Source organism: Haliotis rufescens, unplaced genomic scaffold, assembly GCF_023055435.1.
Source record: "Haliotis rufescens isolate VD_foot unplaced genomic scaffold, xgHalRufe1.0.p SCAF_2, whole genome shotgun sequence".
Classification (NCBI taxonomy): domain Eukaryota; kingdom Metazoa; phylum Mollusca; class Gastropoda; order Lepetellida; family Haliotidae; genus Haliotis; species Haliotis rufescens.
Window position 1 is genome coordinate 66898288 of NW_025963890.1, and position 62385 is coordinate 66960672.

Sequence of the window (62385 nt, forward strand, 5' to 3'; positions counted from 1 at the left end):
TTTATTTTGTACTGTGAAGGTCAGTCTCTAGTCATAATTGTGAGATGAATGTACGATGACAAGTAACTGTCAACATTGGAATTATTATACAGTGCTGTTACATTAGTCAGTCAGGAGCAAAGGGTAACGTCCCAGAACATTGATTGCCCTGGCCTAGCGGTTTCCTAACATAGATCAGACCTAATATTTCTCAGAGTGTGGGATTATGTTTATATTTATCAACACATACGCATAACCTGTGATTAGGTTCTCTTTTGGTACATGTATCTTAAGAGTTCCTAAACTAATGCACCGGCTAGTCGGCTAAGATCAATGATCGCACTTGCTCTATCGACATCTTGTGGACGAATAAATACTTGTGTGTATCGGAATAATGAATGAATGATGCTGATTACCTGTGTATGGCATTTTTTTTATGAAACAGCAATGTATTACGAACTTAGATTTTGATAAAAACAAATCCAATTTTAATAACGTGCATGTTTATAATACGCGAAATCCACGCTCTAAAGCGCTACGTTATTATCCCGGTCAATGAGACACTCATTCTCAGCTCCCTGCCGTGTATACAACCCAAGCTCACTGTGGGACGCTAGAAGGTTAATGACCTACCATCTCATCCTATCGGGTACCCATTCTCTGCTGGGTAAACAGAGGCACATTTCGAACAAAGCCACTTGCCGGAGGAGACACGACATGTGCTATATGGTTTTCAGTGTGGGGAAGGACCGAACGTCTAGAGGAGTCAAGCTGCCGAAAGCGGTCACCCATCCAACTACTCTCCGAGACCGACGTTGTTTAACTTCACCTGATTAGTGCGCTGTGCGCTGCGCAGAGGACAACGTCCACTGCTGAGTATCGGGAAAGGCCAAGGCTTGAACCATATTGGGATTGCTCCGCAGCAACCTACGCTAGCTCGGTGACCTGATTGATCGCATGTCATCGTACTTCCGCGTGGATCGTTGCTCACAATACCAGTCACTGGATTGTCTGGTCCAGGCTCGATTATTTACAGGCCAGAGTCATATAGCTAGAATATGGAACATTGATGAGTGAGGCGTTGAACAACAGGCAAACAAAGCAAAGGTGTGAAATGATTTCAGGACAGATCCATAATTTTCTTGTCATGACAGCAAAGTCTTCCTTACGAAAAATCCACTATGTCGGATCTGGACATCTATTATTGAATATTTGATAGGAATCACCAACCGTTTACATATTTTAACCGGGTCTTACCCCGCACTCAGCAATATTCCAGCTATATGACGGCGGTCTGTAAATAATCGAGTGTGGACCAGACAATCCAGCGAGTGACATCATAAGCATTGATCCACGCTATTGGGATACACGATGACGTGCATCAACCAAGTCAGCGACCCATCTCATTAAAATCAGATCAGATCTCCAAATCTCCTTTTCCCCTTCAATATTAAAAGTGATTCCTAGCTTTTTCTTTGCTTTGGCATTTTGGGTACGGGACACTAAACGTAACAACCACAACATTAAATTGTTTGATATGCATTACTTAGAAGTTGCCCCAATCATAACATCAACTGGGAAAACGTACAAATCATCTCCAACAACCTCCATGACTTCACTAACAGAAAACAGTCCACATTCGCCGCCACAAGCCATCAATCAACAGAGGTCAAGGCTATTTCATCCCATCCGCCTACTATGAACTCAATAAGCAATAATCACCCCACCTATGTAAACTTATCCTGTTTAATTGGCTTCATGTCTCATTGGCTTCCACCTATGTGTTCTCTGTCCATCACGTTGTGACTATATAATTTTTTCTGTTGTGATTACCAACTCAGGTTGTTGTTACTGCTAATCCTCCACCTAATACAGTATATATATTCTGTAACAAATGTTATATTACCTCCAAACACACAGGTTTCAGAGTCCATACCACACAACCAACTAAAACCACACAATCCTTCCGACTCCCAAACAACCAATCAATATTCACGGCAGAACTAATGGGCATGGCCTCAGCCCTCCGTAATCAAGAATCCAAAAACCACAAAAAAAATCCTAATACTAACCGACTCCCTAAGTGGAGTGCAAGCCCTCCAAAACAAAAATACCAAAAACCGACCTAAATTAATAAATCAAATACTTAAAAGCTCCAACGACCTAACTAAGGCAGGCAAACAAATAACCTTCTTGTGGATACCCGCCCACGTAGGAATATACGGTAATGAAAACGCCGATAAGGCAGCTAAACTATCCCTCAAAATCCCAGAAATAAGCTTAAACTTACCCATCTCAAAATCAGAAATTAAAAGCGTAAACAAGCAAAAATCACCAAAAAATGGCATAGCCTATATCTAAACTCAAATAGCCAAATCAAAAAAGTACTCAGCAGACCACTAACCAAACCAAAAATTCTCCATCCATCAAAAAAAATCGACAGAGTAATCACTAAACTCCAAACAGGATACACCAACCTAAATAACCACCTAAAAAAATAAAAAAACATACTACAGGCAACTGCCCACACTGCAAACAACTAGAAACCCCAGAACACGCACTCATCCACTGCACACACTACCTAACACATCGAACCGCATTACAAACCACCCTCAATCTAAACAAGGCTCTCACTCTAGAAGCAATACTAAACCCACAAAATAAACTAGAAAACTTCAAGGCCTTAGGCGCATTCTTAATCAAAACGGAACTAATAAAACGCATCTAAAAACACAATAACCTACCAAATCAAAATCACATAAACAAACAAACACCCACCATACCCAGCTCCCTTAGTTCTCCTCCCAAACCCCATCGGCATCTATTCCAAATCTCAAAATTCCCAAATTCTATATGAGCAACCCCTAAACCCCCCTCTTGGGTTGCACAGACCACTTTCGCCCCTTTCGGAAACACATTAAATGGCCTGGCCGGTCCCGTGTGCGAAATACGCATCAGTCGGAAAGCGCACGTTAAATCTCCAAAGTAAGTGAGTGAGTGAGTGAGTGAGTGAGTGAGTGAGTGAGTGAGTGAGTGAGTGAGTGAGTGAGTGAGTGAGTGAGTGAGTGAGTGAGTGAGTGAGTGAGTGAGTGAGTGAGTGAGTGAGTGAGTGAGTGAGTGAGTGAGTGAGTGAGTGAGTGAGTGAGTGAGTGAGTGAGTGAGTGAGTGAGTGAGTGAGTGAGTGAGTGAGTGAGTGAGTGAGTGAGTGAGTGAGTGAGTGAGTGAGTGAGTGAGTGAGTGAGTGAGTGAGTGAGTGAGTGAGTGAGTGAGTGAGTGAGTGAGTGAGTGAGTGAGTGAGTGAGTGAGTGAGTGAGTGAGTGAGTGAGTGAGTGAGTGAGTGAGTGAGTGAGTGAGTGAGTGAGTGAGTGAGTGAGTGAGTGAGTGAGTGAGTGAGTGAGTGAGTGAGTGAGTGAGTGAGTGAGTGAGTGAGTGAGTGAGTGAGTGAGTGAGTGAGTGAGTGAGTGAGTGAGTGAGTGAGTGAGTGAGTGAGTGAGTGAGTGAGTGAGTGAGTGAGTGAGTGAGTGAGTGAGTGAGTGAGTGAGTGAGTGAGTGAGTGAGTGAGTGAGTGAGTGAGTGAGTGAGTGAGTGAGTGAGTGAGTGAGTGAGTGAGTGAGTGAGTGAGTGAGTGAGTGAGTGAGTGAGTGAGTAAGTGAGTAAGTAATATTTGGGATAACACTTTCTTAGTAACGTACAGACTCTCGTACTTTTTGGGGTTTGAGTCCCGTCCGGGATTCGAACCCACACTTGCCAGCACCTAATCGCCAGCACACAAAGTCAGCGATTCATTGTTGTGGAAGCCTCGGTGGCTGAGTTGGTTATAGATCGCTGACTTTGTGTGTTGGCGATTAGGTGCCTCACTCTGGCAGTGTAGGTTCGAATCCCGGACGGGAGTCAACCAAGAAAAGTACGAGAATCTGTACATTACTAAGAAAGTGTTATCCCATATAACATTTGTTACAATCAGTCCTGCTTGACAATGGTATAAAGATCTATACCGAAATGTCGCCTTTACAGTACTAGAGAAGTTGTTATCCATAAATTGTGTCTAATTTGTCAACCACAACATTAGACGTGGACATTTTTCTTTATTTTTAATACCACACAAAATTAGGCCTGCTTGGCCTAGAATCTCATCTAGTGAGAACACTGCCTTTGTTAAATCATAGCGTTTCACAAATGAGTCTTTCAAATAGAATAATTGTTGAGGACTAAAGATCTTCACAACAAAAGCAAATGAACACACAAAAAAGAACGTCATTAGATTCACCTCACAAAATAGTAACGTATTGTCCTTGATATATATTTCATAAAGTCATTCAGTGCCTGTTGATTTAAATTACAGAAGATTAGCAATTCCTTTTACTTTATTTTTAGATTTGTATGCCTTTCATATTACATGAACTGTCACAAGATCACAAGAGGCCACCTTTATACTGTCTGGTATCCCAGGATCCTAAGAACGCTGAAACCGGAGCTAATAAATTTGATTAGTCCACAGATCATCCCCAAACGCCCAGTTACTCTATCATTCGTTTGCACATTCCTTCACATGACAACTAAAGTGAAAATAATTATGGTTTCGATTTTTCTTTTGGAATATCAATTTTCCTGCATACATTTAATTAAATTCCGAGAGAGAGAAATTCATAACATTCGTAGAAAGTCCAAATGATAGTGATGACATCACACGCTTTGTAATCGGCTTAAAAACAAAACTATTTCGGGAGTTGGTCTAAAGCTACAGGCGCAGCTGTGACAACTGTTTCATTTTCTGTTGCGTTTGTCACACTTATCTCTCTCGTGATGTTTGGCCGTTATACATATACTGTTTCTGCTATTTCAGTTAATCTTACAATCATATCAACATTGCATTCATTGTTGAATTTATGAAAAGATCCTTGATCTTGATATTGTGAACAATTAAGATAACAATTAACAATGGGAAACTAACGTTTTCTTACTGACATGGGTAATACAACACCAGCTGCCCCGGGTCCTATATCACACTATAATGCGTCTAAGCTATTAATCCTCTGGGTAAACAACTGCAGACATCTTCTGTGTTATTATTGAGGTGACGTCAGCTGTGGACACGGTAATCATATGGGTGAGAAGACAGAAAAGAAGACGTTGTGTATTACAGATCTTAGCAGAAGCATTCAGACTTGAGCGTCGGGCCAATTAGCATGATAGTTAAAATTACGCAGCGCGTCAAACAGCGGGAACCCGTTTCAAAACCAGTAAGGTGATTCTCCGCAGCGACGGAATTGTTCGTTTGGGGCTACGATTTCGTCTATCGCTTTTTATCGCCTATCGCCTGTTTTATGCTTTTTTTAAGGTTTCTAATTTAAGTTTGATCACACATTTGTGATTTGGTACGCACTAAAGTATAAAAACTGCAAAGTTGCTATGCTGACTTTACTTGCACTTTCAAGTGCTTGTTCGCGAGAGGACCATGCAAAATCCGCAAAGCGTCAGAAGGTTGTAGGTCTTCATGGTTTCCAGTTAGGGAATCAAGACGACTGGTTAAGGATTGCCCAAAATAACACATTACTGGGGAGAACGGCCTTCCACATTTATTGGTGTATCTAAGGCGTAAATTATCGACATTTTCCGATTGTTTCCTGACCTCTGTGATAAATATTTCCTCTTTTCACAATGATTTATTGGAAGCCGACTATCAAGGCTTTCTGATAAAGCCGGACATGAAGATTGGAGTTGCTCTCTTTATGCGTGAGACGGCTTGCAAAGTGGCCTGGTACAAGATACCCACAATATCCACCATGTTCAGACCTCTGCGTCCACCCGGAGAGCGGAAGGTTCGGGGTTCGATCCCCGGCCGCGTCATACCAAAAGACGTTAAAGAAGGTGCTTGTTGTTACCCTGTCTTGCACTCGGCATTAAGGGGCTAAAACAAGAACTGGTCGGCTCGGAGTCAGCATACTGTGTCTGAGTGGGGTATTCATGTTAAACTGCGGCATGATATCTCAGTGTGCTAGCACTATATATCGGCATCAGTCCGGACTAGTACAAGCAGCCACACACACACGTGCATACACGTCGCTATATAAGTGCAATAATCTTGGACGCGATGTTAAACTCCATTTCACCTCACCTCACCTCACCTCACCTCTGTATGTATCATTGTCCTTGCAGAGAGAGCTGGCTCGTGTAACTCATGCCATAGGTTCTCCTATGACAGCTCTATCAAATTAAAAAGTAAGAATATTTCCCACGCCTTTCAGTAGTGGGAAAAGGCAACTATGAAATAGACCCATTAATTTTATAACGTCAATCCAGAAAGCTCGAGCGAAGTGTCACAATGTATATAAGCGACAAGATTTGAGACCTTGTTCCACTCACTCTCGTACGGGAGGGGTTTCGTTGCGACGCTCAAAATAGAGACAGACGACACGATTCGATGTGGAATTTGGACATTTTCGACATTAATATTTGGATTATTGCCTTCGTGCAAGAATGATTTGAACGTCATCAACCTGAATCCATGTAACAAGGACGAACGTGCTCATTTGCTAAGGCACAACGTGTCTACAAACGATGTAAAGACAGAATGGGAACTGATCTGAGCCAGAGGACAAACCCCTTAATAACCCTCACACTTTGTGCTGCTATTTTTCCAATGAGAGTTTGAGAGTGGGCGTTCTTCCTCTTTAATAAAGCCTATTTGATGGTTAAGGTGTTAGACAGCGTATATATATAGTTGCAAAGTTCGAAGTAAAGTTTACTGATTGACTTGATGTTACTGCACTGAACTTTCATTTCCACGTTGAGAGTTTTTTTGACAAATTACATTTAGCAGCTTCATGATCCAGAAAGCTTCTGGCTTGTCCTGACAATCAAGACAGAAATTTAAAAAATCCCGTGAGCAGACAAATGCGAAGAGGAAACTGTATTCTAAATGCCCGTTTGTATATAATAGGAGTTCTTGTATGTCTCGGCACATGTTTGTACATGTCGCCATTTGGTATCATTTCTGAAATTTTAGATTCATCTGTACCTTCTCGTAGCCAAGATTCGGTTCGGTATAAAATATGAGTTTTCTGCTATAGATAAGGGTATTTTCCTTACAGACTGAGCATTCAAAAAAATGTTTGTTTCACACTTTTCCTGTTGTGATGAATAAAAATTAAGTTACTTGGATTGGGGACGTTTGTAACACGTTCAGTTATGTTGGCGCCAGTGATCACTTGAGTAGGCCGTTGTTGTCTGTACTCACTTCGCCAGCTTCTACTTGTTGGTTTTGTTTATCTGATGTGATGTAATATATTTATGTGGAGTTTCTGATCTGTGAGACAGTGTTGTTGTACCAGCCCAATCTTGTCCCTGGTGCAGATAAGGCTGACTTGTGAATCAACCATACTGTTGGCAGAACACGGTTGCTCACTGACAGCGGGTTGTTTGCTAATTGGGTCTGTATTCAATTTTCCACTTTTTATTGATGACTGTTCACAATATGAGACAATGCACAAAAAGACATCAGTATAAAGCACGCAATATGCTTGTAGATTTTATTTTTTTTAAAATAAAAAATTCAAACCAGCGGGTTGACAAGATATTAGAAAAGTCACTTGCAAGAAATTCACAATTTTCAGATTAGTATATCTTATTTAAATCCATCAGAACGAGGAAAGTGTGCTGCCTGCTAAGCGCACAATGTATACCACCAATGCATAATTTTAAAAGATTATCATCAAAATGGTGTTTGGGCACTCACTGTTCACAACACGTCGAGTTGCGGAGTGATCATAACATCATACCAGCAACAATGGTGTCCGATGACATTCCCTACTTGTACATGTACCACAAGTCATGTTCCTGTGTTTTTCAGGTGAACAACTGACAAACGAATCTGCTTTTGGCAGAGATTTCTTATGAATATGGAAAGGGTTTAATCGCTTTTATTACCATTTATGTCAGGAGACCATATCGTAGCAACATATTTTGCATATCTATACTTCGAAACATTATGTTTGTACATTGGATGTCACTCTAGAATAGAGGACAGGTTGTTCAATCTTTTTTCATAAACTTCTTTCTTGACAGTGACTGAAGTTCAACCTACGTGCAAAACGTCTCAAATTTCAAAAATATCTTGCTATCAATTGTCATGAGAAAATGGAATATTGTAAGCACTATTTTCAGTTTATGAGGCTTCAAATCCTCGCTACTTGATAAATCGCACTGTCAAGTTACGAGACAAGGTGTAAATGGTTTCCCTTCATTTCAACCAGAACTTGCCATGTTTAGATGATCACAGTAAATAGCGTTCCCAGATATGTTATTAAAGCTCTTAATAGGTGATGGTATCTTCCAAACCGTGACAGAAAGCTTTCATGAATCCCGTTGCATGTGTGAGGAAGACTGTCCGATAGCGGAAATTGAAACAGAAAATGTATAAATCGGTCTTTGTTATCAAGATAGGGACACTAATGGAACTTGATTAACAGATGTATTCGACTAAATGAGGAGAAGCAAGGACACGCTGGCGATTTGTATTTCCCTCTTTTAACAGATTGAACTGATATCAGTGAGTACTATGGTTAGGATCAGATAGGCATTAGTGTGTAAGTAGCCTTTATGGACGTCAAACGTCTGTTATGCTGTTATGTCGCAAGTAATGGGTGTTATTATGTTCTTATGTTACTGTTCTATATTGTAATTGCCAAGATAATTTTGAAACATAATGTGCAACATTCATATACATTTGAATTTCCTGTAAATGTACGACCCGTGAAGATCCCGGGGTAGAGTAGGTCTTCAGCAACCCGTGCATGCCGTAAAAGGCGACTATGCTTGTCGTAAGAGGCGACTAACGGGATCGGGTGGTCAGGCTCGCTAACTTGGTTGATGCATGTCATCGATCCGAATTGCGTGATATCAATCACTGGATTGTCTGGTCCGGTCCAGACTCGATTATGTACAGACCGCCGTCATATAGCTAAAATATTGCTGAGTGCGGGGTAACACAACAAACCAACCAACCTGTAAATGTACAGTATAGTTACTTGATGCAAGTCTTGATTATGACAATAATACATAAAAGCGACAAAAACCTTCCCACAAGCGTTAGAAGTATCTGCTAAATGAAGAGTCCATTGTATGAATCCGACTTTATCAAAAACACGTGTTTATGAATCACTGTCAAATTGTGATGTTACCAAGTAATCTCGAAAAGGTGAACTATCTTGCACCAAAGTCAAAAACACATACAAAGGAAAGTCAATCGTTCACCAGAAAACAAAAACAGGACCATATAGTCAAAATAGGAAATTTGCATCGGACATCATTTTCTGATGCGTTACCTTTGGAAATATCCTCTACGTGTTTACCAATAAACGTTTCAAAAACTTTCCTAAAGCCTTGAAGGGGGCACGGGTGGCCCAGTCGTCTAAGGCGCCGCGATTCGCTGTGCAGAGTTGCGTCCCTTGGGCACGCCAGAAACCTATGATTGTGGGTTGGAATCCCGGTTCGCCCCGATTATGTTTCTAGGTTTGTTAGCACCATCCCCGTGCTCTTGGGTTTCACCGAAGTGGTAAACGTCTAAGACCTGCATCACTTCGGGCTTTCCTCCCACATTAAGCTGACACGCCGTGATATAACTGGAATACTGTTAAAAGCGGCGTTAAACCCAACTCACTCACTCACTCACTAAAGCCTTGAATATTGAAACCCTTGAATGTCGTATCCCTGATCAACATCTTTTGAGAAAACGTCGTATGATACTCTTTGAAATCAAGATCATACCTCATGTTGTGAAATGGATACATCGAATGCTGGAGCTGGTGGAACATTGCTCGACATAAAGGGAAAGCCATCCCTCTTGTCATACATTCTCAGACTGTGACTAATATTTGTCAATCTGAATCTTTATGCATAGTACTAAAGATGATATAGATTAGGCGGGTTTACTGGTCGCTTTTATGTCTAATAAAGAGGTGTAAATCTGTGGGAGGGAACTGACTATTGTAAATCAAACATGCCGCACAGAACTGCTTCTATTTTTGGGGTTTTTTTGGAGTATGGTACGTTTCTCTGCACATTACCTAGAATGAATAATGTGACACTGTTGTGATTTCATTAAAGCGGAACTGATCGTTGATCATTAAGAAAAAAATTAATGTTTCCTTCTATACAAAATCTGTCTGCATGTTTCGGCTCTGAAACCTTCATGTAGTTGAAGCTGGCATGGGACGTTTTCTTTGTTCATGTGGAATACAGGCATGTGAAACATGCAATCCCTGTAGACTGATTTCCTGTTACGAGACAAGGAGTGGTCGGGTGGCTGGAGCGACACTTGTCACGCAGAACATACGCTAATACGATTTGTGATGGCGCTCGTGGTGATGTGCTCGGAAGTAATTAGGCCAATATTTCCCTGGCGTTTTGAAGAATGCCATTGGTCTCTCACGCTGGTAATTTGGAGATGTTTATGAGTGCATATCAATGATGGTACAAAAGTAACCATGTATAAAACCGACATGAACGCACGAAAAGAACACTCCATAACAGCAGGTGAAAGCGACAGTTAATGAATTAGACACTTGTTTATACACAAACATCTCTACCTCATTCAGCAACTGTTGTTGGGTACCGATCAGGAAAGACAGAACTGTGTATTGAACAGAGAGAATAGTTTTGAAAGTTCTACTTTTTACCATTTATGACACATCTTGTTTTACAGTTTCAAATATTATGAAGCTCCGTAATACAAACTGAAATTGGATGTTTTTCCCTACCTCCCCACTGTTGGAGCTTGGCGCACGTGTATCATCAGTGGAGAACGCATTTCACGTGTATCACGCAAGGGCAACTCTCAATGTATAAAAACAGGACTTCTTTTTTCACACGTTTTGTCATGTGTTTTAAGTTTGGGAACATACTTTTAACTGTCCGAATCACCAACCGACGTTAACGGAATCTCACGTTGATAACAACCACTGGCACATCTTCTCCACTGAGTACGTTCTCGTGATATCTTTAATTACTTCTTAACCATCAGCTCGATGTCCGGCGAGTTCCGTGTCAATTCTATTGTACGGATATAGAGGATATTAAATGAGTGTTCATGTCATACTATGTTTAAGACACGAATGTCTAAATTTAGGCACGAGTGTCGTAAACATAGTTTGACGTGAAGACGAATATAATGTTCTATGTTTCACCGAAGAAGATTTCTACATAGAGACGAATGTTAGTGTTTACCTTAAGGATAGCAAGTCGCAACAGCAGCGGAAACACAATTTGTCGAATGAAGTCAGCAATCTTCAGCTATTACGTCGTTTCTAGTGTGACGCCATTCCGACCTCACGTCATAATAAGATTCTAAAGACGTCAACAATGCCGTCCGAATGACGGAAACAATACACTGTTGTCTCGGGACGTGATATGACCCTATGGCAAAAAAGACTTTTGTGAACCCCGATATGTTTGCTCTCGAAGGCAATCAAATCATTATTTAAAGGAAGCTTAGTTTTCTAACTATTTTCCTTATATATATGACACCCGTGAAGATTCCGGGGTAGAATAGGTCTTCAGCAACCCATACTTGCCGTAAAAGGCGACTATGCTTGTCGTAAAAGGCGACTAACGGGATCAACGGGACCAACCTCAAATATATACCACCATTCTGTTCCATATCGTAACTCCGGAATACGTACGGTATACGAGTTGCAGTGCCACAGGACGATAATGACATTTCCGTGGCAAATTATTAGTCTTACATAAAAGTACCCTCAACAGTATAAACCCCAGCATACTGAACCTTAACATCATTGATTTACATAATTTATCCTGCTCCCCGAAGAGGTAGACCGTTTTTGGAAGTATCACAAATCAGGTTTTTATAGTTTCATTTATAGATCTCGTTATGATAAGAGAACAGGCATTTGAGGGCCCAATGGAATCTGTTTCGTCGGTTAATCTAGACTGTATCGTAATTAGCTGGCGTTGACGTTTTGTGTAACTACAGGTTCTTGTTGTTATTTTTGGCAAACACACATTCCTGATTTGGTAACAGAAAAATAAAACATATATTTCTTGAAACATATAAGTAGTCAGTATTCTAATTCCCATGTTCTAAACCAAGATACTAAACCATCAAAACCAAGGTCCGTTACTGCCTTTTTACTTACCACATCTTATTGTATACAATGGCACTTTAATTTATCCAGAAGCGGTGTCCCCAGATTAAAGATATCCCCCTATAATTAGAATTTTCTAAGGAGGACAAGGTGAAAACAACATTGCGGAAGCCATGCTTGTTTTGATCATTGCTACTAACAATTATGGTTCTACAATTACCTCCCGTCCATTACCTGAACCTCGTTAACTCAGCGAGGTTCAACACTAATCTTCTTGTCAAATACATCTTCAATACTATTTACACAGTACTTTCCATGGCCTGTTATTATCAGCGATTCCTAAGAGACTGTCGTTGTGTCCACAAGTTTTAACTACGGTGTATGTCTTCGTTTTTTGGAGACGTATCGCCATTTTTTTTATATTCCTGTGTGATGACGATAAAACCACCTCTCTTGCACTTCACTGCAAGAAATAGGTACAGGCAGATGAGTAATGCAACAGCTGGTAGAAATACCGTCGGGCTACATGTACATGCATTAGCATTAGAACGGCCAACATTTCCAAGCAGCTGAATCAGGCTGCTGGTTAATAGTGTGTCAGAAAACAAATCATCGGGTCTGCCAATTCCAAAGTGCCAAGTGTGTTTAACCTTTTTAATATCTCTAAAAGCCATAGTGCTCCTAGACTATTAGCAATGGCTTGTGGCTTTGAGCATTGACCATTGTCGATATTTAATATCACCTTTCTCATGTGTATTTTTGCTGTGCACAAAATCACACGGAGAACAATATAGAAATAACACTGTACAAATGTTCTTCAGCTAATTGATCAATGATGACTTACAATTGTAATCTTACGTACAAAATAAAATCATGTACATACACCCGTCACTGCATAAGATACTTTAAAAATTAAAAGAATTGACATTCACTTTGTTTGAGCTCATTTGAGTATGAACCGTCATGGTGTGAGGGCCAAACTTTGTATGAACGTCGTCGTGGGCTCCGAAGTTCATACAGTTTGTCGCTCCTCTACAAAAGGTTCATTCGTTCAATACGCCAAGTGTTTCCCATTTGCTGCACTTTTAGGAACCGATGGGAGAGTTGGTTTGACATCATCAAGTCTGCCTCACGAAGTGTTCACACAGCTTCAGAGTGAAGATGATGAAGAAGATGACCTTCTGGCCTTGCTTGCCGCACCTACAACTTAGGAGTCATGTGAGACTGTCATGCCAAGTGAGCCATCTCAAGTTACAAGTGAGCCATCTCAAGGTACAAGTGAGCCATCTCAAGGTACAAGTGAGCCATCTCAAGATTCAAGTGAGACGGCCCCTGAGCCAACCGAACCACCCCGTGAAATCAGTGTCTCATCTGTTGAGTCAAGTGAAAGCCCCCCAGTTGGAGTCCGTCAATCTGTTGCCTTCTGACCTAGAAGAATCTGTGAACACTCCTGATTCCCTGATCAAATCACGTCACGAAGCCATCACATTGAAGCGAAAGCAAGCAAACAAGCACAGATGCAGCAAGCAGAACGAATGGCGAACCGCAGTAAACGTGTTCTGTCGTCAATGCAGATTGGCAACAATGTTACTGTCCCAATTCCCTACGTTGATCGTGGCCGTTCCGATCCTAGAAATATCATAGGTGTTGTGATTGAATGCAGTGACAATGTCTTGTACACAATAGCTGTGAAAGGTGACATACTGAATGGGATGTTCTCTCGTAACCAGAGAAATCAGGGAATATGTATAATACCTGAAACTTTTAGGGATTATGTATATTCCCTAAGTGAATCAGACATTAAATATGTTCCCTGAAAATTTCAGGGATTATACATATTCCCTGATTATACATATTCCCTGTAACATATACACATATTTTTATAATTATGTCCAAAAAGAATGTACAAATACATGTACAGTAAACTACGGTTATAACGAACACGCTTATAACGAACTGACGGATATAACGAACTTACTTTTTTGGTCCCGACTATTTGCTGTTGTTATGTTGTATATATGCTTATAACGAACTACGGTTATAATGAACTAAAATAAGTAGTCCCTTTGAGTTCGTTATAACCGTAGTTTACTGTATATCCATGCATTAGGAACAAAACATCTTATCCCCGGAAACATTTTCCTGTTTCGTTTTGAATATATTTTTGTGTGGTGATAAATGTAAATTACGTTTTCATTCAAGATTTGATAAATACTTATGTTACAAGTAAAGCAAATTTGTACAAAGTCTTTACGATATAACAGAAAAACACCAAAAGGAATTGTTCAAGCATACTCGTGTAGCTCCACTAGTTCCGGCGCTAAAAAGAATTAGATTCATGCCTGTTTGAACATCTATCGGCGGAAATAATTGGACAATTAGCTTTATATTTTTTGTAAAAAAATCACACCTATGATGTAAAGAGCAAGTTTACAAATTGAATGGAAGATATTGATGGTATATAATATTGCAATTAGCCATATATTTCTTCCACTATTCAGTATTACTGGCTCACAGTTCAATGGGAATAATCGATACAGATTATTCTTACTACGTTTCGTCTACTTATATCATTATCAGTGCGCCAAAGACAAGTTTGCTGAATTCTTGCCTATATTCCCGTTGGTTGAAAACAATATAAGCATAAATTTAGCATGTTCGTTTTGATCAAGGTAATATAGAGAATATATGAAAAGTAAACAACACTACAAAAATATACACGACATATTGTAAGTCTCCGAGATTTTGGTTGAAAATGCAAAACACTTTTCCCCAGCTCGAGGTTTGACATTTTCAATCCAAACCAAATTAGTGATTTGACTAACTTATGAACCTTCTGAATGCTACATATACCGGAAAGAATTTAAAAAATCCATCTGAATTCCTAATGGTGAAACAATACAGTAGTCGTGGTATAAATAGAATTTGATGACAGCAGATGAGAGGAAGACCACGTGCATCATACAGACAACTGAAGTCATGACATGTTATATTGAACACTCTTTTCTCATTTCCATCTCTGTGATCGTGGGTCCCACCAAAGTTGTAAACGTCTTAGACCTGCATCACTTTCGGCTTTCCTCCTACATTAAGTTGACACGCCGTGATATGACTGGAATACTGTTCAAATAGGCGTTAAACCCGACTAACACACTCACTTATTGTACAACAGGAAACAGGTTTGTGTGAGCGGTTAGATGGATAGATAATGTGAGAAACACTTCCAAATACAAGAGGCTTACTTTCACTGTCATGATGATGGATGAAAAGGAGGTATAACGTCACGAGGCAGGGCACACAGACGACTACGTCCAAAGAGATGGTTTTATATATAATTTTAACGTCTACGTCCAGGGAGATGGTTTTATATATAATTTTAACGACTGCGTCCAGGGAGATGGTTTTATATATAATTTTAACGTCTACGTCCAAGGAGATGGTTTTATATATAATTTTAACGACTACGTGACACACGTCTGTCATCCATATAATTAGTCGCTTGGAAACTCGGACAGAGATTGGTTTTAAATTAGATTTACATATCAATACATTAATAATTAGATTAGCAAAGCATTCGTCACCACTCGCCCCTTTCCGTATAGTCCATGAGCCAGACCGCATAACTTTGACAAGGCTGTACAATTTAGGTTGACAAACTCCCACTATGTTTTTTTAAAGTCATGTATCTACAGGTTGAAAACACTGTTATAAATAATCCGGGATTCACAGTTTAGTGGTAGTATTCACCACATAATAGTCGAATCCGAGAGAGCCAGGATTCGGGGTTTGGGAAACTTGAATACCTTCACAAGCAATAGTCATGTAGTAAGAGGCGACTAACGGGATCGGGTGGTCAGGCTCGCTGACTTGGTTGATGCATGTCATCGATCCCAATTGCGTGGATCACTGGATTGTCTGGTCGATTTTTTACAGACCGCCGTCATATAGCTGAAATATTGCCGAGTGTGGCGTTAAACGAAAAACAAACAAACAACAATAGTCATGTAGGGTAATCCTAACTATGTAGGTCACCAGAGGTCCAAAGGTACAGAACGGTTTTTGATGCATAATACCATTTTGCGCTTAAAACCTGCCAAATTATATGAAGTTAGCATGATGTCATAAACTTTCCCCGCCAAATTACAAGAGCCATGTTTAGATGTATTCAGCAGTTGCTGAATCTACATTGTTCTGGTTAAACTGAAGGTAAAAGGCCAAATTGAAAATACCAACCTCGATAACATAACATGCAACTATCTGTAGCATAATGAATAATAATATTTATCACACAATTACACTGTCAATATATATTCATCACAGTAGTACAGCTCTTCTCTGAGCACTTCTTTCGACAATTACATGCAATCAAGTCCAGCACTGTCTCAGGAGCAGGTGGTGCATCCCCTCAGTCCCCATACTCCAACCATGACCAACTGGAGAGAGACTCTCTGGAGAAGCCTCCATACTTCTTTTCAATACAGCACATAAATATTTGGCGCTCTTTCAGTGGTCTTGCAGTGTAAAGGCACAAGGATGAATCTGTTATGACTCAGTCTCCCCTTTCTTTACACAAAGCAACCGCAGCTCATCGACGTTCTCGATAAGTGACTTTTTGCAGTATGGACCGCACGTTAGTTACTCTAGTGCCTTGACCAGATGTGGTGAAACTTCCCAGTTTATGCCTAAGCATGGCAGTGTGTTCCTGTGAATGTCCTCTTCCAGTGAAGAAGCTGGCGGTTTCACAGGCTGTAAACGCATGTCATCCTAGGAGCGCTGTGCATTTGTCGAGGAAAAAGTGTCCGCAACTTTTTGGAGATCACCATTTTCATCGCGTCTCTTGGTGCCTTCCTTCATGTAAATTAAGCGTGGTATCAGTGATGAGAGTATGGGTATCCTCGGACACTATCACAACTGCAGTAAAGCCTGAATCAGCACAGTGCTTCGCATGTAGGGGGGTATGGTGTCCGCTTCTTCTTCACTACATCTGAGGGCTTCAACGTTGTTGACTAACTCAACCGTTTGTCTCATTCAAACATCTCCCATGACAACAAAGAATTGTTTCTCAGCCAGTCTGCTTCTCAGGTCATTTTCACTCCAGTCCGTAACAAGACTTCAATCAGCTGATTCTTGTTCTCTGGGCTCAGGGTCCAACGGTGGAAAACTTTCCACCTATGTCCAGATGCAGGGGTCCTGAATAGTATCCCACGCTTGGATCCTCTATTGGTTTAATCTGCAGTCGTGATTGATTCATCTCGATAAACATCAAACACCATGGCAATGCGCCTACAGGATGTTCCATCTGGCAAGGCTGATGAAAGAATGGCATTGGGAACTTCTACAAACGATATACAATTTGAATCCCCCAGTATATTGTGTTTACACAAGCTGAGTTTTCTGGTATAGATTCTACTCATGACAACTCTTTCACGAGTCTTATCCGTGCTGCCTTACTTATGGTTTCCTAGTGGTTGCTTCTGGATTACACAAAACCCATGAGTGAGTGAGTGAGTGAGTGAGTTGGGTTAAACGCCGCTTTAAACAGTATTCCAGTTATATCGCGGCGTGTCAGCTTAATGTGGGAGGAAAGCCCGAAGTGATGAAGGTATTAGACGTTTACCACTTCGGTGAAACCCACGAGCACGGGTATGGTGCTGACAAACCTAGGAACATAATCGGGGCGAACCGGGATTCCAACCCACAATCATAGGTTTCTGGCGTGCCCAAGGGACGCAACTCTGCACAGGGAATCGCGGCGCCTTAGACGACTGGGCCCCTCCCCCCATAGTTTCTGTTTACGTGTTTTTATTAGATCTAAGTAAACATGTAATCTGTTGTTAAGTAACCATTTCTAAATCCAACTCGTGTTTCACACTTTCAGTGCTATCTAAGAATAAAGTCAATCTGATGTTAAGTATAGATGTGAAGAGTTTACTTAGACAACAGAGCGGTAGGTATGTTGTATGCATATATATAATGTTTGATGATTCCTTTGACCATTGTTCGTGGATGTATCCAGTATGCAATAGTTTGTTAAATAAAGTAACTGTTCTATAGCCAGTCAACCACCATTTATTGCACCCGGTGTTTCACAATTATTGTCCATTAAAAACACTAACAAGCGACGGAAGTTGGTTACTATTGAATAATAATCAGTGACCGAACTAAAAATGGAATATTTCACCTGTGTTCTTCATTCGTATCATGTTATTTTTGTGACCCTTGACATGGCCTTGTAATGAGAACCTCCTCCGTGGTCTTGTGGTAGAGCGTCAGCCAGGAGAGCGGAAGCTCAATCCCCGGCCTTCATACCAATGCAACAGGACCCGTGAAGATCCGGGGTAGAATAGATCTTCAGCAACCCATGCTTGCCGCAAGAGGCGACTATGCTTGTCGTAAAAGGCGACTAACGGGTTCGGGTGGTCAGGCTCGCTGACTTGGTTGATGCATGTCATTGATCCCAATTGTGTGGATTGATGCTCATGATATCAATCACTGGATTGACTGGTCCAGACTCAATTATTAACAGACGGCCGTCATATAGCTGGAATATTGCTGAGTGCGGCGTTAAACAACAAACAACAACAACAATCATTCCAACAGACGTTAAAAGATGGTACTTGTTGTTCCTAGTCTGGCGCCGCTCGGATTTAAGGGGATAAAAAAGGATCTGGTCGGCTCAGTATACTGTGTCATGGGGTATTCATGTTAAACTGCGGCATGGTTTCTTAGTGAACACACACACGCACGCACGCACGCACGCACGCACGCACGCACGCACGCACGCACGTCGCTATATAAGTGCAATAATCTTGGACGCGACGTTAAACCCCATTTCACGGCACCTCACCCTGAAGTGGGTGTAAGAACAGATGATTTCACATCTCACAACAATGACAGTATCTCACAGCATGACCCTAGGTCACCCTACACCGACAGTATCGGTACAGGCGGCAAGTCTTCTGTGCAGAGATGTTGTCAAAGGATGCCCGTGTCATTTTTCGTGACGTCTCATGCTTTTTTATACGTGAATCAAATAATGAAACACCTTTGATATCCCTTCGTTGTTTCACCAAGTGAACATTGCATGCAACTGCCATGCCTCAAAAGACTTTATTCCGAATTACGCCCCCCTAACCTTTAGATGACGGACCAAAGGTGGTCATCCAAAACCTTGAGATGACCTTCAAGCGAGACAGTTTTGACAAGTGGGTACTGAGAGATATCTCTACACATTTCGTTATTGATTTAAACACAACGATGTCGCATACATCAAACATTCCGACAACTGTACATCTTGTGTATTAAATGTCCAGACTTTCAGCTACTGGGAAGGTGTTTAATCAATAATTCTTTGAGACATTCCCTCATCATCTGCCATGTGTTAAATCGTCAGTGTTCTTACCCCACAACCGGATCATGTCAGCGGTCGCGAAATGACATGAAAACAACGAAGAACATAGTTTTAGTCGGACATGAAATTGTACAAAACTGGTATTTTTAGTCAGGTCACTGATTATATTTCAATAATGACCAATCGCTGCGTGATTGTGTGTTTAATGGACTAGAGCAGTTTGTCAACAGTATGTTTGATGTATACATATACAATCAGTGCCAAGCCTTGTTGTTTTTAAGCTGCTGGACAGCTTGTAATATTTTAGGAGAGGATATTCCAGCATTTAATATAGTATCACTGTTTTCAATGTCAACACTAAAATCAAATCTGTGATAGTATTTGAGTTATGAAACTTATGATCCTCATCATTGTTAATCTTCTAGAAGTGGTCGTATAAATCCCCAAAGGGAGGTAACTTGCTGGTACTTTGAGCTCCCTAAAGTATTTTCCAGAAAGGAAAAAGGTCTGTCGCACATTGTCTGCATACTAGTTCTATGTTTATTGTTTAATATCTTAACACAGCTTTTCTCTATACTTTACTTACATTGAGGAGACTATTATTAGATTACTATCATCCTTGCATGTATGTTAATAATATGCTGCCCTGGCCGTCGATACTTACCTCTCGCGATTTTACACTCTTTTTCAAACCAGATTTTGAGTAGGTTATTTAGATTAAATAATACCCTTACGGGTTCAAAAAAAATAACGGCTTTTATTAAAAACGACACTGCTTGACACATTGACAACCTCGTTTTCTACATTTACGTCATGTGCGATATTTCTTATATTGATTTTCTGACATAATATTTCAATGTGTGAAATATCTGTGTGATCTGCTTAGTTCTTGGCAAAAGGTCTGGCCCATTTTCTATGATAACCTCTCTGTCATCCTGACAATCATTAGTTCTTATTATGACTATTAAAAGGTGTACCAAGCTTCTACCACCATGTAGGATTCTACCACCAGGTACATATATGAAAACAAAGGCTCATTCATTTATCTTATTAAATATAAGTTTGTTTGTTTGTTTGTTGTTTAACGTCACACTCAGCAATATTCCAGCTATATGACTGCTGTCTGTAAAAAAATCGAGTCTGGGCCTGACAATCCAGTGATTGACACCATGAGCATCGATCCACGCAATTGGGATACGATGACATGCATCACACCAAGTCAGTGAGTCTGACCACAAGATCCCGTTAGTCGCCTCTTACAACAAGCATAGTCGCCTTTTACACAGGCATGGGTTGCTGAAGACCTATTCTACCCCGGATCTTCACGGGTCTATTAAATAGAAGTTACATTTAAATACATTTATAGAAGCAAGCACTCTGTAAAACTGGTGTCCTATACTGCCGTTTGCATTGTACATGCTGTAATCTTGCACGATGCTATAAGTTTGTTTCCATTGCTGTTCACTTTACCCGTATCCAGGGAGTATCTCGTAATAGGTATTCCTAGATTAGCTAACAGAAAATGTTCACCATGTTCGCAGAATAAATCATCAGGTATAACATAGTAATCAAAATAACCATAGCCCTTCAAGAAAATGTGGTCTGTTTTATGCTTTCTGGTTCTAGCGTTAAGGTCTCCAATCGATATGGCACTGTTGGCATTTCATTTCCAATAATAACAAAAGTATCAGTGGAATAGTGGGTTATCCCTCGGGAAGGGGTGAGGTGGTGGGGGGTGGGGGTGGGGGGGGGGGGGGGGGGGAGGAGGGGGGGCTGTCTTTAGTCCTTATAGTCAGAGTCTTAGCACATGTGTCACTTTCACACTTTTACAATTCAAAGGAGTTCAATAACAGTAAGTTCCGATGAATACTATTTAATGGCTAGTGAGATGCCCTGATCATTTAAATGATTTTTCGGCTCTTGGATGTTCACAAAAGCAAAATCGAGTTCTGTTTCAGCCAAAGGGAGAATTGTGTCTAAATAAGTGAGGAATTCGGGACATATAAGTTTCGATCTCATTCGACACACATTGAGGGAAAACACCTTCAGGTGCATTAAAGTCTCACCACTTGGGTAATTCTCTGTGGAAAGGACATTGTCATTATGTTGCTCGGTCACTGTCAGCACTGAGGAGCGCTATGTGGTGCGCTTGTGTATTTGTGGTTTTTATCACTTTCACCGAAACGACTCAGAAACGCCATCGCCTCTATCAAATCAATACGCTGTGCGATGTACTATAAAGTAAGGGTAAGCTTAGATAGAACGTGTTATTTGAGCACGGTCTAGAACCTGTGATAAGATAAGTCTCACATTTCACTGGTTCAAATTTCCAACTTGGGAGGTCCATGATGAAATATGAACAAACAACATGCTGCTATCAGCAACAGATTACATGGAATGGGTGAATAAGGTTCTACGCCGCTTTTAGCAATATGTCAGCAATATCACGGCTGGGGACACCAGAAATGGGTCTCAAACATTGTACCCATGTCGGGAATCGAACCCGGGTCTTCGGCGTGACGAGCGAACGCTTTAACCACCACGCTACCCCACTGCCACCATTCGCTGTGATGCAGCACAGTGGTAGGCTCGATTGGGCGCATAAAGATGCTCTGGAGCACTCTCCGCACCACACCACAGAATCCCACTGGGTTCGTATTTCCAAATACCTCAGCATGGCGGTGTCGGTGAGGCAATGCACACTCATGACACAACTCAGCGAACAACGGCAAACACGACCAAGCAATGTCAATGTCAATGTCAAGGTCGTCTATGGAGAACGGAGCTCGACAAAGGTGAGGTGAGGTGGAAAGGGGTTTAACGTGGCGTTCAATATTATTGCACTTAAAAAGCGACGTTCATGCACGTGTGTGTCTGTGTGTGTGTTGCTGCTTGTACTAGCCCGGACTGATGCCGATTCATAGTGCTAGCACACTTAGATACCATGCAGCAGTTTAACATGAATACCCCTCTCGGACATAGTATACTTACTCCGAGCCGAGCAGTCCTTGTTTTAGCCCCTTAATGCCGAGCACCAGACAGGGTAACAAGAAGTACCACCTTTATCGTCTTTTGGTGTGACGGGGCCGGGCCCCGAACCTTCCGCTCTCCGGACGGACGCTCTACCACTAGACCACGGAGGCGGTCAGCTCGACAAAGGACCAATTGAGATGCGTAAATGTAGGTCATAGCATCATGCCCTAGGGTGTATTTGTCGCGGAAAGAACGACGTGGCGGGGCTGATGCGGGCCTTCCATTTAGGCTGTTTTGACGCACGATGCTTGTGTACACGATCCAATAAACAAGAAATTCGGATATTTATACTCGGAATTGAAGCTTGACGGTGTGTAGAGCTTCCGAAGACGCTGGCTCCAAAAGTACGGCTTCGATGTATTTTTTTCGTCTTTGTCTCATTACGTTCATGTAACGAACTGTGTTGGATTGAGATGAACGTATATTGTTGTAGGACTATTTAAGAATCGTTGAGTTCGTCCTTGAACAAATCTTTTAATGTTGACGGGGCTCCCTCATATGATATTGGTAGTGACCATAATCCTTCCAGCTTCTGTTTCTGGCATTATGCGTGGTTCCCGTGTAGATTACGGGTTGGAATTGGTCTTTAGCAACCCATGCTGGAGGTAAAAGGCGACTATGCTTGTCGTAAGAGGCGAATAACGGGATCGGTAGGTCAGGCTCACTGACTTGATTGATGCATGTCATCGTATCCCAATTGCCTAGATCGATGCTCATTATGTCAATCACTGGATCGTCTGGTCAGGCTCGATTTTTTTAAGGACCGGCATCATATAGCTGGAATATTGCTGAGTGCAGTGTTAAAGAACAAAGTAAACAAACAAACATTACACTTGGTTGGACAGTTAAAATCAGCTTGTGAGATAGATGTATTGGGAGTGCTTTTGTCCGCGAGACAACCGGTCAATTTGTAAATTGGTGTAATTAGAGAAGACTATGACCGCTACTTGTATACGTACGTGCTCTCACAAAGCATGTCACACATCTTCCCAACTTTAAATATTCCATGAACCGTCATGTGATGCGTACGTAAAATATCAGTTTTGACCAGTCTTCCCGTTTCAACGCAAACACGAAACCATACTCGGTGATTGTGCAGTATTGCTTATTTGAATTGTACATAATTAATTGTCATGTTTGTTCGTCAAATATATACAACGAACGTCAGGTTACATATATAAAATACAAAACAGCATTTACTAAAAACTACTACATAATTATTCTTAGATTTTTCACTTTTGTGTGAGGACTTTACTTCTGAGCATGATTCAAAACAATATGTGACAGAATTTTTTTTGTCCGTAATAACTGTTTAATGAGGCTAAAATAACTGTCTACTAATTGGCTTTCAACCATTGGCTATCACAAGGAACTCGTGGGGATTTGCGATAAGAATATCGCTATCTACCACCACCACGGCAACAGTAAGTAACCAACCGCTATCTACCACCACCACGGCAACAGTAAGTAACCAACCGTTAACTATCATAACCACGGCAACAGTAAGTAACCAACAGCTATCTACCATCATCACAGCAGCAGCAGCAGCAAGTAGCCAACCGCTATGTACCACCACCACAGCAGCAGCAAGTAACCAACCGCTATCTAACACCACCACAGCAGCAGCAAGTACCCAACCGCTATCCACCACCACCATGGCAACAGCAAGTACCCAACCGTCATCTACCACCACCACGGCAACAGTAAGTACCAAACCGTCATCTACCACCATTACAGCAGCAGCAAATACCCAACCGTCATCTACCACCATCGCAGCAGCAGCAAGTAATCATAAGCTAACTACCACAACCACAGCAGCAGCAGCAGCAGCAAGTAACCAACAGCTATCTACCACCATAACCGCAGCAGCAGTAGCAAGTAACCAACAGCTATCTACCACCACCACAGCAGCAGCAGCAGCAAGTAAACAACAGCTATCTACCACCACCATAGCTGCAGCAAGTAACCAACCGCTATCTACCATCACCGCAGCCGCAGCAGCAAGTAACCAACCGCTATCTACCACCACCACGGCAACAGCAAGTAACCAACAGCTATCTACCACCACCACAGCAGCAGCAGCAGCAAGTAACCAACAGCTATCTACCATCACCGCAGCAGCAGCAGCAAGTAACCAACAGCTATCTACCACCACCACAGCAGCAGCAGCAGCAAGTAACCAACAGCTATCTACCACCACCGCAGCAGCAGTAGCAAGTAACCAACAGCTATCTTCCACTACCGCAGCAGCAGCAGCAAGTAACCAACAGCTATCTACCACCACCAGAGCAGCAGCAGCAGCAGCAAGTAACCAATACCTATATACCACCACCACGGCAGCAGCAGCAAGTAACCAACCGCTATCTACCACCACCACGGCAACAGTAAGTAACCAACCGCTATCTACCACCACCACCACGGCAACAGTAAGTAACCAACCGCTATCTACCACCACCACGGCAACAGTAAGTAACCAACCGCTATCTACCACCACCACGGCAACAGTAAGTCACCAACCGCTATCTACCACCACCACGGCAACAGTAAGTAACCAACAGCTATCTACCACCACCACGGCAACAGTAAGTAACAAATCGCTATCTACCACCACCACAGCAGCGTCAGCAAGTTGCTAACAGTTATCTACCACCATGGAGGAAGCAGCAAGAACCAAACCGTTATCTACCATCCTCGCAGCAGCAGCAAGTAACCAACCGCTATCTACCACCACAGCAGTATCAGCAAGTAACCAACAGCTTCATACCACAGCAGCAACAATTAACCAACAGCTATCTGCCACCACCACAGCAGCAGCAAGTACCAAACAGCTATCTGCCACCACCACAGCAGCAGCAAGTACCAAACAGCTATCTGCCACCACCACAGCAGCAGCAAGTACCAAACAGCTATCTATCACCACCACAGCAGCAGCAAGTAACCAACCGCTATCTACCACCACAGCAGCATCAGCAAGTAACCAACAGCTTCATACCACAGCAGCAACAATTAAACAACAGCTATCTACCACCACCACAGCAGCAGCAAGTACCAAACAGCTATCTGCCACCACCACAGCAGCAGCAAGTACCAAACAGCTATTTGCCACCACCACAGCAGCAGCAAGTACCAAACAGCTATCTATCACCACCACAGCAGCAGCAAGTAACCAACAGCTTTCTGCCACCACCACAGCAGCAGTAAGTAACCAACAGCTATCTACCACCACCACCACAGCAGCAGCAAGTAACCAACAGCTATCTACCACCACCACCACAGCAGCAGCAAGTAACCAACAGCTATCTACCACCACCAGAGCAGCAGTAAGTACCCAACAGTTATCAAAGGTTCCAGCGTGACCTGAGTGAATAAAAAGTGTGACGTAGAGATTTAGTATCTCACCATCTGCGTCTTCAGCCCCGAAGGTTAAATTATACATATTACATATTTTACTAGATTTGAAGAAATAATTTTGTAACAGGACGTCCTCTTTTCTATAATTACTAACCATTGACTCATTCATCATTAAAAAAACATTAGTTACCGGTAGCTAATTTGTCATCATTTAATACGTAGACAGTTATAGCAATTGTCAGAGAATAGTTAACTTCAATCGCAAGGCTATTACGAGATGACATTTAAAGTAAACGATAATAAATAAATAAATGTAATTTCGCCTTCGTTTGTCCTGTCACTAAAGGCACAGGCTAGGCATACTTTGAATGGCGTGTGCCTCTCAGATAGAAACTCTGTACACCACCTATTACCACATGTGTGTGTCACGACTTAATAATAATAACTCGAACTTGCTAATTCGAATATGTTTGTGACCTTGACCTTGAAAGGCATCAACCGCTAGCTCGAATTCACAGACTTATGAAATACTTATAAAATACCTATTTTGGTTTCCAGGAATTGATTTTGTCACAACCTTATACTTACCCCTTGTTTAAACAGACCCTGAAGGAAACAACAATACATAGGTACTCTGGGCATTCACATAGCATACCAGTTTATCCGTGTCACATTTCCAGGAACGAACAATTAAGGAAACGACAATTATCTAGAAAATTTCTCTCACAAATGGTTGAAAGTTTAACTTATTGTTACGAGACCAAAAAGGGACATCGTGTCGGATGTCATCCTCCATTAAACAACGTATGATGAACCGACCAGGGCTTCCATCGAAATCAATAAATTATCCCAGAAAATGTTTGAAAAATTATTTTTGCTTTAACGTGTTGAAAATAGAAATCTTCTGTCACAAAAATACATAGCTGTACAATTGCTAAGGACGCTGTCAACCAGTACTGCATATGAACATATTATAATGAATTAACTTCTCATTTGACTGTGATTGACGGGTCTACTTTCGCAACATTGACTTGTGACATATACGCTGGGCATGATGCGCCCCGCTTTATAGTCATACATTGAGTCAACACGATCACATTACCGCCCTTTAATACAATTACACGAAAGTGTTATACCACAAGGATCCTCGTCCCGTACTGTTGATCACAATGGTTGTAAGCAGGGCCGCACTGTTAAAACTTTGTCTTTTTTCAGTTGTCCTGGGTAACACAGCTCATGCACGTGAGTACTTGCTGGCACAACTAGAGGTAGTGAGTGAGTTGGCTTTAGGCTAGGGAAGCTTTTTCAGTTTTTCAGTTATATCTCATGTCAGCTTATCGTGGGAGGAATATTTGAAGTCATGCATGTCTAAAACGCTTTCCACGTTGGTGAACGAGCAGCCTGGCATGCTGCTGGCAACCCAAGGACCGAGAGGTTGTGAAGTGCAGCGTCAAACAGGAGTTGGCCATACGGTCCCTCTGATACAATAAGATGCATACGGGGCTTATTAGTACATTGTTCTTTGGTAATACTGGCCCACGAAAAGCGAGGGTTACATTGTAAACAACTACTTACATTTTAAGCTATGAAGATTCATTTGCAAATAATTGAATTTGAAATGTTGATTTTCAGAACACTTGATTTAGCAAGTGTATAGGTATTTGAGAGAATGGGAAACCTGGATTTTAGGTGTATGTGTATAGGCTAATGTTTGACAACTAAATTGCAACTGTTAAAACGGTGCGTAGGCACATGTTTAATTTTTACAACTGATGTTTCGGATGGCTGATTCACGTGGTGTATATATATTGATATTTGCATTAGTATATACATATAATGAAATATAGAACATGTACATATAGAGAATCTCACCCGAGTATCTTTTGATATCAAATATATCAACTCGAGTTGATAAAAGTGGAAAAATTCCGAGGCTTGCCGAGGATTTTTGCCACTTTTATCAACGAGTGTTGATATATTTGATATCAAAAGACACGAGGGTGAGATTTTATTTATCATCCAACATCATTCTTCCAACTTTTTCAATTTGTAACAGTAATTAGCAATGACTTCAGTGTAAAAAGTACTGCTAACAGCTTCAGTAGCAGAGCCATTAGTGATGTCATTTGATTGTGACGTCATGGTAACCAGTGACGTCACAATGGTCTGCAAAGCATTGTGATGTAATTTCATTGCAGCGATATCTATAGTGCAGATATCGCTTGATCTAATCCAAGCGATATCTCCTGTGGGAGCCAGTTTTGGATGATAAAATATGATAATATGTACGTAATATTAGCAGAACCTTGCAAAATACCCTAACCAGATCAGTTCGCATGCGCAAACGGAAGTGTGTGTATCCCAGTCAGATTTATGTGTTATTGGAGATAAAGACTGGTGATGGAAGTGACGAATTACATTGCAGTTAGTTGAGGGTACACTGGAGAATGAGTGGATACCATATTTGGGTTAAGCCGAAATAACTTGTAGCCATGTTACAGCAACAGATATACTGGTAGTGTACAGGAAAATGAAACCAAGGGTACGATACAACACAGACTAGCCATTATGTTAGCTGCTAGTTAGATTCTCGAGCTGTTCCTATGGTAATTATCAGCCATTTTGACCACCTGATCCCCATTCGAGTCGCCTCTGTACATGTCATGGTGTATCGCCCACCTATTTTACATCGCATTTCCAACGACGCTATTTTCGACAGACAGTCAGTTGATAGACACAGCACATTTAACAAGTAATTCTGTTTTCAAATGTCGAAAATGTCAAATGTGAGATTTGACATAATGTCTAAATGTGGTGCTCTAATAAGGCACGCTGATGAAACAAAACGACAGTGTGTAATTGTCATAACGTGACAGTTTGCCAAATGTCGCACTTTCGTATATTAATATTTCATATGTTGTTTACTTTCTACAAAAGGTCAAATTTGTGAAAAAAGACAGTCGTAACTGATTCCAAACTGAACCTGGAACTGGATATACTAATACGCACACGGCCAATAATACTTATATTGATGATATGAATCATTATGTCTCCTTCCAATATTTCCGTGAAGATCCGGAGTAGAATAGGTCTTCTGCAACCCATGCTTGCCGTAAAAGGCGACTAACGGGATCGGGTGGTCAGGCTCGCTGACTTGGATGATGCTTGTCCTCGATCCCAAGTGTGTGGATCGATGCTCATGATATTAGTCACTGGATTGTCTTGTCCAGACTCGATTATTTACAGACCGCCTTCATTTAGCTGGAATATTGCTGAGTGCGGCGGTAAACAACCAACCAACCAACCAACCTTCCAATACCTGAAAAAAAGGGATTTGCTATGACCACATGAAGTCACGATTCATTGTAAACCATTCTATCAGGCTTTCTGGCGATCACTTTTCAAGGAAGAATCAGACGTCATCTATCATTTGGTGTCGCCATGTCATTCACGAGCGACCTCATATACATTTCACAGCTGTATAACGAAATGTACAGGGTGGCGCAGGAAATCGATGTGTAGAGTTGTGTCTTTAAGGACTTCGGAGACCTACATGTATGATCGGGGATTCGAATTCCTGATTATTTTTCTAGGTATTGCAGCAGCATATATGTGTCTATAAGTTTCACCAAAATAACACACGTGTAATAGTGTCATTACTTCGGGCTCTCCCCCTAAAACTATATATGAAGCATCGTTAAACCAGATTCTCTCACTAATAACATAATTAAACAGATGAGTGAGTGAGTGGTTTTACGCCAATTTTAGCAATATTCCAGCAATATCACGGCGGGGGACACCAGAATGGGCTTCACACATTGTACCCATGTCGGGAATCCAAGCCGGGTCTTCGGCGTGACGAGCGAACGCTTTAATCACTAGGCTACCCGACCGCCCCTGAAACAGAATGAATGCCTAAATACCGTAACTTCTGACATCCAATATCGTTACAAATTATGTCTTCTGAGTTGAAGTTATTTATAAATATTTGGATGAGAGGAAATATTAACTGTTTAGGCCTCCACATAAACTCGTCAATTTCTAGTACATTTTCCGTGCATGAATACCCATTAAAAACCTACTGACACTTGTGTATTGTAGGTATCTTCCTATCACGTAATAACCTCTTGGTTTAACTTTTTCCTAGTAAGATCTGGTATGAGGTTTTACTATATCCTAGTAAGACCTGGTATGAGGTTTTACTTTTTCCAAGTAAGACCGGGTATGAGGTTTTACTTTTTCCTAGTAAGATCTGGTATGAGGTTTAACTTTTTCCTAGTAAGACCGGGTATGGGTTTTACTTTTTCCTAGTAAGATCTGGTATGAGGTTTTACTTTTTCCTAGTAAGACCTGGTATGAGGTTTTACTTTTTCCTAGTAAGATCTGGTATGAGGTTTTACTTTTTCCTAGTAAGACCTGGTATGAGGTTTTACTTTTTCCTAGTAAGACCTGGTATGAGATTTTACTTTTCCCTAGTAAGATCTGGTATGACGTTTTACTTTTTCCTAGTAAGACCTGGTATGAGGTTTTACTTTTTCCTAGTAAGACCTGGTATGAGATTTTACTTTTTCCTAGTAAGATCTGGTATGACGTTTTTACTTTTTCCTAGTAAGACCTGGTATGAGGTTTTACTTTTTCTTAGTAAGGCCTGGTATGATGTTTTACTTTTTCCTAGTAAGGCCTGGTATGAGGTTTTACTTTTTCCTAGTAAGACCTGATTAGTTGAGTAGTAGATGATAATTTGTACTTGGTGTTTCAAACGTCCAATGTTCTAAAATCGAAGACAAGAAATGAAAGTTTTCATTATGGATGACGGGAATGGAACCTGCAACCTTACATATCGTGTTTAATCTTGTAACCTACTGTTTAGTCTCCCACTGAACCAGCGGGCAGGGTGATGTTTAATCTTACATGTCATCAATCCAGTTGATCCATGCTGCACGTGGTTTTTCTCTCGCACTCTTTGATCGAATTCCTTTTATACCGCGACACACTGTTGCACTATACGGTTTCTCGACGTTTTCTTATTTTCCTGGTATTTCCTGCATTTCGACGGTGTATGAGTGAGATAAAGCACTCCTCCTTAGTCATGGTCAAGGAAATAAAGGGGCGGTCGGGTAGCCTAGTGGTTAAAGCGTTCGCTCGTCACGCCGAAGACCCGGGTTCGATTCCCGACATGGGTACAATATGTGAAGGCCATGTATGGTGTCCCCCACCGTCATATTGCTGAAATATTGCTATAATCGGCGTAAAACCATACTCACTCACTCACTCAAGGAAATAAGACCTCGACAATCGGGTATCGGCAATGAAAGCTTTGCTCCTTGGTCTTACATTGCCGATACCCTCTTGCCTCTGTCTTACTTCCTCGACCTTAACGACGGAGTCGTGCTTTAACCTTCACATAAAACCTTAAAACCGGACACACATATGATTATCTCTAAAAAGCTGCACATGTACTTCCAGATGCTACAACTACAGATGTTACATGTGTCCAGGGTTCCGGGCACTGTGAATCAGGTGACCAGTGTATTGTAAGTGAATGGTGGTGCGATGGCGAAGCTGACTGCACAGATGGCAGCGATGAAAGAGACTGCAAAGGTTGGTTTTCTGTATGGTCTCTCAGACTTCGAATAATTTAAAAAATGTCGAAGACTGACATTGTGAAAATGGGATGGGACACGTTAAATAATTACACCAATTTCGGACGGTTGTTTTACATGCTAAATAGATACGTGTTTGATAATTAGACCTTTTATCTAGGATGGTTGTTTTAAATGGTGTTATGGGACATGTTTGATAATTACAGCTGTTATTTAGGATGTTTGTTTCAGCTGGTGTATAGGAACATGTTTGATAATTGCAACTGTTATTTGGAACGTTTGGCAATTCAACAAGCACACTTTTACTTTGTTTTGGAAATTGTGTGGTTGGCGGGTACCACCGGGAGAACAGGATGTGCTTACCCTTGCGAAAAACTGGTGCCATTACTTATTATCGGTGATCTATGAATATATTTTTCTAAATCATAACGTGTTTGCCTTCTACGCCTATTGGAATCAATTTCGGCAGAAACTCGAGACTGATTACTATCTGGTGTTGACGTTATGTATATATTCGCATGGCGTATGGGACATGTGTGATAATTACGACGCCTTGTTTAATAATTGCTGGTGTGTTATTGCATGTCTGATAATTACCACTGGTATACTCTACCGCAAAAGAAACGTCACCATAGATAGATATATGAGAAACCTATTTGTCCAAACACTGTAAACATACTTTGAGACATATTAAAAAGATGAAACTTGGCAAAACTGATCATCAAGGTTGAAATTAAAGTGTCAAATGTTCTTAGAGTGAAACACAACACCAGTCTCTGAGAAAATGGCATCAAAGTCAGTATCTCGTGTGTCCGCCATGTGCATTGATGGCTGCCGTGCAACGTCGATACATGGAATGGATGAGGCGGTTGATGAAGGCCATAGGCAGTTGAGCCCACACTCTGAGGAACGCCTGATGCAGTTCAGCAGCAGTTGTCGGCTTTGGTCGGACGTCATTCAGCCGTTTTTGAATCTCGTCCCACAGGTGCTCAATGGGATTTAAATCGGAACTGAGGGCAGGCCACTGTATGGTTCTGATGCCACTCTGCTGGAGGAAGTCTCTTGTTGCTCTCGCAGGATGGGCACGGGCATTATCATGCTGAAACTCGTGGTTGCGGCGACGTGCCAAATGAGGTATGACGTGTCGTCTCAAGACTTGATCAATGTACCGAGCTGCTGTGCCACCATTGCCTCTCCCTGGACCTATGTTCTGGAAGACCACAGGGCCGACCCTCTGTGCAAGACCAATTCCACCCCACACAATGATGCTCGGACCACCCCACGAGTCTCTCTCAACAACACAAACATCCGAATAACGTTCCCCACGGCGTTGCCAGACTCTCTCTTTGCCATCTGCTGTTGAGATACAGTGACGGCACTCGTCTGAGAAGAGGAATCTTCTCCACTGCTGGTGGCGCCAATGCTGATGCTGTGCGGCGATGACGTGGTGTCAGAATGGGTGTTCGGTGTGGCCTGTGACAGTGGAGGTGTCTGCTCGTCAATCGTCGACGCACGGTGTCCGCACGTATGGGTCGCTGGTGTGTCCCCATGGTCTGTCGAGCGGCTTCCGCAGCAGTAACAAAGCGATCTTGAAGATGCTGTCGCACAATCTGACGATCCTGACGTCGGGTGGTGACCCTTGGTCTTCCACTACGTGGTCGGTCATCTGTAGTGTTGGTGGTCTGGTACCGTTGTTGGAGCCTGTATATGGTCCTTACGTGGACTTGAAATGCATTGGCTACATGCCGGGCGGTTCGTCCAGCTTGCAATCGTCTAAGGGCTTGGTGTCGCTGATGTCTTGTCAATCTTGGCATGTGATAGCAATTCAATAACGAATGAATGTTATCCGATCTGGGAGGATTTTTATAGGGCAAGAAATGGGGGAACGCATGTGCATTTCAATTTGCACGGGTTACCATGGCCGTTGCCGTGATGCGTTTGGGCGATCGGTTTTATTGTCATCTGCTTTGGGTTTTTTAACATCAAATTTCATTTTGTCCAGACAAGGTAATATTAAATTTTAGAAACTTTGACAAAAATTACCCAGATATTTAAATGACAACTTTTCATGCAATGTTAATTGGGGTGACGTTTCTTTTGAGGTTCAGTATATTTGGCAAGATTGGTTGAGATAATGTACACGTGATGCAGGGGGGTAATTAGCATATAAGTGATGTACTTAAGCATATGGTAGATGATTCACCTTATTTTTTCATACAATCAGCTTAAATTCAGTCTAGGTTCATATGTGGAGGGACATGATGCCACTTTGCACAAACATAAAACTTGCTCCCCAGCTTTTCTCCGAGTTGTTCATATGTGTAACGTTCACTGTTGTTTATTTTGTACACAGAACTGTCGCCATGTCGCCCCTCAGACTTTCATTGTGGCGATGGCCTCTGTGTCCACTCAACTTGGCGCTGTGACGGGGAGAACGACTGTCGAAACGGCCTAGATGAGGCTAATTGTCCAATCAGTATGTGTCATTATGTTATTAAACCTTTCATTGTGCCTTTCGGAATCACTGTAGCTAAAACTACGCTGTGAAACTACCATATAATTACACAACACAGATGTGTCGTGTTTCAGATTTATCTTCAGGGAAAATATTGAAAGATATTAATATTTATCATATAATGGGTAGGTTTCTCGGCAGGATAAAGCCAACGGATAAAAACGATATCCGTTGGGGTCATATGCGGATAGAGATGCAAATATCAAAGGTCAAGTAGGGACTACTTTCAGTGTTTACAAACAAACATGGCGTCGCCCTTGACATTCGGCGATCGAGTCAGAATTAACCATCGGGAATCTGGAAAAACTAATGGGATAATTGCTATCATTATTAAAAAAAGAGTCTAATATACTGAAAATCAGTGTCTAACTGTGATGTAGCTAAGGCATTTTATAACTTTTGGCAACTTTGGAGATATAAATTTCGAAACAATTTTGCGAGGGCGCTAGGCCCAGCCAAGGCTCGATAAATGGTGATAACCTCTATATATATTAAAATATTTTAAAGAAGATATTAGGGAAGATAATAAAAGATAGATAAAGCCGAAACATGTAGAACAATCCTTGTTGTGTAATTATTGTTTGAATTTCTTTACGTATATATATATTTATATATGTGTGTGCGTGTGTGTGTGTGTGTGCGTGTGCTTGTGTGAAATGTAGAATGTTTACATCACTTAATATTAACTAACATATTTACAGATCCGATCAGAACTTGCCAACCAGATCAGCTCGCTTGCGCTAGCGGGAGTGCGTGTAGAGTCTTATTCAAGTGTGATGTAAAATATATATAGACTGTTATTCTCACACTGCAGAATGAGTGACTCGCATATTTTGGTTGAGCCGAAATAAGAAGTAGCAACGTAACAGCAACAAATATACCGACGGCTTGTACAGGACAGTGAAACCAGCAGATACTATACAACATAGACCCACCATCATGATCATTAGGACCCGTGAAGATCCGGGGTAGACTAGGTCTTCAGCAACCCATGCTTGCCATAAAAGTCGACTATGCTTGTCGTAAAAGGCGGCTAACGGGATAGGGTGGTCAGGCTCGCTGACTTGGTTGATGCATGTCATCGATCCCAATTCGTGGATCGATGCTCATGATGTCAATCACTGGATTGCCTGGTCCAGACTCGATTATTTACAGACCGCCGCCATATAGCTGGAATATTGCTGAGTGCGGCGTTAAACAACAAACAAACAATAATTATCATTAGCTTGTCTGGTTATCACCCTTGGTAATTATCAGCCATTTGACCATCTGATCCCCATTCTAGTCGCTTCTGTACATGTCATGGTGCTAGTTTTGACAAACTATCAATTGATAGAAACTGTACAGTAAACAAGTATACTGTTTTCAAGTTTCGGAAATGTGAATTGTGAGATTTGAACACATATATATATTTCCTAACTCTCGCACATGTACTTCCAGATGATTCAGCTCCGGTTGCTACATGTCTCCAGGGTTCTAGGCCATGTGCAACAGGTGACGAGTGTATTCTAAATGAATTTTTGTGTGATGGCGAAGATGACTGCACAGATGGAAGCGATGAAATAAACTGCAAAAGTATGTTTTCCTTATAACACGATGGTTTACCCGACGTCTCTCAGTGAGTATGGTTTTACGCCGCTTTTAGCAATATTCCAGCAATATCATGGCGGGGACACCAGGAATGGGCTTCACACATTGTACCCATGTCGGGAATCGAACCTGGGTTTCGACGTGACGAGCGAATGCTTTACCCACTAAGCTACCCCACAGCCCCTTCTCCGAAAGGGGAATCTATTTGTAAATCCCTTGTACCCAAGCCCTCTCATTATTCATGATATCAATGTTTTCACGCTCTCGCACTGGTGAAAATCAAATTATTATATATTTTCAAATAAAAATCGTACAAAAAAATGTGTTTTCAGAGTCAATGGACTGTGGTTCATCTGAGATACCTTGTGCTGACGGAAACGGATGTTTTGCGGAACGTTGGCGCTGTGACGGCGACTACGACTGCAGCGATGGCAGCGACGAAGGTCTGGGATGCAGTGAGTACAATTGCTTCTTAGGGAGATTTCATGTTCCCTGTGGTTCCACCAGGGGCGGTCGGTTAGCCTAGTGGTTAAAGCGTTCATTCGTCACGTCGAAGATCCGTGTTCGATTCCCCACATGGGTACTATTTGTGAAGCCCATTTCTGGTGTCCCGAGCCGTGATAGTGCCAGAATATTGCTAAAAGGCGACGTAAAACCAACTCACTCACTACAGGAGAGGAGATGCTGACCTTTTTCACGAACCCCAGGTGTCATCACTGATTTTAGGGATCCATTTTCACCGCTATTTTATCTTTTACGCCCATTGGAGTCTGTTCCGGCGAATAATCGAGGCTGGTTATTCTCTGGCTTATATTTATATTTACGAGAATATGTCGTTTATAATACTTTTTAACTCAATATTAAAAGAATGTGACGGTTGTGTAAATAGGTCCGTTAATAAAATGTACATTTTAATCTAAAAGCGGCCGTTGGGATAGACTGTGATTGAAATTTACCTTTTTACCCCCAAGAACCGGTGGGATTCCCTGCATCGGACCAATGTGTGAATCCTATTTCTAATGCCATCCAGCCCGTCCGTCTGCAGTGGAATATTGCTGAAAGTGGCGTCTAACCCTTCTCATGATCACCCTCTCACTCTATAAGCTCAATGACTTAACACGACAGCTACCGAAAGAAATAGACACACTGCATTACAGTCATCACAAATATAATTCCTCAGGACTATACAATCGTGCACGTTGGTGTCACCTGAGGGAAAAACGACAAAAAATAGGCCGACGAGCATATTGTGACTTCCATACAGTTCGCTGCCTTGCTATACAACTCAACAAAAGGACCCCTCGATTCTTTTATACAACTATAGTTTAGCACTCATGCCATAACGTCATCGGGTTGTCCCTAACTATTTGTGAGGAACTGGAGCATATCAGAAGCAGCAAAGAAGCTGTTAATTTTGAGGATGTGTATCCTTATACATGTAAACCTTCCTGTTTCCAATGGCCAACGAAAATACGGCGCCTGAGTGAAAAGGTTCACAGGTTGGTAAATGTTTGTTCTTAGATACAGACAGATGAGCTAAAAACCTGATTCGTATAAATTGGTGACCTGGTGGCAATACGGAGATTGTCTAAACTGTTTCAATTTTGGTCATAGAATGAACTTAGCTGAAACAGAAATGGTGCAGTCAGTAAACGGATATCCCAAGGTGTAAATGTATTTGCTTTAAACAATATAAGATGCCCATACTTGCTTGGTGCGTTCGTACAAAAGTGAGTGAGTGAGTATGGTTTAACGCCACTTTTAGCAATATTCCAACAATATCACGCCGGGGGACACAAGAAATAGGCTTCCCACATTGTACCCTTTGTCGGAAATCGAACCCGGGTCTTCGGCGTGACGAGCGAACGCTTTAACCACTAGGCTACCCGACCGCCCCCGTACAAAAGGTAAAAAACCAGAGTAACTCTTATGTCAAAAAAGAAGATATCATTTTATTTTTTATTTATTATATAGTAATATATAACCCATCGTACCTACCAAGTCCCCAAATGGACACTGAAAATCACCGTTAGAAACAAATTGCTACACCTACACTGCACCATCACCAAAAGCTATTCCCCTGTCTTCATGTTTCTTTCAGTACAGTGTTCGTTCCTCTCTGTCATCAGTGATTTTCAGTGATTAATTGATATAATCTTCACCTTTATTTAGCCTTTTATGTCCAATTGAATCTGTTTCGGTGGATAATCGTGACTGGATATTCTCATGTGTTTACGTTTTATATATATATTATAGGACAGACATGCGGCCCCAACGAGACCAGGTGTCCTGACATGGATCAGTGCATGCCGAACAGCTGGCGCTGTGACGGTGAGAGAGACTGCAGCGATGGCCGAGATGAGGCAGAGTGCGGTATGTACTGTATACATACTGTTCATTTTTATGAGTTTGATATATTTCTTCCGGTTCGTTACAGTCTGACTGTTGCAGTTCTTCTCGCCTCTTGCCTTAATTGACAGGTCCAATAAACATTGTTTTGTTCCTACTCTCCGTTGATTGGCTTCTGACTGTGTAGGCGTGTCAAGTTATGTGCATAAATTAAACGATCACCTGATTCATGTCACGCCACAGTATGTATTCATACACCTGGAATGTTTATCAATCTCGTAATTTTTGTCTGTTTTGATATATTTAACTGTTTTTGGTTAAACTATTGTAGATAAAACATGATTTACGTTGTCGAATTTAATTATAAGCATTGACTGTGTATTATTTCGGTTCATTGAGCTATGAGTCGAAAAACCGATGTGCAAACTTTTGTAAGAATCCGCTATGCGGATTCATACAGTTTGCACATCGGTTTTTCGATTCATACCTCCCTGTTTTCTGACGAAGAAAATACCGTGTCAGTATATCGTTTTCCATGGCGTTTTTCCCACTCTCTGCCATCGTGTCAATTCGTGTTTTAGTTGAATATATTATTATAATAACAATAATAATACTGATAATAATAATGCCCATATCAAGAAAGACTTCGGGAAGAGTACAAATGTAGACTTAAGAAAATCTGGAGATCAGAGCTGAACGCTCGCAATACAGTAAAAGCCACAAATACTTATGCTGTACCCGTCCTTTCATATTCTTTTGGTGTTGTTGATTGGACGAAACAAGAAATTCAGGGGACTGACACCCTCACACGAAGAATCATGTCAGAGAATAGATCCCACCACCCCCGCTCTTCCCTCAATCGCTCATATTAACCAATCATTATGGGAGGACGTGGTTTGATTAACGTTGGGGCTGTTCATGATAAAATTGTTTTGTGCACTTTTCCACACATTTATTTGTCTGATGATCCTCTTGTGAAGCATGTCAAGACTCATGATGAAAACAAGGCATTCCACAGTTTTCTAAAACGGATGTGGGACATAATCTCAATGTCGGTGTTGATTTTGTTGATGGTTCTGTACTGCTGGACGGTACAGAAATCAGTGTCAACCAAGCGATGTGCAATATCAAGTCAGCCCACACTCAGTTTTTAAAGGAGAGGCTATCTGAACGACCACTGCATCGAGTTTATGTGCAGTGTGTTGAGAAGGTCAGCAATCCTGCAGAGTCCTTTACTTGGATGAAGTCGTCTGGCCTGAAAAGTGAAACAGAAGGCTTTCTGTTTGCTGCTCAGGACCAGTCACTTCCCACTCGAAACCGTCAATGTGTGATTTTGCATCAAAATGTAAATATGATATGTAGATTACACAATGAATTTAATGAGACTGTCCAACACATTGTCAGTGGATGCCCAGCTCTGGCACAAACACAGTATCTTAAACGACATGATGGTGGAACTCGATCATTTTATTAGCGTCTTCGCCATGCTTGTGGTTTTGACACAGAGGTCCACCCATGGTGCGACCCGGAATATGTAGAGGGCGCCATGGAAAATGATAAATACAAAATTCTTGGGAATAGGCCCATTTACAGCCTCAGACGTATCCAGGCCAACAAACCTGATCTTGTCCTTTTGGATAAATCCAATGAAATTATTTATATCATTGAATTTTATGTCCCCTTTTGACACTATTGTGATTGACAAGATTCAGGAAAAACATGGCAAATATGCAGACCTCGCTTCCGAAATGTCACTCTTGCATCCCAAGTTCCCAAGTGGCTCCCTAAGCCCTGCATGATTGTGATTACTTTATGAAAACATATATTTCTTTTAAGGACCTGAGACGTGCTCGCCCAATACGTTCCAGTGCCAGACAGAGGGAGCCAACCGTTGTATATCCTTAACTTGGGTCTGTGACAACGAGAGCGACTGCCCCGGTTGGGAAGATGAAGCAAACTGCTGTAAGTGTTGGAATGTGTACAGGGTTTACCTAGTCTCAGCACTGCAACGTACGGACACTAGGTTTTCAGGGGGCTGTGTGCTGGCCTTATGAGTAAAGCTTTGGGTCGTCTTGCTGAACATCAATGATGTTTCCATGTATTCAGACACTGACGTATTTAACATTGTCCGATCTTTCGTCGAATTCGTCATATCATTCATTCACTTGTCATACGAAAATGTATTTATAGATTACCATACACAAAACGAAGTTGGTCGATCGCGAACGGGAGATTTCGTGCTCAGGTCTGTTTTGAGCAATAGTGTATTGTATCAAACTGCGTTACACGCTGTCCGCAAAAGATATTATCCTGAACTTTTTTCCATTTTTTGGAATTGCATGTTGGGACATGACATGTGACATTTTTGTTCCGACGAAGTATGTAATCATTTGCATAATATACTTCATTGTCAAGTGTATCGTTTTTTCGCGTAAAGCATGATATTCCTAGGATATGTAAAGATGGTTTTAAATCAAATGGTCACTTACCGCTAAGCCAATGGTCACTTTGTCCTTCAAATGTTGGGAACAAGCTAACAAAGCAGCCAGAGATGCGTATCTGTTTCTGTATCTCGAATAGTAACGAATGTAATAAAGACAGAACTATTCTACATATATTTCCTTCGTTTAGATCAAAAATTTCCGAATCGACATGGTTAAGAAATTGAGCCGAATCGCTTCAATAAAAAGCCACGGCACTGGTTCACGAACACACTGATACTTCAGTTAGATTCGGCAGTTAAGACGTGATCAGGGTTCGCCTGACGAGTTTTCCGATATCATATCATATAGGTGTGAAATATTTAACGAGATTTAACACTGAACCTGAGTTAGGATTGGGCATCCCCCTCCCGCAACGTCCACGCGATGAATACCCCTAGGTTGAAGTTGGATTGAATGCTGAATAAGTGTTTGATAAGAATGCAGAAAAAGGGTTAGATTAAGATTAGTGAGATTTCGCATGTCGTACATTACATTCGTACATTTAAGCCGCACGTTTAAGCTTTGGTGTGTGATTGGATTAATGTATGGTTGGATTAAGGTGAGGATTCTAAACCTGACTGAGGACAGCTTTAGATAGAAATCCCCTGATGCTTGAGAGGAGGGGGTGTCGCATTCATATTGAGTCGCATTTTTGGCTAGGGTCCAGTGGTCGCATTCTTTTGGAGACGCATTAATTTCACGATTTACAGTATTCGTCTTTAAAGTAAGATGTGTAGCAATTGAAAATTGTATATCTGTCAACCATAAATGAAATGAGACGTGATTCTGTTAATTTTCAGCTTCTGATTCCACTTTGAAGAGGCTTCTTCGAGGCTGAGTAATCGCTTCAAAAACAAAATGCTCCCTTATTGGTGATCTGTCCCGAAGGACTACGTAAGCTATTGGCATGGCTGTTTTCAACACCAGTCATATTTCAACGACGCTTCCGAAACCACTGCAAGTGCAAATGTTCTACTTCCATTTATGATTGGGTAGTCCGCCCCTGATCCAATAGTCCCTGCCATGAATTTATTCAACTGAAGTTCTCTAAAAACACAAGACGCAATGGCGCCATCACAGTTTGCATGTATGTGGTACATGTATGTGAGAAAATAAATATTTTCCAACGTTTTGCTTGTTTTCCTCGATTAGACAGTTCAGGTTACATCCAGAAGAGCTACAAAGTACATGCCTCATTCGTTATAATAGTTTACAAAAGAGTTTTTATTTTACATTTTCAAAACAATATTTGTCTAAATGTTTCAAATAGGACTTAATATATACTCATATTATATAGGATGCATGGACGTCAATGTTTTTTTAATGATACTCACAAATATATATACCAGAAAATGGTTATGCGCAGAATCAAAATGTAGTCGCAAACCGCAAGTAGGCATCAGTACAATTATGTAAAAAAATGTGACGAGCCAACGCTTTAACCACTATGCTACCCCACCGCCCCATTTTGAAGCTTGAGAAAATTGGCTTGCGCATATGCACAAACAGAACTCTTCACTCCAATGATCACATAGACACTTTGCCATTAAGAAGCTTTGCATTGACTAACTTGTCTTGCGTAACTGGAGAAACATGCACTGAAATAGTGAAACATACATGAGGTAAGCACTTCATGACACCAGTCACATATATCACAGGCTAACAGTATCTCTTCGACACCTTGATCATTTAATAAAAGGGAATATGTCAGATATCGTCGAATTAGATGTTTGTTTGCATATTTACCCAACGTTGGGACGGTCAAATCAACATATCATTGGAATAAATACTCATATATTACGGAAGAAGGAAATATTCTTACAAACAAAGAATGAAGGTTCACAACGCATCGGTATAGAATTTCATTGTAATTATTTACCAATGATTTATCAGTTGGACTAGGCAAATCGATGTTTTAACAACAAAAATGTGAATATACATAACATTCTTAAGTAAAGGGGGCACGGGTACAGAGTTGCGTCTCTTGGGCACGCCAGAAACCTATGATTGTGGGTTCGAATCCCGGTTCGCCCCTATTATGTTTCTAGGTTTGTTAACACCATACCCGTGTTTACAGAGAAAGGGCGTATCAGTATCGCTTTATAATGGTATAGTAGGCTATTTAAATTGCGCATATTTCCACACCACTCAGGGGCATGCTTAAATCCCTATTATTACCCCGGTCACTGGATCAATGTGCACTCAAGAGTCATTCTCAGCTCCCTTGGGAGTATACAACCAAAGATGCAAGTTAAGAACCATATTGCTATCTTATACGACCGGGTACCCATTCACTGCTGGGTGAACAGAGGCACATTTTCGAACACTTTCCCAAGTCACATGCCCAAGGAGGCGCCACATGTGTTACGTGTGCTTCAGTGTGAGGCTTAACTTCACCTGGTTGGTGACCTGTGCGCTGTGCACAGGACCATGTGCCACCACCAACCACCATGGAGTTTCTTGATAGCCACCCGCTCTAACTTTAGGTTGTATTCTTATTCCAAGTGGTGGAATAAGAGATGTCTTTTTATTGTTGAGATGTTTGTACAGAGGATTAAAAACGCAGTCATATGCTCGATTGAATTCACTAGAACGTAATTTAGAGATAAACTGTAAAGATAATTTAATGCGTCGGTGTTTAAGGGATGTCTCATCAGCCTCCACATACAAACTGTGAATATGTAGTGTTCGGAAGGCTCCAAGACAAAGCCTCAGGCCTTGGTGATGAATGGTGTCTAATAAGTTTTAATTGTTCTTACAAGCCCAACCATGATGGAGCCGTAATCAAGTTTAGAGCGTATAAGAGCTCTGTATAGTTTGAGGAGGGTTTTCTGATCCCTCCCCACTTGGAATTAGAGACAACTTTTAACAAATCTAGGGCTTTCAGACATTTATTCTTTAAGTATTTTATATGTGGTAAAAAGGTTAAATGATGATCGAAAATTATACCCAAAAATTTATCTTCTTTTACAACTTTAATGGGGGTGTTATCTGATATTAGTTCTGGGTCATTGTGAGGTTTATATTTTCTGCAAAAATGAATACAGTTAGTTTTAGATTTGGAAAATTTAAAGCCATTTTCTAGACACCACTTTTGGATTTTATTTAAACACAATTGCATTTGCCTCTCAATCGTATGCATGTTCTTACACATTAAAGTCATCCAAAAACAACGATCCATCAATTGAATCGTTTAAAACCTTTGCTAAACTGTTGATTTTAATGCTAAACAAAATGACAGACAAAATACTGCCTTGTGGGACACCCTGATCCTGATTATAATCAGGCAGGGTTGAACCCACGCGGACTTGAAATTGCCTGTCAGTTAAAAACTTGGGTATAAATTGAGGCAAACGGCCTCGCAAACCAAAATCATGTAAATCTTTTAAATACCATACTTCCATGTAGTGTGATACGCTTTTTATAGATCGAAAAAGATAGACACTGCATGTTGCTTGTTTATAATTGCATTCTTAACGAATGACTCCAATCGAACAAATGCTCAATGGTACTTCGATTTTTACGAAAACCACATTGTATATTTGTGATTAAATTATTGGATTCTAAGTACCAGGTTAATCTATTATTGACCATGCGTTCTATGGTTTTGCAAACGCAGCTAATCAATGAAATGGGTCGATAATTGGAAGGATCAGTATGATCACACACAGGCTTAGGTATGGGAACAATTATAGCTTCACGCCATGAAGAAGGAAATTCTCCTGACGTCAAGATTTTATCAAATATTATCCAAAGGGTTTCTAAACAGTATGGCGGTAAATGTTTTACGAGTTGATAATGTATATTATCAGACCCTGCAGCAGTGTCATGAGCTTGTCCAAGTGCAGTTTGGAGCTCATGAATGGAAAAGACCTCATTGTAATCTTCCCCGTTATTTGTATTAGAATTTAAAGGTTTCTTTTCCTGCCGCTTTTTGTATTTTTGAGATTGAGGGACATAATTAGACGAGGAAGAATGTTGAGCCAGAGTTTCACCAAGTTTATTTGCAATATCTAATTTATCACTTAACAATTGATCCCCATCTTTGAGATGGTGGATGCTTGATTTGGTACCCTTACCTTTTATTTTCTGAATCATGTTCCATACCTTGGACATAGGCGTCCGTGAATTTATCTTGGATACATAATTTTGCCAAGATTGGCGTTTGTTTTGTTTGAAAGTGCGCCGGGTTTTAGCATTTACATTTTGAATTTATTGAGATTATGGACCATTGGATGGCGCCAAAATTATGTTTCAGTTTTTTTCCGTGCCTTCCTAGCTAGTTTGCAATCATTGTTGAACCCTGGTTTACGTACATGTATGTGAGGATTTGAGGAAGACTTCGGAATACAATCATCAGCTAGTTTAGTAAGTTCATCAGAGAAAAGTTGTATAGGGTCGGGAACATCAATAAAAACTTCAGGTTTTAGTTTGTTAGAACAAAGGACTTCAAATAACGCCCAGTTGGCTTTAGTAAAATTTCATCGTGATGATAGAGGAACATCAGATGGTGTAACAGATTTTAAAATGGTAGGGAAATGGTCACTTCAAAAGAGGTCATCGTGGACTGACCATTCAAATGCATGAAGTAAATCAGAATTTATAACTGACAAGTCCAGACAAGAGTATGTTCCAGTTGCAGGATGAAGATACGTGTGAGAACCATCATTAAAAGGCATAAATCGTTATTTAAGAAAAAATCCTCTAGTCATTTTCCTTTTATGTTGGTGACATTACTACCCCAAAGTGGGTTATGACCATTCAAATCTCCCATGATGACACAGGGCTTAGGGAGTTGGTCATACAGTGCCTGAAGATCAGACTGTCGGGGAGAGTATGATGGTGGTACATACAAAGAACACAAAATAAAAACAATATTTAATGTTACCCGCATTGCAACAGCCTAAAGAGGGGTATTGAGAGGAACAGGACTGTGAATGATGCCCTGCCTTACCAGAACAGAAGATCCTCCAGTTGCTTTATCATCCGGCGGGGAAAAGCTATGGTAAGAATCATACTGTCTTAAATCAAATTTATCTGTAGTTTTGAGGAAAGTTTCTTGTAAACAAAATGCAGATGGTTTTAAATCTTGAATAAAGGGCTGAAGATCATTCAAATTGTTCCAAAGTCCTTTACAATTCCATTGTATTAAATTGGGAGAGGAACTCATGGGGGTTCAATTGGAGATTGTGAGTGGGGAGAAGGTCCTCTACGCTGTAATGGCAGCGATGGAGTGACCTCCATATCAAGAGGTTCAAAGGGTTTTGAACCTCCAGAGGGACTATCAATGCTGAAGGCATCTTAATATGTTTAAATACCTTGGATCTTTTCTTTGTTGTTTCCTTTCCTTTCTGGAAAGTAGTGCATTGTTTTCTACTTCATTCACTGGCTCAGATTGAGTTTTAGGATCAGGGATAGTGACTGAGGGAGCTTCTGTTTCTGGAAGAGTTTCAGTTTGTGATGTTGAGGAAGTTGATTTGGATGAAGTGCTGGTGTCGTCTGCATCAATTTGATATAATGTTGTCTGCTCATTGGACACCCAGCTTATAGCTGTTTGGCATCCAGTATCAACTTTGACAGACGAGGAGACTGCAGCAGAGTAGGTCAGAGAAGAGGTGGGAGTGATTGATTGACTTTCAAAAAGTGTCTTAGCTTCTGAGAACGAGATATCATTGGCATATTTGATTTTTAGGATTTTAGTCTATGTCATAAAAGAGGGGCATGATTTCGAGGAGGACATGTGGTCACCGCTGCAGTTTGCACATTTGATGTTATCAGTGCCTTCATGCTGCTTACTGCAGCAGAACAAATTGCTGAATTACGACAGGACTAAGCCCCATGCCCGAATTGCTGACATTTAAAACAACGGAGCGGATTTGGTATGTACACATTCACTCCGATGTTGAAATATCCAGCTTTGATGGATGAAGGCAGTTTTGTTAAAGCAAATGTAAAAAGGTAGGTTTGGGTTTAATAAGATTGCCACCATCTCCTCTCATAAATCGCTTCACAGATGGTACGCCTTGAGGCTTCAGCTCTGCTGCAGTTTCCTCTTCTGACATGTCTGAAAGGCATTTGGCACGATCGCGTACAATGCCTCGACATGAATGTAGAGTTTTGTGCACTGAGACAACAATCTCAGTATTTGCGAAATGATGTGCTTGGAGAAGATTTAGAGATTGTTGTATTCTTGCACACTCCACAAGCCGTGAACCGGACCAGAGACGAGTTACATTCTTGACAGAACCACATGTTCCTTGAATAGATTTGGAAACGACGAAGGGGTTGATTTTGAGGGGTTCTCCATCAACGCCTTCAACTATCAGAAATCCTGGCCAAGAGTCAACACTGAGAATAGATTCCTCATCAGAAGACACAACAGTGTCTGTATCAATATCCCTTCGCTTTGATTTTTCTCGAGAACCAGCGAACTGTTAGGTTGCCATAATGAAATTTATTCAACAACCCTGCTCCCCACCAACCATGAAGTGTCAACAAGGACCGTGCCACAGTGGAAGCCAGGCTGCAACACCAGGGCTACAGGGGTGTTATACTCCAGAAATAAGGACATGAATAGCTGTCGTTAATAAAAGGAAGAATGTCAGGCTGGTTCGGCCCATGGCACTTTCCTATAAAAACACAATATTCAGCGATCCGTATCACCAGATTGGCCCATGAGCCACCGCCTTCTGGCATAGGACTCTGGGCAAAAATTTATTCAACACAAACAAGGTCATCATATTTGGATCAAAACCTGTGTGATGAGATGCGTCTAAATTATCAAGTATTCCATGCACAGGGCATGGCGTGACCATCCGATTGATAGAATCGGGTCCATTCTACCACCCGTCTAGATGAAGTTAGGGTCAAGGTTATGTGTTGGGCAAAAGGAACACTGTTCCTGGCTCCAGAATACTTTCCTCCACCGACACAGGGCGCAACGCACGGCAAACGGGTTGCCCAATTTGGTCGCCTTTTTACGACCAGCAATGGGGATTTGGGACAGCAAGGCGAGCATGTCAGATTAAACACTACAAACTCTCCTTGTGCCTTGCGTTGTCCTTACTTTTACAAATATGCTACATGTCTGTAAAAAAAGTTTTAGGCTTGTAGGTCAATATCTGGTCTGTCCACCATGTTGGGCGATACGAGCTTGATACCTTCATGGCGTATGGTTGTACCTTCATGGCGTATTCCACAAAAGTCTACCTGAAGAGCTACTCCAACCTGGGCCACGTTGTGCTTGGTCTCTGGTGTACACACTGTACCGTAGAACATCTCACAGTTGCTCTTTTGGTGATATGCCATGGTACTTAGCGGGACAGTCCAATGTCCGTATGCCTTCTCGTTGGAGATAACCTGTGCATTATGTGGTCTGGCATTGTCATCTTGCAGTTCAAAATGTCTGCCGATAATACCACCACAATTCGCAAAGACTCGCTGGCTTTGTCAAATGTCCACACATAACAACCACATCAGTTCGCCTGTCATGCGTGATACTGCCCCACACCACGGCACTACCGTCCATACCGATCATGCCAAAGAATTGTTGCCCGGGCATCCCGCTCGCCACTACGTCGCTAACAACATTTTCTGCCATCTGTTAATCTGAGAGAAAACCTTGTTTCTATTGGTGCACAACCCGTCCCTGGTGTTGTCTGATATACCTTAATATCTATATGGTAAATTGTTAGGTTCACACCCTTCACAGGACGCCTTGTATTCAGGCGGGCTGCAAAGAGCCGCTTCAAAGGTAGATTTTGACAGTTGCTATTGAACGGATATATCCCTATTGATAACAGGAGCAGATTTTAATCTATTGCGGAGTGCAATCAATGTAATGGGACCGTGTACCAGGTGTCATTGCAACCCCATCATTTTGACGGTACTTGTCCCGCAGTCGCGAAATTTCTTATTTTGATTTTACACACGGGAAACATGTACACCTTTGCTTGCCGTAAAAGGCGACTGTGCTTGTCAAAAGAGGCGACTAACGTGATCTGATGGTCAGGCCCACTGACTTGGTTGATGCATGTCATCGTATCCCATCTGCGTAGATCGATGCTTATGATTTCAATCATTGGATTGTCTTGTCCAGACTCGATTATTTACAGACCGCCGTCATATAACTGGAATAGTGCCGAGTGCGGCGTTAAACAACAAACAAACAATCAAACAGTTGCTTACAACACCTGTTGTACATGACTTATAACACACGTTCAGAAGACACTGTCTGTATTTTCTGCCCACCAAGAACAAATTTCATTTGGGTTGATGGGCGTCATTTTCAAGATATAGTACACAAAAGAAGTTAAAGATCACCCAGATTATTATATTATTAATATTGTTAATTAGTCATGCCAAAAACTTTTATGAGAAGCAAAAACACATTTTGCATGTTCTTCCTAATTCACTAATATGTGCAGCTATGTCTGCACTGATATGTCTGGAATGAACATTACATGCAAGAATAGTGCAACTATTTAATATTATGAAACACATTTTTAACAAAACAAAGCAGGTGACTACATATATCTATACATTCTTACGTACGTTACAGGAACCGTTACAGCTTGTTTCAGCGCATTATTGCAGAGGGTTTTGCATAGATTTCGATTTACTATGTACATGGTTCGTACTTTCGTTTGAAATATTCAAAATTTCCTTTTAAAACGTTATGTTCAGTTCTCTAACCCAATCTAAGTATCACATACCAATTTCAGTCGGAGAACCTATTATATTACAATGCCATTAGAAAAAATTATTGCAGCATACGTCATTTGAATTCATAACAGGCTACAATAAAAAATTATATAGATGGTCAGTTGGTCTGCCTGCATACGCAAGTGGCTGCATAATATATGAACTTATTATTGAGGAAATATTGGAGAAATGGAATTATTCCTTGTTGTGCATTCAGTGCAGTCTTTTGTTCAGTTTCTTCTAAAGTTTCACATACCAAAAGCAACTGTCCCGTCGTTCGACCATCAGCAGAGAATATGGCACCATTGTATTTCATTTGAACTCATTACACTCAATACACAGTCTTTTGTTCAGTTTATTCAAACCTGTAATTGTACTACCATCTTCCATTAAGAATTGAAAGGTAGGTTGTTCTTAAAGAACTGAATGATTCAGAAGAACTGGTTTTTAAAATACCATTTTAATCAGGAACTACAGTTTTAGGGGAAGCATGGCTTCAACAAGGTTGACGTGGTAACAATGGTACAGACTTACAGGCAGTTGTGAAATAGATACTGCCTGTAATATTCTGAAATGTAGACATCAAAGGCTCTTCATAACGGTAAAGTAGACTATTGGAAAGTTGAAGTCACTATCAAAGTAATGTATTGCGGGCTGCATTGTGCAGAACTATGTGATGCTAGGCGAGAATCTAATTTCATGCATAGCTTACTCCGACCCATTTCCTGTCAGACGTTACAGAGACAAGGTGCAACCTTTTGTGTAGATACTGTACAGTTCACTGCGGAAGTGTATATTTCTAATACATAAGTGTTAAACACGTGGATGAACAGCTCAGATTTACAACTTTGAAAGCAATGTGGATGAACCATAAAAGGAAAATGGCTGCAAAAGTTATTAAAAGATGAATACAAACAGATAAATACAAACAGTTAAAATTATTTCAATATTATTTCGAAGGAAAGTCAAATTGTAGAATGTATTTCGAGTCACATTTGTATCAAAGTGATCAGTCAAAATACAGTAGCAACGAATCAAATTGATTTGTGAAAGCCGCATACAATCCTTTGTTATTTATTTGAACACACCACGTCTAATGACTCAGATTGCACAAACACAGTATCAAGCACTTGTGACCCATAAGTCCAATAATATATTTATCCATCTTGGCGGAATATCACTGGTGGTACGAATGAACGGTTCTCAACAGGCAAACCACAGCGACGTATTCTGCAAGAAATACAGTAAATATATCAACAACTGTAGACCTTTACCAGGTGCTAGCAGTGCCCTTGTGTCTGTGCTTCTGCCGTATGGTCGAGCCAGGTGATAGCGTTTAAAAAAACGTTTTGTCAATTCACACAGTCGGGACGAAGAAAACAACCCGTGAAGATCCGGGGTAGAATAGGTCTTCAGCAACCTATGCTTGCCGTAAAGGGCGACTGTGCTTGTCGTTAGAGGCAACTAATGGGATCGGGTGGTCAGGCTCGCTGACTTGTTGTTGCATGTCATCGATCCCAATTGCGTAGATCGGTGCTCATGATATCAATCACTGGCTTGTCTGGTCCAGACTCGATTATTTACAGACCGCCGTCATTTAGCTGGAGTGCAGCGTTAAACAACAAACCAACCAACCAACCCACAAACGAAGAAAACATCTTCTCCCATGGGGACACGAATTTGTTTACCCTTTCTACATAGCTCATAGCACATATTAACAACAATTTCAACAATTAATAATGTACGATAACACTTCTACGTCGCAGTGAGTAAGTTCCGGTTGACCGACAAAAAAGCTGACTCTTACCATATTATGTAAATTACTTATATAGTCACCAATGAAGAAGAATATGAAATCTTTAGGTTAGACGTACCATTGTAACAGCTTGAAGCCAAAGACCTGGACTTCACAAAACTGCAGAACATCAAGACTGTTAATCGTTTTGTGTCCACTAAGTCTCAGGTAACGGCCAGTCACGGGTGAAGTACATTCTATGGCAACTGTCTTGCCACGCTCTCTGACGGCTCCGTTGAACATGTAACAGAGTTGTGGACTGACGCTAGGGTAGAGAAGAGGGTCGTCTTGATACACGTCGAGAGCGAAGTCATGAAGGCGTTCAGCTGAAAAACCAATGTTATGTCAAATGAACACTAGAAGCTTATAGAATATGTTCCCACGATTATTTTCACACTTTGGGCGGACCATTTGTTTTACTTCACACTTTAAATTCAGCCTATAAAATGAATGTTACAATTGTTTGATAGGCATTACTTAGAAGTTGACGGATGACAAGGTAGACACAATTTTATGGATAACAACTTCTTTTATACTGCAAAAAGTGACGTTTCGGTAAAGATCCTGACACCGTTGTCAAGCAAGAGTGACAGAGGGACATAGTACAGAATATATATAGTAGGTGGAGGATTAAAAGTAGAGGATTAAGAGTAACAACAATTGCATACATGAGTGGGATTACATAGGAAGGTGTTGACAACAAAGGGATAATACTGTCACAACACAATGGAATGACGAATAATAAACATGTTTCAACTTCAATAAAAGTTGAATAGTTTTTATGAATATATGTTATAAATAATGTGTAAAACTAATATCGTGTCAAATGAAACGTTTATCTCACGACAACAGTCTTCTCTACTGGTGACACGGACTCCCACAACGACGTATTTGTCCAGAAGGTCCACCGACCACCAGGGTGAGAAATCACCAATGTCAACAGTAAAACATGATCCAGATGACCATGTCGCTGTAACATCACCGTCTACTGCAACACTAGGCTGGAGCATGTCACGATGCCACACTGAACTTGCATTTGTTGGCTTATCTTTCGCAATATTAGGTAGAAGTTCCTCCACTAAAAGAAAAGTAACCCAGTTCCAATAACGGTGACATTTAATGGTTGGTAACATCTTTAGGAACGACATGGTTATGTGACATATGTTGAAAACATAAAACTATTAGGCTTAAAAGTGTTGTAGTATCAAACAGAACTGAGATTATGTTGGCTTATTTGTAAGTAAAGAAACCAAACGAGATAACATGGTGCAGATTTCTATTTTAAGGAGAGGTAACAGACTACGGTAAGCATGAAAAGGTATGACTTCAACCTAAGCTAAAAGCACAATTACTGTTTAATAAAGACGTTGTGCAGTCAGTAACTGCATGCATATTGCTTTGCCGACGTGTCTATCATGTCTTTATGTGTCGGCGTATTCAGAGTTTCACTAAAACTTTATTATGAATCATAACCCTATTTTTCACATGGAACAATGTTGGATAATATGGTTTTAGGTTTCTAGTTTCAGCCGAAGCAGATTACTGTTCTTATGTTATATGTACTCATCGTTATTTAACGTACATACCGCACTGCACGATGCCATTTCTCATAGTACTGCATCTCTGCGTGTATCCACACAGGATGTTATGACAAGGACCAAGTGTTGTCTGTGGCATAGAATAAAATATGACACGTATAAGAATTATGCAGTCAAATATGAAATTGTGACAATATGCCAGCTATAATGTCTAGTCATCTATATTTTTACACAAATATATTTCTGATATTTCTGAACCACAAAATGATTTTATCGTTATGATCATATTCATCAATATACCTATTATACCAGCATAGGTTTTTTTATTAAAAGTCTTTGAACAAAGTTAGTGCTATTAATTTCTTTATTCTGTCACATTATTTAAGTTACTCCCCAACAACTAAAACAGAGAAGCAGAACAAACTGACGACACTTCGCCATTGGAAAACATCTGCTTGTTTACCACCAGTTGAGCTAATATCATATCACCATTTAGACACAACATCGTAAGGAACAAGTAGTTCCAGTGTAATCTTACCTTGTTCCAACTCATAATTGAACTGTAAATGAAATCCTCTTTCCCTCCATCTTCCAGATATTGGAGGTCTTCAAATACATTCAGATGGCACGCTCTCCGCCCAATCCCAAAATTGAAGGACTTGCATATTCCATATGAAACACATTCAGCGGCACAGGAGAACAGAGATGATTTCTCGATAATCTTAAACGTTGATCCCACTAGGTGTTTTCCATCATGTAGCGCCGGCAGAATTGTTGCCCGGGCATCCCGCTCGCCACTACGTCGCTAACAACATTTTCTGCCATCTGTTAATCTGAGAGAAAACCTTGTTTCTATTGGTGCACAACCCGTCCCTGGTGTTGTCTGATATACCTTAATATCTATATGGTAAATTGTTAGGTTCACACCCTTCACAGGACGCCTTGTATTCAGGCGGGCTGCAAAGAGCCGCTTCAAAGGTAGATTTTGACAGTTGCTATTGAACGGATATATCCCTATTGATAACAGGAGCAGATTTTAATCTATTGCGGAGTGCAATCAATGTAATGGGACCGTGTACCAGGTGTCATTGCAACCCCATCATTTTGACGGTACTTGTCCCGCAGTCGCGAAATTTCTTATTTTGATTTTACACACGGGAAACATGTACACCTTTGCTTGCCGTAAAAGGCGACTGTGCTTGTCAAAAGAGGCGACTAACGTGATCTGATGGTCAGGCCCACTGACTTGGTTGATGCATGTCATCGTATCCCATCTGCGTAGATCGATGCTTATGATTTCAATCATTGGATTGTCTTGTCCAGACTCGATTATTTACAGACCGCCGTCATATAACTGGAATAGTGCCGAGTGCGGCGTTAAACAACAAACAAACAATCAAACAGTTGCTTACAACACCTGTTGTACATGACTTATAACACACGTTCAGAAGACACTGTCTGTATTTTCTGCCCACCAAGAACAAATTTCATTTGGGTTGATGGGCGTCATTTTCAAGATATAGTACACAAAAGAAGTTAAAGATCACCCAGATTATTATATTATTAATATTGTTAATTAGTCATGCCAAAAACTTTTATGAGAAGCAAAAACACATTTTGCATGTTCTTCCTAATTCACTAATATGTGCAGCTATGTCTGCACTGATATGTCTGGAATGAACATTACATGCAAGAATAGTGCAACTATTTAATATTATGAAACACATTTTTAACAAAACAAAGCAGGTGACTACATATATCTATACATTCTTACGTACGTTACAGGAACCGTTACAGCTTGTTTCAACGCATTATTGCAGAGGGTTTTGCATAGATTTCGATTTACTATGTACATGGTTCGTACTTTCGTTTGAAATATTCAAAATTTCCTTTTAAAACGTTATGTTCAGTTCTCTAACCCAATCTAAGTATCACATACCAATTTCAGTCGGAGAACCTATTATATTACAATGCCATTAGAAAAAATTATTGCAGCATACGTCATTTGAATTCATAACAGGCTACAATAAAAAATTATATAGATGGTCAGTTGGTCTGCCTGCATACGCAAGTGGCTGCATAATATATGAACTTATTATTGAGGAAATATTGGAGAAATGGAATTATTCCTTGTTGTGCATTCAGTGCAGTCTTTTGTTCAGTTTCTTCTAAAGTTTCACATACCAAAAGCAACTGTCCCGTCGTTCGACCATCAGCAGAGAATATGGCACCATTGTATTTCATTTGAACTCATTACACTCAATACACAGTCTTTTGTTCAGTTTATTCAAACCTGTAATTGTACTACCATCTTCCATTAAGAATTGAAAGGTAGGTTGTTCTTAAAGAACTGAATGATTCAGAAGAACTGGTTTTGAAAATACCATTTTAATCAGGAACTACAGTTTTAGGGGAAGCATGGCTTCAACAAGGTTGACGTGGTAACAATGGTACAGACTTACAGGCAGTTGTGAAATAGATACTGCCTGTAATATTCTGAAATGTAGACATCAAAGGCTCTTCATAACGGTAAAGTAGACTATTGGAAAGTTGAAGTCACTATCAAAGTAATGTATTGCGGGCTGCATTGTGCAGAACTATGTGATGCTAGGCGAGAATCTAATTTCATGCATAGCTTACTCCGACCCATTTCCTGTCAGACGTTACAGAGACAAGGTGCAACCTTTTGTGTAGATACTGTACAGTTCACTGCGGAAGTGTATATTTCTAATACATAAGTGTTAAACACGTGGATGAACAGCTCAGATTTACAACTTTGAAAGCAATGTGGATGAACCATAAAAGGAAAATGGCTGCAAAAGTTATTAAAAGATGAATACAAACAGATAAATACAAACAGTTAAAATTATTTCAATATTATTTCGAAGGAAAGTCAAATTGTAGAATGTATTTCGAGTCACATTTGTATCAAAGTGATCAGTCAAAATACAGTAGCAACGAATCAAATTGATTTGTGAAAGCCGCATACAATCCTTTGTTATTTATTTGAACACACCACGTCTAATGACTCAGATTGCACAAACACAGTATCAAGCACTTGTGACCCATAAGTCCAATAATATATTTATCCATCTTGGCGGAATATCACTGGTGGTACGAATGAACGGTTCTCAACAGGCAAACCACAGCGACGTATTCTGCAAGAAATACAGTAAATATATCAACAACTGTAGACCTTTACCAGGTGCTAGCAGTGCCCTTGTGTCTGTGCTTCTGCCGTATGGTCGAGCCAGGTGATAGCGTTTAAAAAAACGTTTTGTCAATTCACACAGTCGGGACGAAGAAAACAACCCGTGAAGATCCGGGGTAGAATAGGTCTTCAGCAACCTATGCTTGCCGTAAAGGGCGACTGTGCTTGTCGTTAGAGGCAACTAATGGGATCGGGTGGTCAGGCTCGCTGACTTGTTGTTGCATGTCATCGATCCCAATTGCGTAGATCGGTGCTCATGATATCAATCACTGGCTTGTCTGGTCCAGACTCGATTATTTACAGACCGCCGTCATTTAGCTGGAGTGCAGCGTTAAACAACAAACCAACCAACCAACCCACAAACGAAGAAAACATCTTCTCCCATGGGGACACGAATTTGTTTACCCTTTCTACATAGCTCATAGCACATATTAACAACAATTTCAACAATTAATAATGTACGATAACACTTCTACGTCGCAGTGAGTAAGTTCCGGTTGACCGACAAAAAAGCTGACTCTTACCATATTATGTAAATTACTTATATAGTCACCAATGAAGAAGAATATGAAATCTTTAGGTTAGACGTACCATTGTAACAGCTTGAAGCCAAAGACCTGGACTTCACAAAACTGCAGAACATCAAGACTGTTAATCGTTTTGTGTCCACTAAGTCTCAGGTAACGGCCAGTCACGGGTGAAGTACATTCTATGGCAACTGTCTTGCCACGCTCTCTGACGGCTCCGTTGAACATGTAACAGAGTTGTGGACTGACGCTAGGGTAGAGAAGAGGGTCGTCTTGATACACGTCGAGAGCGAAGTCATGAAGGCGTTCAGCTGAAAAACCAATGTTATGTCAAATGAACACTAGAAGCTTATAGAATATGTTCCCACGATTATTTTCACACTTTGGGCGGACCATTTGTTTTACTTCACACTTTAAATTCAGCCTATAAAATGAATGTTACAATTGTTTGATAGGCATTACTTAGAAGTTGACGGATGACAAGGTAGACACAATTTTATGGATAACAACTTCTTTTATACTGCAAAAAGTGACGTTTCGGTAAAGATCCTGACACCGTTGTCAAGCAAGAGTGACAGAGGGACATAGTACAGAATATATATAGTAGGTGGAGGATTAAAAGTAGAGGATTAAGAGTAACAACAATTGCATACATGAGTGGGATTACATAGGAAGGTGTTGACAACAAAGGGATAATACTGTCACAACACAATGGAATGACGAATAATAAACATGTTTCAACTTCAATAAAAGTTGAATAGTTTTTATGAATATATGTTATAAATAATGTGTAAAACTAATATCGTGTCAAATGAAACGTTTATCTCACGACAACAGTCTTCTCTACTGGTGACACGGACTCCCACAACGACGTATTTGTCCAGAAGGTCCACCGACCACCAGGGTGAGAAATCACCAATGTCAACAGTAAAACATGATCCAGATGACCATGTCGCTGTAACATCACCGTCTACTGCAACACTAGGCTGGAGCATGTCACGATGCCACACTGAACTTGCATTTGTTGGCTTATCTTTCGCAATATTAGGTAGAAGTTCCTCCACTAAAAGAAAAGTAACCCAGTTCCAATAACGGTGACATTTAATGGTTGGTAACATCTTTAGGAACGACATGGTTATGTGACATATGTTGAAAACATAAAACTATTAGGCTTAAAAGTGTTGTAGTATCAAACAGAACTGAGATTATGTTGGCTTATTTGTAAGTAAAGAAACCAAACGAGATAACATGGTGCAGATTTCTATTTTAAGGAGAGGTAACAGACTACGGTAAGCATGAAAAGGTATGACTTCAACCTAAGCTAAAAGCACAATTACTGTTTAATAAAGACGTTGTGCAGTCAGTAACTGCATGCATATTGCTTTGCCGACGTGTCTATCATGTCTTTATGTGTCGGCGTATTCAGAGTTTCACTAAAACTTTATTATGAATCATAACCCTATTTTTCATATGGAACAATGTTGGATAATATGGTTTTAGGTTTCTAGTTTCAGCCGAAGCAGATTACTGTTCTTATGTTATATGTACTCATCGTTATTTAACGTACATACCGCACTGCACGATGCCATTTCTCATAGTACTGCATCTCTGCGTGTATCCACACAGGATGTTATGACAAGGACCAAGTGTTGTCTGTGGCATAGAATAAAATATGACACGTATAAGAATTATGCAGTCAAATATGAAATTGTGACAATATGCCAGCTATAATGTCTAGTCATCTATATTTTTACACAAATATATTTCTGATATTTCTGAACCACAAAATGATTTTATCGTTATGATCATATTCATCAATATACCTATTATACCAGCATAGGTTTTTTTATTAAAAGTCTTTGAACAAAGTTAGTGCTATTAATTTCTTTATTCTGTCACATTATTTAAGTTACTCCCCAACAACTAAAACAGAGAAGCAGAACAAACTGACGACACTTCGCCATTGGAAAACATCTGCTTGTTTACCACCAGTTGAGCTAATATCATATCACCATTTAGACACAACATCGTAAGGAACAAGTAGTTCCAGTGTAATCTTACCTTGTTCCAACTCATAATTGAACTGTAAATGAAATCCTCTTTCCCTCCATCTTCCAGATATTGGAGGTCTTCAAATACATTCAGATGGCACGCTCTCCGCCCAATCCCAAAATTTAAGGACTTGCATATTCCATATGAAACACATTCAGCGGCACAGGAGAACAGAGATGATTTCTCGATAATCTTAAACGTTGATCCCACTAGGTGTTTTCCATCATGTAGCGCCGGCATACATGTATTTGTTACTGGTACCATACTCGAAAGTATCTGACACCAAATGTACACGATTTCCAATTGCCTAAAGTGATGAAAGAACATGATTTCAATATAAACACGGTGACAGTGGTTGTCCAAAATGTGATGAAGGAATTAACATGAAAATATTCAACAACGCTGCACTTATGGTTCACCTCTGGCACTGCGTAAAAACAGGAATCATCAATGAGAATATATATAATGAGAATATATTGCATATAGTTTAGACTATATCCAACACTTGAAAAACAATCTTCATGAAATATACATCAAAGCTTCGACACAATGCATAAAGAAAGGTTCGCTGAGTCTTTAACTGGAGACGTCAATGGGTTGTTGTTTTCCCAAATCATTGCTTCGGTATTGTCCACTTGATACTTAGTTATTGATAATCAATACTTCGAATGTCAACATAGTAAATCAATAATGCATTGTGACAGGTCCATCACAATAGTGGTAAACATGGGGAGAATTCAAGACAAAGCCTGCATCTGTAGTTGCCTTGCCATTGTTATGGCTAAACGGTCAGACCCATCTTTCAGAAAAAAGGAAACCTATTAGGCAAAATTATCTGAACAGAGGGTGAGGTGAAACGGGGTTTAACGACGGTTGAAGATTATTACACTTATATGGCGACGTGCATGCACGTGTGTGTGGCTAGTTGTACTGGTCCGGACTGATGCCGATTTATAGTGCAAGCCCACTGAGATACCATGCCGCAGTGTAACATGAATACCCTACTCAGACACAGTGTACTGACTCCGAAACAGTGGTTATGTATGGTGGATCTGTTCTGCATCCATACACACGTGGGTAGCAAAATGCAGGAACTGTTGTTAAGGAGACAATATTGGTAATGCGAAGCAAGACTCGGTTTTATTCCCAAAATAGTATTAAACTAACATTTAGAGTTGCAAGGTAGGCTGTTATTAAAGAACACAATGATAGGAACTTTAATGCATAGCGTACTCCAACCTTTAAGAAATTCGGAGACACTGCAGCCTTGTGTGTGGAGACTGGGCAGTTCTGCACTCATGCCTCACTGCTGAAGTGTACATTTGTAATCAATGACTGTTTAACACGTGGATACACGAATGAAAGCAACCGTGAAAGCAATGCGGATGAAATGTAAAAGCAATATAGATGTCATCTTCTCGAGGCAAGAGAGTTAACTGACTTTATAAGTCCAGTTTCCACCCTTGCCGAACTAGGCTGGAATTCCTGGGCTCGATCGTAGCGCCACCAATGGCTATTACGAGTTATGTCCTTTCTATGCCACTCCTATTGACCAATCAGATTCAACCTCTCGTATCACTTGCATTTGCTTCAAACAAAACGGTGGCACCCAGTCAAGACGATCTGATTGATAATCAAGATCTATATTGTGATAAAACGAGTCTTACATCGCGAAGTGCATCAAATCACGTGAGCACCTTGATCAAAAGCATGAAAAGATTGGGAAAATTTCTGTTGACAACGAGTTAGCGAGGCATATGCTTTACAAATCCTGCAGTCGACCGAAATCTGCATGACACTTTACGAACCGGATTTCGATTTCGGTGCGCGATTTTGATTGGACTATGCATAGACTCCATAATACCAGCCTAGTTCGGCAAGGGTGGAAACTGGACTTTTAAAGTCAGTTTACTCACTTGCCTCGGGAAGATGTATAGATGTGCAACGCCAAAAGACACCGTGTAACAATCTGTACAATATCTACAGTATCAACTAATTTTATGTCAATGTGATCACTCACAAAACAGAAACGATACATCAAATTGATTTGTGAAGTCAACATAGAATTAATTCGTTTTACTATTTGATCTTCAAAGCCTATCTAGAATGTCCCAGGTGTATGATGGATCAGAGAGTGATGGAATCATTTCAACTGACATACTATTGTTTTCATTCGTCGACAACCAGTTTCTAACAACAGTGAGTGAGTGAGTATGGTTTTACGCTACTTTTAGCAATATTCCAGCAATATCACGGCGGGGGACACAAGAAATGGGCTTCACACATTGTACCAATGTCGGGAATCGAGCCCGGGTCTTCGGTGTGACGAGCGAACGCTTTAACCACTACCCGATCGCCCCTCCTAACAACATCCTTTATCCATGGCTAGTACTGCGCCTCTCGTGTAGACAAAATTGTTTTGAGATGATGAATTGTTGACAATCCGAGCTTGTAAATGTGAATATGTGTTTTGTGAAAATAAAAGCAACAAAACGCTTTTAATATGCATTGATTCCGACTATAACATAAGAATACATTTATGAATCAATAACTAAGATACCAAGTGTTGATCCTAGTGATATTATTGAGCGACACAAATGTCATTGTACACCATTGTGTTCATACGTGTACATAATCATGAATATAAGATAGCCACGCGTTAAAAGGCAAACAGCAACGAAGAACGTATCGTGGTTTATTTCACGATAAAACATTACTTTATCATGACGTCATTTCGGGAGATTCGACATAAGTCGCAACTTGATGACGTCGTATATATGACGACGTTATTTTTTAGAGGGAAGTGTCAAGTGAGTTGTTCCCCACCGATGTAACAAGGTAACGCAGGTGAACGCAGTTGCCGAACGATCGCATCCAATAGAAAGATAGATGCGACAATCGGAAATGATAGAAAAGGTACAGATAATCATACCAAAAGACGTTAAAAGACGTTGTACTTGTTGTTACGCTATTTGGCGCTCGTAATTAACCGGCTAAAACAAGGACTGTTCGGCTCGCAGTCAGTATACTGTGGCTGAGTGGGGAATTTAGAGTGGTATCTCAGTGTGCTAGCACTATGAATCAGTATCAGTCCGGACAAGCACACACACACACACACACACACACACACACACACACACACACACACACACACACACACACACACACACACACACACACACACACACACACACACACACACTCACTCACTCACTCACTCACTCACACACACACTCACTCACACACTCACACACTCACTCACACACTCACACACTCACTCACACACTCATACACTCACTCACTCACTCACTCACTCACTCACACTCACTCACTCACTCACACACACTTTCACTCACTCACACACACACTCACACACACACTCACTCACCCACTCACACAAACTCACTCATACACAGACACACACTCACACACACACAGACGCGATTATTTACAGACCGCCGTCATATAGCTGGAATAGTGCCGAGTGCGGCGTTAAACAACAAACAAACAATCAGTTGCTTACAACACCTGTTGTGCATGACTTATAACACACGTTCAGAAGACGCTGTCTGTATGAGGTAAGAACTAATTTCCTTTAGGTTGATGGGCGTCAAGATATAGTACACAAAAGAAGTTAAAGAACACCCAGATTATTATATTATTAATATTGTTAATTAGTCATGCCATAAACATTTTTTGAGTAGCAACTATTCAAAAATACTCACGAGTAAACACATTCTGTATGTTCTTCCTAATTCACTAATATGTTCCCGCATACAAATCAAATGTACGCAACGCACCATGAAATGAGATATGTCTGGAATGCACATTACATGCAAGAATATTGCAACTATTCAACATTATGAAACACATTTTTAACAAAACAAAGCAGGTAAACATATAATTATACATTTTTACGTACCTTACAGGAACCGTGGCCGTGTTTAAGCGCATTACAGAGGGTTATGTATAGATTTCGATTTACTATGTACACATTTCGTATTTTCGTTTGAAATATGCAAAATTTCCTTTTACAACGTTATGTCCAGTTCTCTAACCCAATCTAAGTATCACATACCAATGTCAGTCGGAGAACCTATTAGATTACAATGCCATTAGTAAAATATATTGCAGCATATCGTCATTTGAATTCATTACACGCTACAATAAATAAATAGATAGTCAGTGGGTCTATCCTGAATAC

The 62385-nt window shown here is 40.7% G+C and overlaps 2 protein-coding genes across 4 annotated transcripts; both read left to right on the plus strand.

The window, feature by feature from the left end:
* Positions 1-22106: 22106 nt before the first annotated feature.
* Positions 22107-25665, plus strand: LOC125381992 (putative mediator of RNA polymerase II transcription subunit 12). The gene is made up of 3 exons (XM_048399402.1): positions 22107-22226; positions 23982-24848; positions 25081-25665. Exons 1-3 carry the CDS (start codon positions 22107-22109, stop codon positions 25663-25665), a joined length of 1572 nt encoding a protein of 523 aa, XP_048255359.1.
* A 1234-nt stretch (positions 25666-26899) lies between these two features.
* Positions 26900-41487, plus strand: LOC124134577 (very low-density lipoprotein receptor-like). Of its 3 annotated transcripts, none has more exons than XM_048400432.1 (8): positions 26900-27057; positions 31282-31416; positions 33772-33894; positions 35374-35508; positions 35856-35978; positions 37780-37896; positions 39709-39834; positions 41156-41487. In XM_048400432.1, exons 1-8 carry the CDS (start codon positions 26985-26987, stop codon positions 41191-41193), a joined length of 870 nt encoding a protein of 289 aa, XP_048256389.1. In that variant the 5' UTR covers positions 26900-26984; the 3' UTR covers positions 41194-41487. The 3 variants fall into 3 exon arrangements, with proteins under 3 accessions (XP_048256389.1, XP_046355438.2, XP_046355439.2); XM_046499482.2 differs by having other exon boundaries at positions 35383-35508; XM_046499483.2 differs by lacking the exon at positions 35374-35508.
* Positions 41488-62385: the final 20898 nt, after the last annotated feature.

What these genes read in the sequence shown, in the direction of transcription:
- LOC124134577 (XM_048400432.1), top strand. Translation starts at nt 26,985, where the DNA reads ATGGTTGTAAGCAGGGCCGCACTGTTAAAACTTTGTCTTTTTTCAGTT. An exon ending in CGATGAAATAAACTGCAAAA is followed by an intron (nt 35,509 to 35,855) that starts GTATGTTTTCCT and finishes ATGTGTTTTCAG; the next exon opens with AGTCAATGGACTGTGGTTCA. An exon ending in CGACGAAGGTCTGGGATGCA is followed by an intron (nt 35,979 to 37,779) that starts GTGAGTACAATT and finishes TATATATTATAG; the next exon opens with GACAGACATGCGGCCCCAAC.
- LOC125381992 (XM_048399402.1), top strand. Translation starts at nt 22,107, where the DNA reads ATGGCGGTGTCGGTGAGGCAATGCACACTCATGACACAACTCAGCGAA. An exon ending in GAGAACGGAGCTCGACAAAG is followed by an intron (nt 22,227 to 23,981) that starts GTGAGGTGAGGT and finishes AGTAACCAACAG; the next exon opens with CTATCTACCATCATCACAGC. An exon ending in CTACCACCACCACGGCAACA is followed by an intron (nt 24,849 to 25,080) that starts GTAAGTAACCAA and finishes CCACCACCACAG; the next exon opens with CAGCGTCAGCAAGTTGCTAA.